General features: G+C 38.1%; 3 protein-coding genes and 1 pseudogene across 3 annotated transcripts; 1 reads left to right on the top strand and 3 right to left on the bottom strand.

Moving 5' to 3' along the window:
* Positions 1–8,212: 8,212 nt before the first annotated feature.
* LOC149829593 (NDR1/HIN1-like protein 12) lies at positions 8,213–9,066 on the top strand. The gene has a single exon (XM_090015591.1). It carries the CDS (start codon positions 8,213–8,215, stop codon positions 8,885–8,887), a length of 675 nt encoding a protein of 224 aa, XP_089871717.1. The 3' UTR covers positions 8,888–9,066.
* Positions 9,067–17,023: 7,957 nt separating this feature from the next.
* LOC149829592 (uncharacterized) lies at positions 17,024–36,125 on the bottom strand (annotated as a pseudogene).
* Positions 36,126–37,658: 1,533 nt separating this feature from the next.
* LOC149829591 (histone H4) lies at positions 37,659–38,182 on the bottom strand. The gene has a single exon (XM_090016033.1). It carries the CDS (start codon positions 38,132–38,134, stop codon positions 37,823–37,825), a length of 312 nt encoding a protein of 103 aa, XP_089872159.1. The 5' UTR covers positions 38,135–38,182; the 3' UTR covers positions 37,659–37,822.
* Positions 38,183–45,539: 7,357 nt separating this feature from the next.
* On the bottom strand, positions 45,540–51,953 carry LOC149829590 (28 kDa ribonucleoprotein, chloroplastic-like). Its single transcript, XM_090016032.1, has 4 exons — positions 51,481–51,953; positions 46,472–46,573; positions 46,097–46,384; positions 45,540–45,946 (listed from the first exon to the last, which is right to left on the bottom strand). Exons 1-4 carry the CDS (start codon positions 51,925–51,927, stop codon positions 45,851–45,853), a joined length of 933 nt encoding a protein of 310 aa, XP_089872158.1. The 5' UTR covers positions 51,928–51,953; the 3' UTR covers positions 45,540–45,850.
* Positions 51,954–72,089: the final 20,136 nt, after the last annotated feature.

Genomic DNA, 72,089 nt, shown 5'->3' with positions numbered 1-72,089 from the left:
AAAGGATGTAATACCTGCAATTTTTTTATAAATATTTAATAATTAAAGATGAATTTTATATTTTGAATTTGTGTTGAATTTTCATTTAAATTTGAATTTCATTTTAAGATTTAATTTCAATTTGAATTTGAGCTTCAATTTGAATTATAATGTGAATTTGAATTGAATGTGAATTTGAATTTGGGGTTTAATTGAATTTGAATTTAAAATTTAATTTAGATTTTAATTTAAATTTTATTTGGAAAGAAGTTTGAATTAATTAGGAAGTGGATCCATAGGGTGGATGCCCCCATGTGGGCCCCTCATGGAAGTTGAAATCATAAAAGGGAAGGATTAAAAATAGTTAATTAAATTCCCTACTTTATTTAAAGTCAAACTAGCTAAAAAGTTTCATAATTTTATTAGAAGACTAGTTAGCTAATGGTTTACAAGTTCTCTAATTGTTTTAGGAATTCTAATTGACTAGGATTTCATAAAATAGCATATAATTCTAGTAAAATTAAATTAAAGAAGTTAAAGAAGGAGTTTCCACGTGAGATTAGGAAACCCCACATGGAGCTATAAAAGGGACTCATATTTCTACTACTCTAACATGCCCCCTTTGGATTTACTTTCTCTCCCTTGCCTACTTTATACCTTCTATCTCTCTCTCTTCTTTCTTCCTACCATACACCCCTCTTTTTACACGATGAAGCTGGTTTTGGTGGTGGATGCACATCGGTAAAGCATACGAAGGAGGATTCAAGATTTAACTGATATATGTGAGTACTCTAGTTTTAAATTTGAGTTTGTACTTAAATTGGGTGTTTTTTAGATTTGTAGCCTTTGTTTGATCGTGAGTGGTTTACAGGAATTATTTTAGATGTATAGAGTTATAGAACACAGTATTTTTGCGAAAAAGGTATGAGAAATCTATATAGAAAAGGTTCAGATATAGGATTGAATCATGTGAATCTAGATCTTAATTCAAGTGCATATTTTAAAACCATGAATTGAATCTTTGAGTGGGTTTTGTATTGAATTATATGAAAATATACAAAACGACACTGTTATGGTATACAATTTTGAATTTTGAATTTATCCAACATTGAATCGTGTATTCTTTTATGTTTGTAGCATGTTATATGTTAAATTTATTATACTCAGATGTGTATCAACATGCATATCAGCCTAGATTCATCTAGGTACTAATATGAGTTTGATCATGAAGGTTTTCATAAACCCAAAATCTTTTTCGAAAATCGACTTTGAGAAAACATGTTATCTTATGTAAAAATGTTGGATTTTGTGTTTGATTCATAATACGGATGATGCTTTTATATTTTCAGCATACTTAGATGTGTATATACATGAATATAATGTGTTTTTGAGGAATCAAAATTGGTGGATGCATGTTCTTGGTATTTTTAATAAAAAAATATAAAATTCTTGATGTGTTTTCTTAAAAATTGCATGTTATCCTGTATTTGTATTCCTACCAGACTTAAAGAAAAATTTGGTTCTCCAAAATGGTGAACCCATAAATCCTGAAAGTTTAGAGGGATGTTTCAGACATATGAAAGAAATCTAAAAAAAACAGGCTTAGATGAGTTTCGGGTTGGGAGATATGACCTCTGCAAGTTAACACAAAGTTTATGTCCTAATAGAAAATCATAATAGGCCGCATATTTTTGTAAAAATTATAGCTCATAATATATTTTGGATTTATGGCTGATATTTTTATGTATGTTAGTTTGTATATTGAATAAAACATGATAAAAATCTTGTAATCTGATTATTTATGGTTTGAAAATTAAAAATCTTGAAATTTTGGTTAAGAACCTATAATTTTTAGAAAACATATGTTAAATAACAAAAATACCATTATTGCATGAAATTTAATTCATTATAGAAAACAAGTTTTAACTCAAGATTTTTGGAGGCTTGTGTCAAATATATTAAGTCATCCTCAATAAAAATATCAAAAATTGTTTAGCTTTGTGTAATACATGGCTTATGTTTCTTTGGAATGATTGAACTTAACAAGACTATTCTGTGAACAAAAAATAGTCAGTGGTTCCAAAATGTTCATTCCCTGATCCAAAATGAGTTTATGTCTATATTTTTCTTCTTTAGAGAACTAATATGTATGTGAATATACAATAAAAATCTTAGAGCTAAAATCATTTTATACGGGTTATGACACATTTTGTTCATATAGTCCCGAATTGAAAACTTGAGATTGCATGATTGTCATGGTTCTCAAAGTGAATCAAATGGACATAGCTTGATTCCAAGGGTGAACCAGATGGGTACCTATTGAGGTTGTATGGTTATGCCATCTTATGTAAATATAATTTGATTGCTATACTCTAATTTTTTATTATAATCCTAAAATGGGTTGCATAATATATTATGATACGATTGCATGATGTTATGATATGTTTATGTGCAGTATAACATAGAATATGTGAAGCATGATAATATGCATATGTGCATTGAATACATGATTGAATGAATGTTGTAAAGTATACGCGAGGTGACTTACGTGTTGATGCTAAGTTTGAATTATTGCATGTGTAAGAAATTATTGTTTGGCCTATATGAGCATAAAAATTTATGTGTAAATTGCATTTATGAGAATCTAGTTCGACTAAATTAAATATTGAATGATGCCTAATTGAACTTATCCATGCTTATGCCCAAAGGTGGTTATGCTTGTACCCGAAAGGTGGTTATGCCCCAATAATGGCTATTAACCTTGTGAGTGGTTAACTATGATTGGTAAGAGGATTTGCTAAATAAAAATAAAATGTGTATTAATTGTTTTGCGGCTTACAAAAAGAGTGTAAGAGGTACTTTAGGCTCAGTGAGAGTTATTTATAGCATGGAAGGTTGCTTTTTTTTCACTACGAAGAGAGAAGACTAGACTACTACTGCAACTATAGGGTGGTATGTATGAACATTAATAAAAGAAAATTCTGATATATTAAGTTGGTGGGTTGGGGACTCTCTCGAACTTAAGTGTTATGAATAATTTTATTTAATTTAGTGTGAAGGATGATTATTAAATTGATAAATTTTTTTGAAATAATTGGTGGTTTGGTAGTATACCGATAGCATTCTCGATTTCATATTTTTTGCTATTTTTTCTTTTCTTAATAAAGGGTTGTTGTTTTTGGGTATCTCTTTCTCGAACATAGTTTTAGTGGGCTATTAAACGATAATGCTTGTGCACAAGCTGACCCATAAAGCTTAGTTCAGTTAGAGTAATGCTATCTATGAAGCCTTGAAAAAATTACTTTAAAATTTGAGTTATAAATCAAGGACATTATAGGTGGGGTCAGGACGTCGGGAGCGAAACCTCGCAGGAAGGAAAAAACAGGGCGGGTAGGGTTAGGCTATAGGGGCAAAGCGTCATATAAGGGGAACAAGGTGGATGCTTGGGTGGGTGGGGTCAGGAGCAGAGCTTCAGAGAGTGTGAAACATGGTGGGTGGAGTCAGGGGTGGAGCCTTGGGGAGGGCAGAACATTGCGGGTGGGGTCAGGGAAACATGATGGATGGGGTCAAGGGAGGAGGCAGAACAACGTGGGTGGGGTCAGGCCATCAGGGGCGGAGCTTCACAGAGGGTGAAATAGGGGTAACCATGCCTGGGTGGGTTAGGTTAGGAGCAGAGCCTGGGTGAAATTTCACAAAGTTTTCAAGGAAAATCTGGTCTGCCAAAGCTGGGTTTTTGGTATCCAAACGGTACCAAAAACCTAATTTTGGTGTCTTAACTAAGTTTTCACCCAAAACCAGGAACGAGGCCTAATTATGTTCATATTTAATATTCGGTCCGATCAACAAAAAGCCTCAAGAATTTTGAAAATTTAAAGATTTCTTTAGGTGGGGGTAGGTGTCCCCCCAATACCATAGCATTACTATTTAATATAAATGTTTCTTATAAAATATGTACAAACATTTATTAGAGCTTACGCCAAGTAACCATAGATGGTCAATCCTTGTTCGAGCGCTCAACACATTTAACAAAAAAAATGTAGTATTATATAAGTGTATAAAATATGCATATAATCTATCACCACCAACCTTAAATTGAGGTTTTTGCTACATATCACTACACATTTTTATCAAGTTTTTTTTCCCACTTCATGAGTCCAGATGAGCTAACCCGTGGCACGATGCATTCATCAGCCTCAGTTAAGACTCAGAGCAAAATCCGTGATCGGTTAGATCATGTTCGAGTGCCGCGATCTGTATTAATGTGCCTCACATTCTGCTGGGGCCCGCGGGTGTTACTTTTATTGGCTGGCAGTCCAGCATTCGATCATTATCCAGTTGATCACCTGATTTAGTGTCACATGGACACGAGTCATACATGTCAATGTTTCACTGATAGCACAAGACAATGACAGAGATTTTTCACATGGGAGTAAGATTTGAGTATCTTTGCACCGACATGGTGATCCCATTTTGGTTGTATCCAGGTCCGACCCGACCCACAAGCCTTTTGTTTTTCACCGACCTTCCAACTAGGGGTGGCAAAATCTGACCTGACCCGCCAACCCGCTTCTTAGCCGGGTTAGGGTTTGGCTTAAATGGGTTCATGTCGTAAACGGGTCAACCCGCTTAACCCGTTTATTAATTGGGTCGTATTTGTGTTAAAGGTATGCTAACCCGCCAACCGGTTTAATAAATGGGTTAGGCGGGCGGGTCAACTTGTTTACACGAACCCATCAACCCACAACCTGTTTATATATATATATATATATTAACTTATCTAACCCTAACTCCTAACTTTACACTTTAGTCACCCACCTAACTCCTTCCTACCCAACCCAACCGCAGTTGAGAGCTCGAGACCTCTCCTCTCTAGTGGTGGTGTGCACCTGTGCGGTTATCGTGTTTATGTTATCGGGTTGACCCGTTTAATAAATTGGTCGTCGTGTTGTGTAATCGTGTCGTGTCGACTTGACCCATTTATTAAACGGGTTAACCATGTCATGTCGGGTTATCCGTTTAATAAATGGGTCATATTCGTATTTGCCACGTCTGACTCGTTTAATAAATAAGTCGTGTTTGTGTTGAGGTATTATGACCCGCCAACCCGACCCGATTGCCACCGCCTCAAACCAATTAACCAGATGATGACAAGCCAAGGTGGGGGCCACCGTTTTTTGACTATAACCGGATCATGACAAGCCAAGGTGGGGGGCACATGGGATGGGACCCCACGTGGGACCATTCCTCTTGACCACTAAAAGCATGCCACCATGGTGGGTTAATCATTTGCCACGTCAGCCTCATGCAGGGTTGAAAGAGCAAAGCTGTATCAGTTATCATCTCTTGTCGGCAGGGCCCTTCTAGGTTTCAACATACGGTTAAGGCGGGCGCCGGATATGGGTCAATCAAGTTTGACCCGACACTGTATCTGGTGGGTCCGAATTTGTATCAGGATCCGGCTCAGATTTCATAGTAAAGTTTCAGACCCTGTCAGGGCCCAAGTGCACTGGGGCTCTCTGATACCTAGTAAAACACATTGTTTTTCATGTGCGAAAAAGTAAAAAGCGCTAGGGTCAGTCCCTGTTCCGACCCAGATATATTATTTTATTTTCTTACTCGATTATGACCTGGATCTGAGACTGAATATACCTGGCCATGGATCTGACACTTAGACCTAGGATATATACGGTCCGGTATCCAGATATGACTGAATGAGTCAGACCGGATCGGAGATCCAGGATGATTACCCAAAGAAGGCTAATGGAACGGACCAAAACCAACATATCCGGCATTCACCATTAATGCTTATTGATTCAAATTGCTTCAATATGTGCGTGTTTGCGTACGCACGCTCATCCAACGTGATATATAAGATGAGTATTACTGGTTGTTTGATCTCCTGTCCCAACACGATGTCGGACAAAAATCGCACTGAGAACGTGGGGATGTAACAAACTAACAATGTGGCCCGCGTCCTTATTTCACCATCATTTTCATTTCACCCCTTATTACAATTAAAAATGGAGACACGGGGTTCTTATTTGATTTTCTTTGATTAGGGCTTTGAATCAATTTTTTTAAATTAAGGCTTTTTATAGTTGATTTGATTAGGGTTTTATTTGATTTGATTAGAGTTTTTTTCTATGATTAGGGCTTTGAATCAATTTTTTTTAATTAAGGCTTTTCATAGTTAATTTGATTAAAAATTTTCTTGTATTTGATTAAGGTAATTTTTCTTCTTTAATTAGGGTTTGAATCAAGGTTTTTTATTTAATTTTATAGTTTATTTTTTCTTATCATTTAGGTTTTTTGGTTTATTTATGATTTATTTCCTTGCATTTTAAAGTTTTATGATTTAATATGGTTGATAATTTGGTTTTTATAGTTAATTTGATTTTAGGATTTGATATTTTTTATGATAAACTTTCATAATTAGATGTAATATGACATTAATTAAAGCATTTACATATAAAAAAATATCAAATTTTATTTTTTCTCAAATTACTCAAAATTTTAAATATTTTTTAGTTTTTAGATCTAATCCAAGATTCATATCCATAATAAACATGTTAAAACACTGGTATGGTTGAGTAAGATTCAAAACGAAGTTACCTGACCCATTATCCGTGTTCATGTTGCAAAAAGGTTGGCCTTAACAGTTGTTACACAGAACAAACATGTTATAACATGTGTTCTATCTGTTATGTTGGATGAAGCATCAAACAATCCCTTAAGATCACACTCACAAATCAGTTTTTCTCAGCTAAGGGAATACGTACCTGCAAGATTTTCCACGAAACTATTTAAAAAATTATTAAAGTGAGAAATTAAAAATCTAAGCATTAGATATTTAGAATATAAAGAAAATAAAAACTGTTGAAAATTAACCACAATAAAACTGAAATACATGGAGAATAGGTAGCTGGAATTATTGCAAAATTTTTATTTAGCATTTATCAATTTGTGAACATCTCGTTATAAAGTTGCGAGCAATTAATTAGCTTTCTCCTATATTCATGACTATGTTTAAGGTGACATCAACTATTTGAATTTCCTTTTATTTTAATAGGTGTGAAACATTTTGTTATGGCGGTTAGGGGTGGCAATCGTGCCGGGTTGGCGTGTCAGCATACCTCAACCCGAACCCGACCCGTTTATTAAACGGGTCGGTTGTGGCAAACACGAACCCGGCCCGTTTAATAAACGGGTAACCCGACACGACCCGCCAACCCATTTAATAAATGGGTTGGGTCGGGTAAACTGGTTCTTAGGTTTGCGGGTTGGGTTGATGGATTGGTTGGCGGGTTGACCCACCCACCTAACCCGTTTATTAAACGGGTCAGCCGGGTTGGCATACCCCGAACCCAACCCGTTTAATAAACGGGTTAGGCGGACTGACCCGTTTATTAAACGGGTTGGCTTAAGCCCAACCCAACCCGCCTAAGAGGCGGGTTGGCAGGTCGTGTCAGGTTTTGCCACCCTAATGGCGGTATGATCTTTTTTATTTCTTTTATTTTGTGCTTCATGGATAAGGTATTGCTGCATGTCAAAATTAAGATCTCAAAATAGGTACAAGTGCCATACGCAATAGCACACCACCGAGGTGATATCCCATGTGGTAAGCTGGGTCCTGTGCCAAGCTGAAGGCCCGGGTTCGAATCCCTCTGCCAAAAAAATAATTTGCACATAACCGAGTCCAAAAGTCATCCCTAAAGAAGTGTCAGGGTGCAATGTGATTGCATACTTTGTTTTTTATTGTGTTGTTGCACTTCGATCATCGTTCATCCTTTATCTTTAGGAGCGTGCTGTTGCACCGGATTACCATCCATCTACTGTTGGGCCTCGCATCTGACAGACGGCATGTTAAAGATGGAGGGTGATCACGTGCAGCAGCACACCAAAATCGTACAATTACATTGCACCTGTTCTTTCCTCTCTCCAAACACTCTCCAATTATTATATGAAAGAAGGGTCGGTTCTAATATTAATACCTTTGCCCTCTGCTTTTTCATTCCCTTTTGTTTTTTTCTTTGTTAGTGATGATGAAGGACAAAAGTCTTTTCCATGGATGACACCTTACACCACTACACTACACTACACTACTCTCTCTCTCTCTCTCTGTGAAAATGTGAAGAGATTCCCCTGCTTTTCATCCCCTCTTGCCATCCCACCACCGTCCTCCCCTTTATCTTTTAGATTCCCATCTACAAAACCCCTCTTAAATATTTGAAGAATGGCAGAGGAAGAAGGGAAGAAAGATGAGAAACAACCCCCACAGAAGCAAGACGACTCCGCCAATAAAACCATTATGACAGACAAGCAACGAACGCCACCGCACCACCTCCGCTACCTTACCTGCGCCGCCCTCATGGCCCTTCTCATCCTGATGGGCATCACCACGCTCGTCGTGTGGCTCGTCTACCGTCCCCACCGCCCGCGCTTCAGCTTGCAGGGCGTGGCTATCTACGAGCTCAACACCAGCGCCCTCACCACCATCACCACCAGCATGGAGTTCACCGTGTTGGCTCGCAACCCCAACAAGAGGTCGGATATCGAGTACCGCGACCTCTGCGCCTTCGTCTCCTACCGAAACCAGATCATCACGGTGCCCACGCCGCTGCCTGAGCTGAACCAGGCTCTCAAGAGCACCGTCATCATGTCCCCTCTGCTGGGCGGGGGGTATGTGCCCATCTCTTCTCAGGTGGTGAGCGGGTTGGCGATGGCCGAGGCGTATGGGTTGGTGTCTATGAGATGGGTGTTGCAGGGTAAGTTGAGATGGAGGGCTGGGGTTTTCATAAGTCCCTTCTGTAGGATGTATGTCAAGTGCGATGTGATGGTTGGTTTGAAGTCAGGATTTTCCGGACAGGTACCTCTGCTTGGTGATCCTGAGTGTAGTGTGGAAATCTGACGCAACTTGGTGTCCTTCTCCTTTGTATTTGTAAACCATATATACTTATGATGAACCAAGGGAGATGAAGTTGTCTGTATATCGAAGATTGTGTAGTTATAGGATAAAGAGACGATGGAGTTCCTCAATGTTACTATGTTTTCGTTTTTAATTGAAGAAAGTGCATGTTAATGGGGTAAGTCTAAAGCGTTTTGAGATGGGTACTTGTTAAATGATATATTTGAAGCTGTAACAAACTTTCCTCTATAGTTAGTGGAAGTGAACCGAAGTCTGATTGGAGGCGTAGAAAATGTCCACTGTTTTTTTTTTTTTTCGGTTTTATGCTATCTTATTGAGCTTCTTCCACTGTTCATCATCTTCTTCCTTTCTTGGTACATGCCATTGGAGAGCATCCTTGTTTTTCCTAGGGTAGTTTCCATACTAGTTTACGAGCAGGGGTTAAAATAGAATGGGAAATTGAGGGTAGATCTGGTTTTGTTTGGGTTGGGATGCCTTTGTCTCCACGTGTATAGTGATGTTCAAAACGCGTCAGGGATTGGCACGACTGAAAATAAATATTTTTTTTTTTGAAAGGCAAGCTGGGGTTAAACTGACACCTACCATTTATACAACGATACCATTCCATTAGGATTTGAACTTTGAACGTCCCAATATAAGGTGACAGGCCACTAGCTGCTCCTACCAGACAAGCTCAGCCCCGGTGACTGAAAATAATTTTTATGGGGGAGAATAATAGGAAAAAGTTGAGGGTTCACTTTAAACTTTCGGGTAATTTGAAGTACCAAAAGCGCAAAGCAGGTGATATGTTCCCCCACCCCGAACAGGGCAGTTAGCATGTGCGTCTCGTATCCCCATGTTTGTCAGCATTAATTAGCATTGGAATTTGATGTGATTGAAAAGACTTAAATACCCTCTCCTCCATTGGTGCCAAAAAAAATGACGATTCTTGAAAAGGAGTGGTTGTAAAGACTTAAGTGCCCCGAAGATGATTATTTAAGACTCAGTCTCTTCACTGTAGAATTATCTGAGAAAGAAATCTCTCTTGGAGGAGGCCATAAACATCAACCCTCTCACTCTCTCTCTCTCCCTTCTCTTTCTGCTTCTATGCACATCCAACAGAAGATCTTACATTGCTCCATCAAGCACCGGTTGACCTGCACATTCACTGTTGTGGAGCCTGATTCAGAGTTTTTACCCTTACAGGAGGAGGGTTTGGGGGATCCTCCCAGCGTGGGTAGCATTATTCAACTTGATTCGTTGTGGAGCCTGATTTAGAGTTTTTGCTCTTACAGGAGAGGGGTCTGGGGGCTCCTCCCAACGTGGGTAGCATCATTCAACTTGAAGAGTTGTAGAGTCTGATTCAGAGTTTTTACCCTTATAGAAAGGGGGGTCTGAGGGCTCCTCCCAACGTGGGTAGCATCATTCAACTTGATGAGTTGTGGAGTCTGATTCAGAGTTTTTGCCCTTATAGGAGGAGGGTTTGGGGGCTCCTCCCAGCGTGGATAGCATCGTTCAACTTGATTCATTGTGGAGCTTGATTTAAAGTTTTTGCCCTTATAGGAGAAAGGTTTGGGGGCTCCTCCCAGCGTGGGTAGCATCGTTCAACTTGATTCGTTGTGGAGCCTGATTTAGAGTTTTTGCCCTTACAGGAGGGGGGTCTGGGGGCTCCCCCCGAAACGGGTCCTGGGTGTCGTGGTCAAAAAATGCACAGGGTATCGTGGTGAGAAAGACATATTTTTGTGCCCCGAAGATAATTATTTAAGACCCAGTCTCTGCACTGCAGGATTATCTGAGAAAGAAATCTCCTCTGGAGGAGGCCATGAACATCAACCCTCTCACTCTCTCTCTCTCTCCCTTCTCTTTCTGCTTCTATGCACATCCACCAGAAGATCTTACATTGTTCCATCAAGCACCGGCTGACCTGCACATTCACTGTTGTGGAGCCTGATTGGAAGAAATCAATGAAAAATCCAACAAGGAGCATGTCAGAATCAAGATGTGGATGTCAAGCGAGAATGGTGTTGTATAACTCAAATAACACAAAATAATACAGAAATAAGGAATGAAATGGTCTGGTTTTTAGTTAAAATGAGGAATGAAATGATAATAGAAATCGCTGAAAATTTATAGAAATAAACTAAACTCAATAACAAAGACACCACTTTTTACGGATTTGGAATATGACCTCCGGTTAGGGAGATATGGCCCTGACAAGTTTATCCTAATTCGGATAGCGATTTACAACGATTTGCTTACTGAATAACACTATAAATCGCTATAGTGATTTGCGGAAGTCACTACAAATCGCTATAGCGATTTGGGGAAGAATCTATAAATCGCTATAGCGATTTGTGGAAGACACTACAAATCGCTATAGCGATTTGCGGAAGACACTACAAATCGCTATAGCGATTTGCGATTTGCGATTTGTAGTGTATTCCGCAAATCGCTATAGTGTTTCGTTGGAGACCCGAAAATACTACAAATTGCTGTAGGAATGCTCGATAATACTACAAATCGTTGTTGGAAGGCCCAAAAAAAATTTCGTCCGGAGGGCGCTGCCCCCCGCCAGGGGCGGCCCCCCTGGACCCCCGCCCACTGACCGCGCAGCGGGATCCGCGCCGGGGGGGAGCCCCCGGACCCCCCTTCTGTAAGGGCAAACACTCTAAATCAGGCACAGAAGTAGAGAGAGAAGGGAGAGAGAGTGAGAGGGTTGATGTTCATGGCTTTCTCCAGGGGGAACTCTTTATCTCCCTTGATTTCTTCTCTAGAGAGAGAGAAGATTTTACAGTGTTTTACGGAGAAGGAAGAAGAAGAAGATGGCGATGGAGCAATGTAGGATCTTCTGTTGGATGTGCACAGAAGTAGAGAGAGAAGGGAGAGAGAGTGAGAGGGTTGATGTTCATGGCCTTTTCCAGGGAGAACTCTGTGCCCCCTTGATTTCTTCTCTAGAGAGAGAGAGGGTTTTACAGTGTTTTATGGAGAAGGAAGAAGAAGAAGATGGCGATGGAGCAATGTAGGATCGTCTGTTGGATGTGCACAGAAGTAGAGAGAGAAGGGAGAGAGAGTGAGAGGGTTGATGTTCATGGCCTTCTCCAGGGAGAACTCTTTGCCCCCTTGATTTCTTCTCTAGAGAGAGAGAGAGGGTTTTACAGTGTTTTACGGAGAAGGAAGAAGAAGAAGATGACGATGGAGCAATGTAGGATCGTCTGTTGGATGTGCACAAAAGTAGAAAGAGAAGGGAGAGAGAGTGAGAGGGTTGATGTTCATGGTCTTCTCCAAGGAGAACTCTTTGCCTCCCTTGATTTCTTCTCTAGAGAGAGAGAGAGGGTTTTACAATGTTTTACGGAGAAAGAAGAAGAAGACTTTGAAGAGTCAACATCATCCTCGACTTTCTGGATGGAGGACATGTTTGTCCTTTTTTTGAACAGAGAAAGAAGAAGAAGACTTTGAAGAGTCAACATCATTCTCGACTTTCTGGATGGAGGACATGTTTGTCCTTTTTTTGAACTGTTTGTTTTTTCTTTTTTGAATGAAGGGCATTTTTGTCATTTTCTCAAACCATCACTTTATGAGAAAAATAGCAAGAAAGGGTACTTAAGTCTTTGCAACAACACCAGAGTTCGATGCAAAATTATGTCAACATACACGAGAATACGAGCCCCATGTGCTTGTATACGTGGTGCTCATTCAAAGCCCCGAACACAGACGTGGGATTCAGTGAATCATCGGGGGGGAACATACACCACTCTCTCCCAAAAGAGTGAAGAATATCTCCCCCACGTGAAGTACAAAGAGTTTTCGGGGAGTTTGGAGTGAAACGCCAATGTATATATTGACATATATTGCCTCTAAAGCAAGGTTTTTAAGATGCAAGGAAGTTTTAAATCTCGTCTTAAAGGGGTGGTTGTTTGGTAACTAAGATGGAGGGAAGTTTTATCTTTCGTTTTCATGATGGGATTGGATGTACATAAGATGGCAAAGTGTGCATCCAGGTGAAGGTGAGCGTGTGATCGAATCCGAAGAATTGTTGGGGGTGTCTGCGTCAAATTATGGTGCATTATCTAATTTATACTCAGCGTCAAATTGGTAGAGGTTTTCCATGATGCCCCCCCCCCCCCCATGCTTTGGGCACCATGTCCATTTTAGATCATGCTCCTACAACGCTAATTTAGGGGAATAAATGGTCGAATTACAAGAAGATGTTTAGTAACAAGTTTTGGCGGTTGAGAGAATCACTAGTCACTACAAGAAAACAGGTCATTGCCGAAGAACTTTATCGTCGCTTATATATGATTTATGGTGGCCAATAATATAAACGATGATAAATATCGTCGCCAAATATGTCAGTTTTTTATGATAATTTATATTAATAATTTTGATGATATTTATATATCATCATTTTTATAAAAATAAATTTGACAATTTGATATAATAGATATAAAACGGTTGGCTCTGGAATGTCATCAGTAAAAGTAATTAAATTTGATGATAATTATCATTGGTTATGTGAATAAAATTTGACGATAAATATAGTTGATTATATTTAATATCAATAACGTTAATCAACAATATTTATTGTCGGTTTGTTCTTAAAGGTGACGATACTTATCATCGTACAAATATTGAAAATCATATGTGTTAAAATAGCAGACGATACATATTGTCGGCTATATTAGTTAAAACCGATGATAAATATCATCCCCTTTATTATTTAACATTGATGATAAATATTGTCGGTTATATATTAAAAGTTGACAATAATTATCATTGTATATATAGAAAAATCATATATGTTCAAATAGCTGACGATAAATATCATCGGTTATAATAATTAAATTCGATGATAAATATCATTGACTATATTTAATATCAACAATGATATTTATCGTGGGTCGATGATAATTATCATCGTATTTATATTAAAAAATTATATATGTCCAAATAGTTGACCACAAATATCGTTGGCTATGTAAATTAAAATCGATGATAAATATCGTCGCCTGTATTATTTTAAGTCGATGATAAATATTGTCGGTTATGTATTAAAGTTGGCAATAATTATTGTCGTATATATATTGAAAAATCATATATGTTCAAATAGCCGACGATAATTATCGTTGACTATACTTAATAGCAACGACAATATTTATGGTCGGCATTGACTATATTTTTTTTAAAAAACCCGACAATATTTATCATCGACATTGACTAACAATGATATCAAAGCATCATTCTCAGGAGTCACGCCACCCAACCTTTGCTTTGAGACAACGCCGCAAGGGTCCAAGCCCTTCATAGCTCAACACGACAGATCTAGTCGCAACCAATAGTAATTTGCAACAACCACGATGATCTGTATCCCAGGATCTCTCCTCTCATCATTCCAAGGAGATCACTCACATCAGGTTCTTCGATTCTTGTACTTCCTAATTATTTTTTAAATCATTAGAATCTGACCACTGTTTACCATGATCCGACTTTGAAAGACATGTCACATTTTTTCTGTTCTTAGGAAGGATCGACACAGGACAATATCCTAGTGTGATTTTCCAAAACTTATCTTGATTCTTTGTCAGTCTCAAAAAATCACCATAATTAGCCTTACTTGTACTAAATCAAACCCAATTTACAAATTGAAAGAATCACAGCTCAATCTGTAGATATCATTGTTTTATCGAAACCTGCAAGATCTAACGTTGGATTCTGATGACTTAAAGTTTTTTAAACGTCAAAAAATTCTCTAGCCCTGACACTAGATCCATTAATCCTGAAAATTTTACCCTTTAGCTTTCAAACTCCTTTTATCGATCTCAAAAATTCATCTAGATTGCTAAAATCTAGTCTGATCTTTGAACCATGCCTGAACTCAGAAAATTGAAATGAACCTATAACACCCTGACCCAACTCAGAAATAAATTAGTTTCGACCTTGTAAAAGCCCTAAAAAATACCCAATTTTTTTTTTTATATACTTGATACCTTTGACTAGCCAAACCTGGAGCCAACCCTAAATCATACCTAACACTTTGTACAAACGAAAACCTGGATCAGTAGAAATTTTTCTAGCAAGTGGACAACTAATTACTTGGAGCCATGGTGACTCATACTAACCAATGCGCACTAAGCATGGTGTTGGGACCCAAAGCATAGACGCCAAATTACACCAACTCATTTATTACATAAAGGAGTGTCATGAATGCTTCAAGGAGGAGAAAGAAAGGTACAAGATAGATTTGACGATGTGGCATCACAAATTCATCAAGCGAAAAACAAGAATGATATGGATTGGGTCATTTATTTTGCAGATCTTTCATCATTCTTCGTGAGACCATGTAAAAATTGTTAAAAAATGGATCTAGTTCTCCATGATGCAAATCTTGCATCATTCTTCGAAGAAGGCATAACTGAAGCACAACACCCCAATGCTTATTGTGAGTGCATTAAAATGCATCAAGAGACCAATTCAGTTGTGGGCAACATGACTGTTGATCTAACGTTGCCAATTGTTACCGCTAGCGAGCAGAACAAAACTCTAGGGTGTCATCCCAGGAACATGACACCACCCTAGGGGTGCTATCCTAGGGGCACGAAGTCTGCCCAAAGGGAGACAAAAGCGAGGCAAGGAGTGGATGACAAAAACTTGTCTCTCCACGGTCAGAACATGTGAACTTTCTAAGGTTTTGGGCATTCTGAAAATTTGGGTGTCTACAGATAGGGAGAAAAGACAATATACCATCGTTGAATATACACTTTGTGTTGTTCTCCTATTTTTTCCTATCACACACATACCATATGATCGAACACTAACTATGAGATATGTTGACTTTGTATTGATAGAAATAAAATACAGTATACCATAGATTCTACATCATCATCGTCTAACACATCTATCCAACTATCATAGTTCGTTAAAGCTACAGACCGCCCACTGATTTTATATCATCATCGTTCATGTTCTCTATGATGAGAATACACTCACAAAACAACTTGCACACTTTTTGTTGTCTATTCCACCCATACCATAAGATGTGCTTACCGAAAAAACTCGGCGTCAATTATGTTCTGTCGATGAAGTGTCATTGATCTTCTTACCACTGATGCTTTGTCCTGAGAAAATGGTTATAATTTTTCACTAGATAGAGACCACAAAAACCCGAAACCTTAGCTTTGCTTTTATACTATGCTCGTACAGAAATATGCATATTTTATAAGAAGATTGCATATCTAATTGTGTAGATAGACGCAAATATGTCACATCCAATTTTTTTTTTATATTTGCAACACAAAATAAGTGTTTTTCATATGTAAATAATATTTTATATGTACCTGATATATGCTATTTTACTAAAGTTTTTGTGAAGTTACGATCATAAGGAGGTTCAAAAAACTTATTTTTGCACGCTTCGTGAAGATCACAAAAAATATGTATGAACATACATTTAAGGGTTAAAAAAAGTAAAAAGGAGGTTCGCACAGTTTCTCACGACTTTGGTATAAAATATGCGATTTTACTAATATATTTATAATTTTACGATTAACTAGAGAAGACCTCATAAATAACATAATTTTTTTGTGCTTCTTGATGTCCAAAAAAAAACATGCAAACCTCATTTTAAATGAGAGTTTGTGATACTCGATGAACGAAGCGATATATCACGCGACGTGAGTTTCACACGTGCGAATGGTAAAAAGGTTCTCACAAAGGCGGCTTTTTGTGGTTTTGGTCATCCAAGAAATTTTAGGGTTTTGTGTGAAACACGATTTTGACCGTACAATACTATCATTTTTTTGTTATTTCTGTATGTATCCAACATATTTAAATAATTGAAATTATTGACAGCGCATGTTCAAGAGTAAATAAACCATGCTAAATCATTCCATATGTTCTAATTTACTCAAACGTGAATAATGAGGTATATTACTCGTAGACACTATTTTTGTGGTGTGCACCCACGTAAGACTTTTCACACACATATATATAGAGAGAGGGAGACGTGATTTCAAATTTGTAATTTGGTTTGCATTTATCAAAAGCTATAAAACAATGAATTTACGTGTGCAAGTTGAAAAGGACGCAGGGCAAGTGGTTGTAGTTTGTACGGAGAGAGGTACCTAGGAATTAATGGGGCCTGCCCTAATCACCATCCTCTTTCTTGAGGTCTGCAAGAGGCAAGAAGCATTCCGTAGACAAACCCCAAATGTTGAAGTCCATCTCTTCAAGAGTCTAAGTCTCCTCCATCGTCGTCTTGTGGCTCGTGGAAGACTGCCCGTACCTAAACAAAGAGACTACGGTTTTACCACCATGTGCTATATTGATCCCATCAACAAATCTGTAGTCTTGTATCAAGGACTCCATGCTGGTTTCCCAAAACACGGTGTCATCTCCTTTGCCCTTCATTCTAAGCAAATGGGTGTCCTAAAATTGGACGAGGAGACCTGTCCTTTGGCTGAAACAACCCCATACTGTGTGTGTTGAATTATTTCAAAGCTGGTGTTGCTTCATGCTTTTAGTGTTTGGGCACCTGCCTCTAACTTTAGGATAAAGCAGCACTCATTGTTGATTACCTTCTCTCCTATGCAGATCACGTTAGAGAACAAGCTCACTCATGTTCTTGGATCAAGACCCTGCAAAAGGAGTTACAAACAAGATTTGTCACACACACACACACACACACACATATATATATATATATATATATATATATATATACTGTTCTCTCTCACCATTGCACCAAGGATGAACTGATTTTTTTGGGATAATACAAAGGAAAACCCCATTACCCTGGTCTCCGGTTGGTAAAACCCTTGAGGTTCCCTGCTTATGGCGAGTACTAAACAATTCTCGATAAAATATACACGTGTACATTTTAACGTGTACATTTTATTCAATGGAAACGATATCGATAATCATGGTTATCGATATCAATGGAAACAATATCGATAATCATGGTTACCGATATCCTTTACATTTTATTTGATGGAAATGGTTATGCTTTACATCTCTCATTATCTAATGCTCCTGTTATCGAGAATCAAGGCTACGGTTAACCTGTTATTGATATCAAGGATTATAGATACTCAAAGAAACGGTATGCGTTAGATCTATCGATAATCAAGATATAGCGATAATGAAGGATGGTTGTAAACATAATCTATTCTTTCATTCTTATTCATTTATTTCGTTTGTATTGTGTGTAATATATATATATATATATATATATATATATATATATATATATATATATATATATATATATATATATATATATATATATATATATATATCGGTTGTATCCTCCTTATTCGTTAAGTTCAATAATTCAATAATATTCTTTCGTATTCTCAATTCTATTGTCTTTCATGGTATCATAGCACTTGGGTGACACCTCGACATGATGATCACGGCTAACCAAGAATTGGTTGCGGCAATTGCAAACAGATCCAATGCTCAGATCAACATAGATCCAAATAAAAATTGGCAAAAACATGTTTATCCAAAGTGTTATGACTGCAGAAAACTCGGCCATGTTAAGGCAAAATGCCTTCATCTCCACGAGTTTTTTAGTCGATCTGGTACACCCTCCAATGCCCGTCAATGGAGTCAGGCCAGCGCCAACTCTGCGACTTTCGAAGGCAACAAGTCAATGTCTATCCAAAGTCCCCAACGACTTACCCAGGAACAACTTGACCAAATACTAGCAGCGATAAATTTAGGTAATCCCAAATCAGCTCATGCGGTCAACCTAACAGGTAATCTCGATGCATCCTTTGTTTGTTCCATATCGCTCGAAAATTGAATCATAGACACATGCACGATAGACCATATTACCAATTCTTTGTCAAGTTTAATCATCTCAAAGCCTACAATTATCCCTTCTATTGGATTACCAAACAGATCTTCTACACATGCGACTCACATGGGTAGTGTCCTATTGGCACCAAAATTTTCTCTCTCAAATGTTCTTTTCCTCCCATAATTCAAACTCAATCTTTTTTCTGTGAGCAAATTGATCCAAGATCTGAAATGTGACATTTTTTTTATCATGATCATTGAATTTTTCAGGACCATCTCTCGAAGAGGAAGATTGGAGTGGGTAAGCGACATGGTGGACTTTATATTTTTGAGATCGGTGATAATTTTTCCTTAAGTAGTTCTTCCTTTGATTCTAACATCTAGCACTTAAGACTTGGGCATCTTTCAAATGCTAGATTACAAACTATTATATGTGGTTGTGTTCCTCACAATCATTGTGATATCTGTCATATGGCCAAGCAAACTCGCCTTCATTTACCTAGAGGGTTGATTTCGTCGTCAAAACATTTTCAACTAATCCATTGTGACATATAGGGAGGATATCAAACCACCTCGTTATCTAGAGTACAATACTTTTTTACCATAGTGGATTATTATTCCAGAACCACATGGGTCCACCTTATGCGGCATAAATCAGAAGCCATAGTCCAGATCAATTTTTTTTTAATTGCTGAAAATCAATTCAACGACAAGATTTTGACTCTCAACTCTGACAATGGAACTGAATTTTTCTCGAATGACATGCAAAATTTTTTAAAGGAAAAGGGTATTAAGCACCAACATAGTTGTGTTGCGACCCCCCAACAAAATGGCATGGTCAAGCGCAAGCACATAGATCTTCTCAATGTTGCGAGAGCCTTGAGATTTCAAGCCTCTTTATCCATTAAGTTTTGAAGAAAATGCGTTTTAACAGTTTCCTATATCACTAATCGCATTCCTTCCAAACCGTTAATAGGCAAAACACCTTATGAGTTACTTCATGGGAAGAACCCAATTTATGATCACTTTCGTGTTTTTGGATGTCTGTGCTATGCCCATAACATACATCACTCTCATAAGTTTGATAATCATGTTTGCAAAAGAGTTTTCATAGGGTATCCAAATGGTCAAGTAGGCTATCGTGTGTATGACCTCAAAACAAAAACAATTTTTATTAGTCGGGATGTAAAGTTTTATTTAAACGTGTTTCCATTTCAAGGTCATAACACTTCGGATGAAAGGGAGGGGTGTACCCTACCCATTTCCATATTCGACCTCAGCCTTATGAGATTCAAGAACTTAGTGACATTCTAGTCAATGAGATCTCTAACCCCAGTCACTTTGACCCAAACTCTGAATCTCCCAATCATCAAGCCACTGAACCTACTCAAGTTCATCTTCAAAAATCCGAAAGAACCCGTCAACCACCATTGCATCTCAAAGACTAAAATTGTTACACAGTTGTTCTCATACTCCAATCGACAGACACGAGAGAGGAGGTCCAGAACACGAATCATGAGTTGTCTAAAGTCATAAGTTATTATCATTTTTCTAAAGGAAGTCGTGTTTTCTTAAGTGCCATTTCTCAACTCTCATAACCTAAAACCTTTTCCTATGCCATGAAGTTCCAGTATTGGCGTGATGTTATGACTTCAGATATTAGGGCATTGGAAGAGAACAACACTTGATCGATTGTGGATTTGCCTATGGACAAACACCTTGTTGGTTGCAAATGGGTGTACAAAATTAAATATCACTTTGACGGCTCCATTGAAAGGTATAAAGCTAGACTCATAGCCAAGGGCTATACCCAAATTAAAGGATTGAATTATAACAAGACTTTTGCCTAGTGGTGTCAAATCCCTCACCAACTGTGCAGGTGTGTGCGCTGTGCTAGCCCAACACACCATGTTTTTGACTACCTAGTGGCATCACAGTATCCTGAGTTTGTTCAGGAGCAAGCTCAGATGGCGTGAGGTTTCACTAAACTCGTGCACAATCTATTCTCCAACACCTATAACCCAGGTTGGCAAAACCATCCCAATTTCTCGTGGAGAAATCTACAACAACCCCCCATCCCTTCTCAGAACCAACCCAGGAAAGGCGGTTATCCATTGAATTTTCAGAGACCCAACAACCCTCCAACCCAACCCTCCTTTAGTCAACCTCCATCCCAGGAGCCTACTTCTAGCTAGTCCTTCGAGGATAAGATGCTTCAGGCTTTCTCGAATATTAAGGCAAACCTCAGCTCCCATACTCAATCCATTGCCAAATTAGAGACGTAGATGGGATAGCTCATCGAGGCGCTAAGCAGGCAAAGCGATAGAACACTGCCTAGTCAGTCGGTGATTAACCCTAGGGGTAAGGAGCTCTTGCATATGACAGATGCCCATCAAGAGCAGGCTCAAGCGGTTATCACCCTTAGGAGTGGGAAGGAGTATAGAGCGAGGGATGCTACAGAAGAAAGTGAGAGATCAAGTTATAAGCAATCGGTCCCTATTACGGCCCAGGAAAGCGAGAGGGCTCTCCTATCTGAGCCTTGCGAATCCTACATCCCCAAAGCCCACTTTCCTGAGGCACTTGAAAAAACAAAGTCATTCAGCAAGCAGAGGATGAAGATGCAGGAGATGCTTGAGTTTTTTAAGCATGTTCAGATAAACCTCTCCCTACTTGATGCCATCCAGCAAGTCCCTACATATGCAAAGTTCTTGAAGGAGCTTTGTACGCAGAACAGGAAGTTACAGTCCAACATTCCAAAGAAGATCTATCTTACTAAGCAAGTGAGTGCGGTGTTACAGCACCAAACTCCACCCAAGCTCAAGGACCCAGGGGCTCCTATTATCTCATGTGTCATAGGAGACATCACAGTCGAGCATGCTTTGCTCAACCTCGAGGCAAGTATGAACATCTTGTCAAATTTCTTTTACGATACATTTAGGCTAAAGGAGATGAAGCCGACACCGATGACTCTGTGGATGGCAGACCGATCTATCAAGGTCCTGCAAGGGATTCTTGAGGATGTTCTGGTCAAGGTGGAGGACTTCTACTTCCCTATTGACTTCATTATTTTGGATATGAAGGGAGTGGATGATGTGAGGCAGACGACCATTATTTTAGGTTGCCCTTTCCTGGCTACTACCAACGTGTGCATCAATTTCCGCACTGGTGCAATGGATGTCTCATTTGGTAACAAAAAGATGAGGTTGAACATATTCAATGCAGCAATGGGCCCTGCAAGAGCGGATGCTTCTTTCCAGGTTGATTTTGTTCAGAACCTCGTGGAAGCAGAGTTGATATGGACGTTGAGTGATCCACCTCAGAAGGTGGAGGATGAATCACTCGAGGAAGATAGCTTTGGATTGATTGATATAGGGTCAAGTGAACTGAATTGGACCTGGCACTTTGAGCCCCTCTCGGATTTGGCAGACCAGCCTGCCAAACCCTCTATTGAGAGCCCGCCTAAACTTTAGCTAAAGCCTCTGCCAGCTTCGCTCAAGTACACTTTCTTAGGAAATGATCGGACCCTACCAGCCATCATTTCAACAGACCTGACTGGCACTCAGAAGTACTAGCTTTTGCAGGTTTTGCATGAGCATAAAGAGGTGATCGGTTGGTCTGTGGTGGATCTCAAGGGGATAGACCCTTGCTTTTGCATGCATAGGATCATCATGAAATAAGACACTAAACCCTTTAGAGAAATGCAAAGGAGGCTGAATCCCCACATGAAGGAGGTGGTGAAGAAGGAGGTAGTCAAGTGGCTTGATGCAGGGATCATCTATCCCATCTCCGACAGTTAGTGAGTGAGCCCAACCTAGGTTGTCTCCAAGAAGTCTGGGCTCACTGTCACCGTCAATGATAAAGGAGAGAGCGTCCACACAAGGACTACCACGGGGTGGCGAGTATGCATATCGAAAGTTGAATAATGCAATGCGGAAGGACCACTTCTCGTTGCCATTCATCGACCAGATCCTAGAGAGACTTGCAAGCCAGCATTATTTTTGTTTCCTGAATGGTTATTCAAGATATAATCAGGTGGTCGTTCACCCTGAGCACTAGGAGAAGACTACGTTGACCTGTCCATATGGCACCTTCGCGGTTAAGAGAATGTTGTTTGGGCTCTGTAATACCCCAGCCACATTTCAGAGGTGCATGATGGCAATTTTCTTCCACATGGTGGATGATGTCCTTGAGATATTCATGGATGATTTTTTGGTTTATGGCCCTTCATTCGATGATTGCCTTCAAAAGTTAGCGAGAGTGCTGAAACCATACATGGAAACAAATCTTATACTTAGCTGAGAAAAGAGTCATTTCATGGTTAGACAGGGGATTGTTCTTGGATATATTGTATCCGAGAAAGGGATCGAGGTCGACAAGGCCAAAGTAGAGTCCATAGTCAAACTTTCTCCACCTACCTCAGTATGGCATATTCAATCATTCTTAGGGCATGCAAGTTTCTATCGATGGTTCATTAAAGATTTCAGTAAAATCTCTAGACTGTTATGTAACCTGCTATCGAAAGACTAGTCATTTCATTTTGACAATGTCTGTCTGAAGGCATTTTTATCTCTAAAGGAGGCCCTGACCACAACTCCCATTCTTCGATCTCTCGATTGGTCGGTGCCCTTCAAAATCATGTGTGATGCATCTGATTATGCGGTAGGAGCCATTCTTGGCCAAAAGATTGAACAAAAATCTCATGTCATCGACTACACTAGTAGGACCCTTTCCGAGGCCCAAATGAATTATACGACTACTGAAAAGGAACTGCTAGCTGTAGTGTATCTTGGAGAAGTTTCGTTCATATTTGTTGGGCTCCAATGTTATCATTTACTCGTATCATGCCGCTCTGCGGTATCTGATGAGTAAAAAGGACACCAAATCATGTCTCATTCACTGAATCCTTTTGTTATAAGAATTTGATCTCGAGATTCGAGACATGAGTGGATGCGAGAATCTTATAGCGGATCATCTGTCCAGACTGACTGTGGAGGCATCCACTGATTAGGGACAGATTGATGATTCATTCCTGGAAGAGCAGCTCCTTCATGTAAAGTATCTGCCCTGGTTCGCGAACATCATCAACTATTTGGTGACTGGGGAGTTTTCTGTGCATTAAAACAAGAACAAGAGATAATTTTATGGCACAGGTGAAACATTATTTCTTGGAGAATCCAGAATTGTTCAGATTATGTCCCGACCAGATGATTTAAAGGTGCAACCCCGAAGAGGAGTTCGAGTCCATTTTAGATTTTTATCATTCCTTGGCCTGTGGCAGCCATATTTCTAGTTGGAAGACCGCTACAAAGGTCCTCCAATCGGGATTCTGGTGGCCGACACTGCATTGGAATTCTCATAAGTTTTATAGGAGATGCTTACATTGTCAGCAGACAGGGAGTATTTCCAAGCGTGATATGATGCTCCTACTCCCCATTCTAGTAGTTGATATTTTTTATGTTTGGGGCATCGATTTTATGGGTCCCTTCCTGGCGTCGTTCAGTTATATTTATATTTTGGTGGCGGTCGACTATGTGTCCAAGTGGGTCGAGGCCGTGGCCACCCAAACTAATGATCACAAAGATGTGCTTAGATTTATAAAGCACAACATCTTTAGTAGGTTCGGTGTCCCGAGAGCTATGATTAGTGATGAAGGTAAGCACTTCAAGAATGTGCATGTTGTTTCCTTACTCAGGAAGTATTTGGTACATTATCGGATTGCTACGCCATACTATCCACAGACGAGTGGCCAGGTTGTGGTCTTCAACAAGGAGATCAAACAGATTCTTGAAAAAACAATCTGGCCAGACTGAAAGGACTGGTCCCAACACCTAGATGATGCATTACGGGCATACAAGACTGCTTTCAAGACTTTGATTGGCATGTCTCCTTACCGATTGGTCTTTGGAAAGCCATGTCATCTCCTTGTGAAATTGAAATATACAGCATATTGGGTGATTAAGAAGTTTAATTTTGATATGGTCCAGGCTGGCGTAGAGCGGAAGCTCCAATTGAGTGAGCTCGAGGAGTTGTGTCATGATGCGTATGAGAATGCCCAAATCTACAAGGCTCGAACTAAACATTTTCATGATAAGCATATTTTGAGGAAACAATTTGAGCCTGGTTAGAAGGTTTGGTTTTTCAATTTGTGACTCCAGCTATTTCCAGAGAAGTTGAAGTCTAGAAGGGATGGCTCGTTTATAGTACAAGAAGTTTTTCCGCATGGTGCTATTGATATCTTGGACCCATGAACGGGCAACAATTTTAAGGTCAATGGGCAACGGCTGAAGCTCTATATTTCTAAGGCCATTACTAGTCAGGACATTGAGGTCATTGACCTCGTTGATGTGTGAGACACTGCGCAGTGTATGTATGTTATACCATTAGTATTTAAACCAATTTATTTCATAGTTTTTCATAGTCTTTTGCATATTTCTTTCTGTCGTGATTTTTGAGTATGTACGATAGATCATGTTTACATTTCATTCTTTTTTTATATGATTAATGAGTTACAGGTAAGAGGACAGACTCCATAGCATGGATCAGGTGACTTCTACTCATTCCCTTGCATGTCTTTTGTTTCTTAGTGTGCATTCATCTAGTTTCATGTAAGCATGGGGGAGTGCCACTGAGGACAGTGTCATTCAAGCATGGGAGAGGGTGTAGTTTGCACACCCAAATTTTTTCTTTCTATCCATGTATCTACACTGATGAAAACTCATAAAAAATAGGATTTTAAAGAATGAGTTTTAACCTATATGAATGCTTGACACAATCTAACATTTTAGAGAATTTTTAAGCCCCACAAAAAAAATGACACTAATCTAGAAAAACGTGGTCACTTATGTGGATTTTAAAGAAATGATGGTAGATGTATGTTAGAGTTTATTTTGAATCATAAGTATGACTACGCATAACTTTATTTTTAAAAAACTAAGCAAATGAATAACATAAAAAATAAGAGCTCAAAAAGTGAAAAAGAGCATATGTTTAGTTGTTTGATGTCTTTATATTCTATAATATCAGGGCTCAGACACAAGATGAAGTATTTGATTCTCATGTTGAAAAGGATAACAAAGGAAATCACTTCTTTATCTAAGTTGATATTTGTGGCCTATTTTTGTTCAAGCAAGTAGAGCCTGAAAGGTGTTTACATCTGGTGCCCTAAAACTATTTGGTTTGGGAGTCATCGTGTGGCGCCCCAAACCCCAACCTTGGAAAAACCTTTAAAATTTTGGGATTTTTTTTTGAAATGGTTTTACGATAAACAACGAAAAGCAAGGAAAAAAGGGTATCTAAGTAACAAGGCCGTAAGTCTGAGCGGGCCACAGGTAAGTATGCATATCCAACAAGTTTCAAAATATACAACTCAAAGTTTAACTACAAAATGAGACAAAAGTATAACAAATCTAACAGTCTCTCAAAACAGGGGGATCATCCCCTCAAAAACTTCAAAACCAAACAGGAGCAGGATCTACAACTAAGTGTGGGTCCTCAAGCCTCCACCATGTGCCATCACATCACCGTTGTACCTATTTATCACCTGCATCCACATAAAACGGGGTCAGCACCCTTGCGAGGTGGTAAAAAATCAACAACATCATATCTTTATTTCTCAATGAAGAAACATGTATATAACATGGAACATGTGCAACAACAGATACATGTGCCTGTGTCAAGTAAGTGCACGTGTAACAAGTGCAAACAAGCTAAAGCAGTAAGCAAGAAACTAAACAACTACTGTACACAAGTAGCTAAGAAAGGTACGGGAAGCAGAATAAGTACAGAAGCAAGTAAGCAAGTAAAAGGGAGCTACTATAGTATGTTAGCTATGATTGGTTAGTATTTAAGTTCTTCTAATTACTTCTTCGGGTACGCGAAGAAACTTCGCATTCTGTGAGACATGCACCCAACGTCTGTTATTCAATTTCTAATATGGTAACCAGGGATGCTACAGACCAAGTAAACCTCATATGAGCAACACGCAACTGAGAGAAACCCTCGCATAGGTAAGGATTGCAATCCATACTACTACAGAAGTGAGGTATCTTAAAAGATTACCTCGACCTCCCTAACTCTGAGTGACTGGAGGTCAAAGGACGCTACAACTCCTGTCAAAACACGTGTCGTAATAACGACTAGTCACTCAGGGTTGTATCATCCACCCTCTCTAAGGTAAACCATTTTGTGAATGGGGCATGGCAGGTTTATTTTTCTTAGGCTCATCTATCAAGTCATACCTCCCTTCGAGGTATTTATGCCTTATGGTCCCCGCGGGGTATGCAAACGAGGTATTAGCCTGCCCATCCACGTGCTCAGCCTCACACGGCTAACAAGAGCACATCACTTATGAAAGCGATCATAACATTATTTTATCTTTCTCATTACTAGGGTATAGACATACGTGAACTTACTCACAAACAAGGGGTCATCGCCCAAAGACTCCAACTGAGTCTCAATAACCACAACAGTGTGTTTTTCATACCCTATGGTGTTTAAGTTTTTGTGTCATTCTGTACATCACAAGTATATTGTGCACCTTGTGCACTCATCAATGCTTCAAGCACGAGACCAAAATATACCTCTCGAGGTACATACTATGCAGTACTATTGTCAAGTTGTGCTACGTGTAGGTGCGAACTAAGACCCACAAATTCTCAAGTCAATCACACAATTATGAAGCAGAGGCAAAGATACATACACATATCTTAGGAAAACACATTTCAATTACATGAGAATGTGCAAGTGAGTGTACAATTCCACAATTTCAAGAGATATGCAATTCAAGAGCATAACGTAAACACAAGTACAAGTACTTTGAGCTGAAACAAGTAATGCAAGCTTCTAATTATAATTTCAAGTAGTTAGAACTTCAAATGTCAATATTTGACAATTCTCGTATAGCGAGGCCACTTTTGTAGAAAAGATTTATGATTTTCAGTGCACTCATGTGTTGAGATTGAAATCTTGAATATTCCCATTCGTATGTGGATTACATTCGCATTTCCAAGGTAGATCACCGCACTTGCGGGAGAAACAATGTAAATATATCACGAGGACAATTATACGTATATGTATCAGTGGGTTACTAATATTCGCAAAACATCTTGCTCTGATGTTGACAAAGTGGAACCAATTCCATAAGGGGATTCGTGGATTCGACACACTTACGTGTCGAGAATGAAATCTAGGATATTTCCAACTTATGAGAATAACATTGGCATTACCATGGTCTGTTGTCGTGCTTGCGGAACCCAAAGATACTAAAATGATGGTTTGACGAAATTTCTGAGACTGATGAAAGACTTTATATATGTTTGGGTAGCATAGAGCTCACCTGACAACTCATACCGAAACTACCAAACAGGACCCCGAAAAAACATGAGGTTTACTCCAGACCCAAACTCTAGTACGGCTACCCAAATAACTGATACAAGGCACGAAGTCCCGACATGACTGAATCGCTAAGTTGGGACTAGAAGGGTCTCACACTTGAACATAGCACAAGAATATACTAAGTCCATCTGAATCTGTTGGAAAGCGAACCCACATAGTCTAACATCTATATGTTCATGGTTTAGTTCACATTCTTTCTTTTGCTCATTATATATACATATATATATATATATATATATACATGTATATATATATATTTATACACATATCTATATACATATAGGTATGCTTTAGGATCTTAACGGATCACTTAGTGATCTTGGGACAACAAGGGAATGAACGCCCTCATATGGCGGCCAGTAGGGTTCCACATAATCTGATCCCAATGTGACCAAACCCCTACTAACTCACCCTTGTCGTGAACCGATCATTGGGAGTGGTGCGGCAAGAGTGAGCAGATCGGTCTGGGTATTCCAACCCAAAACAAAACTCAACTTCAAGGGTCAACAATGGCATTGGACTGAACCCAAGGGTTCAGTCCAGTTACTGCACTCGAGGTGCAGTCCAGACTAGGGTCTATCAGGTTCGGTTGGCTCAACCGGGTGCATTAGCACCCGACACCCAAACTTACACCCGCACTAGAGCCAAAGGGGCAAACCGTGGGAAACAATGGGCCTGGTCCTCTGGACTAGACACTCGGTTGCAGATTAACCCTGGTTTGAACATATAGGTTCAGACCGGGCTACCTAGTAGCAGCAAGCCCGAGGCAAGGACCCAGGCCCGCGCGCTACCCGAGTGCAACTAGCACCCGGTGGCAACTGGGTGCCAAGGCAACCACAAAAAAAAATAGAGAGAGCCACTGGTCTGGTCCCCTGGACCAAACCTTAGCCATGTCGTGGCCCTAGTCTAAACCCAAGGGTTCAGACCAGACCCACTCTCGGGACAGGATCTGAACCCAACGCCCCAAAGCTGCAAGACTACTCAGGTACTGTTGGCACCCAAAGGCTCACCACGCTTGTCAAGAAAGAGGAAGTCCTTAGTGGCCAAGGCGGCTAGGTGCGTCTGATCGAGCCTTGCTCGGGCCAGAGTGCACCCATCTGGGTCTGTTCCTATAGGGGACACACCACACGAACTCCCCGTAACAAAAAAAAAAGGAAAACAAAGACAAGAAGGAAAAACCACTGGAAAGAAAAACAGGGGAGGGGGGGGGTGAGTGAGAAGCAAAATAAGATGAGGAGGAGCAACCGTGGCTAGACTAGACCACAACCGTGTCAAGTCCAGAACTTCAGCTGTCACGAAAGTTTAAAGGATGGCCCTAGCTTCCTCATGACAATGGGAAGGGGCTGAGGGCGAATAGTTCATTCTCTCATAAAAAGGAAAACTCATGCAAATTCCCAACAAAAGAAACAAAGACCGTGCATTTCCAAATATGTGTAGCATCCAATCTTATTGACTAGCATCAACACGAAATAAAAGAAATACAGAGTACACTATGCATCCCAACTGGAAAATAATTTATACAATGATTCTACCGATTTCCTTGCTTATTGTTATTTCTCTCTCTCTTTTTTTTTGTTTAGCAAATTGAAACAAAAACCAAACCATCAAACCGACTATGAAGTCGATGGATCTGAGCCCTTCTTGTTCCATGGAACGGAAGAGTGGGTACTCAACCACGAAACACCTTTACTAGAGCCTCTAATCCGCCAAGGGTCACGCATCCATGGATGCGTCCGACTCCTCAGCTTCATATATACAATATGCATAATTTTCTTTGAGAAAACAGAGGAAATGAATTGAAGCTTCACCTTAATGCTCGGATGGTGAAGGAACGCCGGTTGGAGATGGGTTCTTGGTTGCACAAGGGCTCCACGAAAATGGTGGAGATTACACCCCACACGGCTAGGGGAGAGAGAGAGAGAGAGAGAGAGAGAGCTCCAAACTCGCCAACTCCAGAACAAATCTTTCTCTTTCTTTGACTAAAAGCTTTTATATTCCAAGGCTAAGGCACCAACGACTGGGATTAATCTGCATGAGATGAATGGCTGAGGTTAATCACGCCCCCCCCCCCCACCCCCACCCCCATAGCCGCCCAACATCCCCCACTCGCCCCTTAGGATTTGAAAAGGCTAAAACAATTTACATGGGTGCCATGGGGCGTAGCCCCATGCATCCCTTGGAATGGCGCACCCTTCATCAAGAAGGCTTCTTAGAAATCCTCTGACAATAACTCCTTGGAATGGATTTCCAAGAATTTTTTAAAATCACATGGGGCGCAGCCCCATACAAGCTCTTGGAAAGCGCCCCATTCTCATAATGATGCCCCATGCATCATTATGAGACCTACTTTAAGAGTTGGGCCAATCGTGGCCCTCCCTTTGGATCTCATTCTAATAATTTACGAAAATGCCATAGCTCCAACTGGTCAACTTGACCATCTGGTCTTCGTGGCTACCATCGTCCCCAAAAGACCAAAAATGGTTGACCAAGGGCTTGGTCGACCCCTTGACCAACCATCTTTAAAACGATTTAACAAAAATTCACCAAATTCGATAATTATGACCAAAATATATCATGACATATATTTTTATCTCAAATTTCTAATACAATACATTTCTAAAGCTCATCTCAAGAAAATTTTCCATCTCTTACAGAAAATTGCTCTCGTTTGACTCTCGTTCTATTGCTACATGATCTCCAGTAATTCACATGCACTGATGGGGTTTTTTCGTCGTTTGGGTCTCAAATTCGAGGTCAAACTAAATATATACATTAAGAATTTACCCTTAAAATTTCAGAAGTTAATTAATTACGGATTTCCCTCAATCGCTATTTACATTTTACTTACGTGATTTCGGACCTCGTAACTCCATATAGGTACAATAATGAGAAATTCTCAAAATTCTCGAAATTGCATAAAAAATTTCCATTTATTAAAGCACTTCGCATAATATTACCCTAAAAGTATCGTGGATCTTACACATTGGCTCAAAATCCCGTTACATAGACTTTATAGAGAGTCGAAGAGATGTTGACATTGCGCATGACAAGAAGAAAGTTATACGTAAAACTATAAAAATAGAAGGTCTAGTTATTCAAGCAATTATGTCTGAGGGATACTTTGTATCTGGTGCCCTAAGATCGTCTCGTCTGAGTGTCACTGACCCGAAGCTCTTTACACGGGTCATGAAAACTGGAAAGTGGATATAGTGCTCAATTAAAAGAAGAAAAAAATATGAAAAAGGTGAAAATTAAAAAAAAAAAATCAAGAGTATAGAGATAAAGTTCACTACTTAGAAATAATTTTTTAGAAACTTATGCAGAAAACATATAAGTGAGGATAAATAAACAATGACATGTGTGTATTCAATTTTCTGAGAATAAAGCATAAATGATTATGATATTTAGAAAAGTAAAAGAAAAAGTTTTACTCTCTGATGGCATGTAAAGACTCTAATTATGTTTTGAAAGTGTAGTGACATGAAATATTTGTGAAAACAAACTCCTTAGTTTCCTAATGCTTCTTGAATTTAAATCTTATGTATACATAAAAGAGATGTTTGTGGGTAGCAATAGTGCAAACCCTCACGAGACCTTACTCATCCATTGGGGTAACCCAGAGGTTTAAAGGGCTTGTTGCATATGCTAAATGCAATCGTGATTCCTACAAAAATGAGTTAGGTTTTTGCTTAGTTAGTTTGTTTTTGCATTTTGTTCAGGGTCAGTTTGCTCAAGGACTAGCAAACGATAAGCATGAAAGAATTTGATCATGCATAATTTTAGCATTTTATAGACATATCTTTATATATGATCCGTCAAAAAAATGAATTAAAAACCCATTTTTGTCAATGTTTTTGAGAAACTGCTTTAAAATTAAAATAAAGATAAAAATCGTACATTCAAAACCTTCCCTATGTTTTTACAGAGTTTTGATTAGATTAAAACTTTTAGTTTGTAGTTTAATTAGTTTAGGAGTTTTCAACTAACATTTTATTTTGTTTAGAAGTATTTTTTTTTAAACACTTTTTTAGAGGAGTGTCCATTTGGAATTTTAGAAAATTTAAGGGAGTTTTTCAAAAAAAATGTGTGACCTAATTTTTTAATATAAAAACCCTTGTTTCGATAGAGAAGGGTATCTTTCCTCTTAGAATTCATGCCCCCCTCTGCCTTCCTCCCTCTCTTCTCTTCTTCTCCTGTTTCGTTCTTGGTTGGTTCCTACCTCGGTTCTTCCTTCTTCTTCGTTTCATCTTACATCTAATCTTTGCTATCGCCGGCTTCTTCTTATCCCCATCGTCGGAGGCACGTGCAGACCGGAGGAAGATCGCTTCTTTTTCTCAACCTCTCTATCAAAAGTAAACTACGAGATTTGCTTCTTCTCTCCCCACCTCTTTATTTGTTTTTTTTTTGCATTTAGATTAGATTAAGTTTAATTTATTTCATTGCATGCATAAAAAATATTTTCTCATCGCATACATCATATTTTATTCTCGTCATGTGCATAGCATCTAGAATAATTTGATTCTCATTTTATTCTCTGCATATTAAATTAAATATTCATTGCATCCATTCGATCATTCATTATTCTTAGCCTTTAATTTTTTTAGTTTTATTGAGTTTGGTCATTCTTGTCGTTAGAATAGAATTTTAGTTTAGCATTTTAATTTATTCACGCATAGATTATAGTCTTTTGTTTAGTTCATGGAAAACAGAAAATAAATTTCTCACATCTAGTCATTGCATGTCACAGCTTTAGATCGGTTGATCTAATCATATGATCGGACCTAACTGGATCTAAGCAATATATTTTTTTAGAGAGACCCGATCAGTTGGCTGAAGTAGGCTGACCAGATTCACGAAAAATCATGGTGATCTAGACAGACCAGATCACGTATCTCAGAGTTAGCGTGAATCTGATTTGCCCAGACCATTATTGCAATCAATCGATCTATGGTTTGGAGTTATCTCAAAACCAGACGCCCGGATAGTTCAAATTGATTTTTTTGTTTTTCCACGTGTAAGGTGTAGTTAAAATTACTGTTTTCATTCAGTTAGTGTTTAGAATAATCATTGTTCATGGGTCAAATAACTTTTTCTTTTGTTATAATTAGTCATATCTTAAATCGGGTTTTCATGTTTTATTAATTATTCATCTAGAATTCATCATTAGGTCAAGCGGTTGTTTTTAGTATGATCAAGTAGATTAGATTAATTTATTTCATAAACCTTAATTAGACATTTTTAAGTTCATGTTTTCTTGAATTACAATTAACCCTTTGTTTAGTTATTTCATATTTAATTAACCTTTATTAAGTTTTGATTTAGTTAAGTTAGATTCACGTTTTCATTGTTTTTAGAATTAGTTAGTTTGTTAATTTGATTGTTACATGTTAGTTTCTTTCTTGTTTTAAATTAGTTAGTTGTTATTTAGTTTGTTACTTAGTTATTTGTTAAAAAGTTTGTTTATAGTTTATTAGTCTTGTTTTCTTGATTTTTTTTATAAAACTAACATTAGATTTTGGCATAGTTTTCTTCGTTTGTTTGTGTGTTTTGTTCTTTTATTTTGCAAGGAAGCAATTTTGCGTGCGATAAGCCCTTAAAAGAGCTCCTAAAGAGCCCTCTAAGGTTCCTAAAAAAGGCCCTTCGAGCCCCTCAGATATCCCTTAAGTACTGATCATATTAAGATGTGTGAGAAACATAAACAGTGAAGATCAAAGGGACTAGAGTTCAAGCAACTGAAAACCCTTTTCTTTTCTTTTAGTTTAGGTTTATTCATTTTTTTAATTTGGGTTTGTAATAAGACCTGTATTTATTTTTATTCTTTGAGCCCTCTGCAGAGGGTAGCACTCTTATATTGATTAGTTATTTACTTTTATTTTAAAGGCAATAAAACTTGCATTTTTGTGGAATACAAAGTTTTTCTCTGTTCTCTGAGTTTGACCCGAACTTCACCACTTGTGTGAACCGGTTTTTATAATTTGATGCACGATTTACATGAATGATTTTCTTAAAAAATATCTGTTAAAAATACTTTATCAAAAAAGTAGCATCATACATTTTATTCAATGAAAATTGTATCAATAATCATGGTTATCGATATCAATGAAAACGGTATTGATAATCATGGTTACCAATATCCTTTATATTTTATTTGATAGAAATGGTTATCCTTTACATCTTTTGTTATCTATAGTCCTGTTATCGAGAATCAAGGTTACGGTTAACCTATTATCGATATCAAGGATTATAGATACTCAAGAAAATGTTGTGTTAGATCTATCGATTATCAAGATACAGCGATAATGAAGGACAGTTATAAACATAATCTATTCTTTTATTCTTGTCTGTTTATTCCTTTTGGATTGTGTGTAATATATATCGTTAAGTTCAATAATTCAATAATATTCTTTCATATTCTCAATTCTATTTTCTTTAGCTTTGACCTAGCAGCAAAGGGCCATCAACTCAGTGACATTCATATGTCCCCCTCCCAGATGAATGGAGCCCTTGTGGGCTTGCAGGTTAGACTATGATTTTTTTTTATAGGCAAGCTGGGGTTAGGCAAACCCCACCATTAAGTGTTCAACATACCAGGTTTTGAACCTGCAACGTCCCACCACAGTAAGACGTTCATTGACAGCTCCTTCCAACAAAGGCGGAGCCCCCGTTGGTGATAGACTATGGTTCTTACCTGCAACAAGCGGCGAAGAGGTCCAGGAGGTCCTCTTTGAGCATGAGACTGGTGCCACGGGGTCTGCCTCCAAGCCACCTTCCCGTTGCTTCCTGCGCTCATTTTGTAACCAAACAGTACCAGCTCCAAGGACCAGAGGTCGGGGCCCTTAGCCCAAATCACGAACGCCCCAAACTCACCCGCACTTCTTGGCTTAATCGACTGATCACCTTGATGGAATTCTGAAGCTCTCCTCCTTACCTTCCCAATCGCATACATACTTGACATGGAGCTCATTGCCTGCAAACCACCTGTTGCAGCTAGATATTGTTGGACTATATACTTTGCAGTTGAAGACTCCTGCACATTATGAGCAAAATGCAAATAAAATAACCATAGTTTCTAGGATATGAAATGGACACGAGAAGTGATGTTGGAAGCGGAAGTGCGGAAATCAGTGTTAAAGGGTAGTATGAACATGAAGTGACATTTGTTTTGGAAGCATAGAGAAGCAAAAAAAAAAGTGATAGAAAACAATGGAAAGTGAGTGGAAAGCAAAGGCGCTGCACCACTAAGGAATAATGGGATATTAGATCTCATAGAGTTTTAACTCCCATTCTCAACCCATGACCATGAGCCTGAAGCTTCTTCCTAACTCTCGAAACTTCTTCGCAGTAGCTTTCTTCCATGCCTCATTTCACATAATCCTAAAGGGGCTCTATTTCATTATATTTCATCCATATCCCAGTTACATTCTGTTCCCTCTGGTTTGAATGTTATTCAATAAAAGAAAATGATATCATTGGCATTATAGATGTTATTTCTAGTTTATGTGTTTCTATTTCTTAAGTGGAAAAGTTGAGAAATTATTTGCAACAGAAAAAGGAAAGGTTAATGAATGATCTTGAAATATCCTCTACTTAATAATCTATTTTGTATACTTTTTATAATATAAGAAGTGAAACGAGTTTTGAAAAAAAATGTGGTGCTTCCCGCTTGGGAAGTGTCCATGGTATGAGCATGAACAGGAAACGTCACGAACGTTCAATCTTATTTACAAACCAAAACAACAAATGAAAATCATACGATTGGATGATCTTTGATAGATGCATTAGGAGGCTGCTCGTTCTAAACGGGCAGAGGGATCAATGGAGCGGCAACAACATTGAGAAGAAGTTGGAGCTCAGAGCTGCCGCCCCCAGACACAGGCGGTGACGATCTATCTGCAGTAGCATGCGAGCATTTCATCCATGTCTTAACGTTCTGCAAGGAATTTGATTTAGGGGAGCCACCCATCTGGCTGAATATTTCCTCAGGTACAGGCACCTCAAGAACTGTATCGAGCCCATCTTCTCTGTCGAATTTTGGGCACAGCTTCCTCATGGGGAAGGCTGCACAACCATCACCACCACCTTCCCTCTCTTAGCCTCTCTGTTTTTTGCTTTCCAAAATGCATGGGGGAAGGCACTACCCTTTCCCCTTGTGTATGTGGCTCCCCTTGATTTACGTTGTTCTGAGATGAATGGGCAGAGTCCCAGCCGCAGAGAGGGGGGCCGGTTTCATGGTTTTGAGGACCAATGAAATGGGCCCACGTTTCCAATTGTGTTGATGTCGTTGGGCATCAAGCCAAAACTGAAGGCTAAGGAGCCTGTTCATGATTTTCTGATCATGGGATGGGAGTATTATGAACCCTTTCTAAATCAGAACTCTCTTATGAAATAACTTGAATGATTATTGAAGTAATACAAATGGTAATCCTTCAATGGCCTTGGATAAAGATGAACTACTTGTTGAAAAAGGATTTTTTGATATTCTGGACGGATTTGGAGTTAGATTGGGGTCAATATGTTCTTCGGGTCCTTATATCATGATCTGAATAAAATCATGTGAAGCTCACGTTTTTGCTGAATGCAAAATTACCATGTAATAATACTTGGATTCGGATTCATGGTATTTTGATTATAATTATATCTAAATTAGGATCCCTTCAATTTAACGTTCAAATTTCGATCAACTATGATCCTGCCTGTGACCAATCCTCTGGCACTAACAGCTCCCTTATTAGGACTACCTATTTACTACTTTTTTAGTAACTTTCATTGGTGATCTCTTTAGCTTATATCGATTTCAAAATGTAATCAAGTGTAAGCCTTATCTGCTTAATTTGACCCGACAAATGTACTTAACATTGTTGATTTAGTAGAATTACCGAAACAATAGTTTGCGTCAAATTGTTTCAACATTAACGCATCACTGATTCTTAATGTTCTACATCATAAGAAAACAAATCCAGAACATGTTTCTCTTTTATTAAAACTACATAGAACATAACTGTAGGGCTTGATCTGCAAAACGTTCAAGAAAATATTAGAAACTAATGGTTCCTACAAGACAGTGCCATGCTAACGACTGTGGCAGCAGTTTTTTGGATAATCCAAGAGAACCCCCAAATCACTTACTGCATATTGGCTGGCCTCTAGTTCAGCCCCCGCCCACAGAGGTGTTCACTCAGCTTCAACCTTGCAGCAAGGGACATCAGCCAGGGTTTCGAACTCATCAACTTGGTGACATTCACAAATTACTCCTACCAGATGTGGAGAGAGCTTGTGGGCATGGCCAGCATTCTTTGGCAAATAGAAAAATTTAAATTTTTTCCCACGCTTTCATAAATCTATACTTATGTATTATGTATATAATCAAAGTAGGAGAAATCCACCAGATGGGATTCCACAAATCTAAAACAGCGCAGCTCTACTCGTTCAATCTTATTCAACTTCAACCAAAACAAAACAGAAATCACACTAAACCACCTCGTCTAATGGGACCCTCGATTGGCGAACAGCACAGAGAGAGAGAGAGAGAGAGAGATTTTCACAGAATTCAGGCACACGATTAGACCGTCAAACGAGCCATGAGGAAAAGAAAGCGTGAATTTTCATTGACAATGTATACTTCAGAATTCATACATACCCATCATTTCATCATCAAAAGCTCCACATGCAACCAAAGAAAAAACAGAAAGAGAAAGACCACCACGAAAGGGAGAAGAGAAATCCCAAAGGCCGTCCCTCCCTCGCTAATTAACCACCGAAGCCATAGAGGGTCCTGCCCTGCCTCTTGAGTGCATACACAACGTCCATGGCCGTCACCGTCTTCCTCCTGGCATGCTCCGTGTAAGTAACGGCGTCGCGGATGACGTTCTCCAGGAAGATCTTGAGGACCCCTCTCGTCTCCTCGTAGATCAGCCCGCTTATGCGCTTCACCCCTCCTCGCCGGGCCAGCCGACGGATCGCCGGCTTCGTGATCCCCTGAATGTTGTCCCTCAACACCTTCCTGTGCCTCTTCGCTCCGCCCTTCCCCAACCCCTTCCCCCCTTTGCCTCTCCCCGACATTGCTTCCCCTTTCCCTTCTCTCTTTTCCTCTTCTTTCTTCTTCACTCTGTTTGCAAGCAAAGAAAAAGACAGAACGACTGTTTAAATAATGGACGGCGGGACGATTCCCACTCCGAAGGCTTTTTGAATTTGGGGATTACGCTTCTTTCTTTTTTCTTTTTTTTTTATTTCTCATCTGCCAATGGAGAGTTGGCCGTTCGATTGTGAGTAATCGACGGTGAACAACGTCGATCCGTGCCGACGGCCTTTTATACTAAGTTCACCGTTCGATTGAGAAAGATCAACGGCTTTGAGCTACAGACGTGCTTTCTCTTTGTTCTGTCTCTGTGTTTTTTATCGACCTTCTTCGGGCAACTCCAATTGCTTCTTGTTCTGTACATCTGACGGTCAACTTGATCGTCCGTTTGACTCGCGGTTGTTCGTGAACAAGACATCGAGTCCTGTCCTGTACTGTCTGCGGACAGGACAAAACGTGCTGTCCCTCCCTGTCCGTGCACCCCTAAAAAAAATTCCCACACATCCTGGGTTGTCCGGTCCTCCTCTGTTCCGTGGGGCTGGTGGGGGGACACAGGACAGCAGCGGACGACGATTTCACGTAACAGATCCGGACCCACACTCAACTTTTTAGCTGAACTCACATTTGCTTTTTCGTTTTCAGGTCAGGTCAAGAGAACACACCTAACCAACGGGGGCTCAGCTTGTTTCGTATGAACTATTAGTGCACGCCAGCATGTGTTGGGACATTGCAAGTTCAAAACCCAATGGATGTTGTGTAATCGGTGGGGTCTGCCTAACCCCAGCTTGCCTATAAAAAAAGGGCACACCTAGCAGGCCTTCACCTTGCAAAACCCTTGAGGTTCGAACCCCTTTGCTTATTGAGGAGTACACCATGCTTTGACCTTCCATCAAAAAACACTCAGTTTGGCCTTGGTACTTTAGTCCCTTCAATTTGGTGTTGCTCACGAATCGCCCCATCCAAATGAGAGTCAAACTCACTTTTTTTTTAGAGGCAGGCTGGGGGTTAGGCGGACCTAGGGGTGGCAAATCCTGACACAACCCACCAACCCGTCTCTTAGGCGGGTCCGGGTTGGGCTTAAGCCAACCCGTTTAATAAACGGGTTGACCTGCCTAACCCGTTTATTAAACGGTTTGGGTTAGGGGTATGCCAACCCACCAATCTGGCTGATCCGTTTAATAAACAGGTTAGGCGGGTGGGTCAACCTGCCGACCCGCCAACCCGTTTTCCCAACCCAACCCATTTATTAAACGGGTTGGCGGGTCGGGTTACCCGTTTATTAAATGGGTCGGGTTAGTGTTTGCCACAGCCGACCCGTTTAATAAACGGGTCGGGTTCGGGTTGAGGTATGCTGACACACCAACCCACCAACCCGACCCGATTGCCACCCCTAGGCGGAACCCTACCAAAACAACAGCTGCCCCTTGTGGCATAGGGATTCGATCCTTGGCCTTCAGCGTAGCACAGGATACAACTGCCACTTTTACTTATATGACAACTGCATTAGCCATGGGAGTCTAAGTCAAAATCCAACATCACAAGATTTGTGACATTACTGACCATGAAAAACAAATAAATCAGTCAATTCGTCCTTGTAGATTCAAACCAAAAGGTTTAACCTCAGAATTACACGCCCACACACACACTACACTGACTTTAACGGCGCATTTGCATGTCACGGAAGAGGAAGCCGTGGCACCTCTTCTGCAGTTTCCTCTTCCGCCAAAACAGAATCGGACCCCTCCTACGGTAACACTTTTGCTAAATGCCTCTGCAGGCGCACCCAGTATAATTTTTTTTTTTTTTTATAGGTGCTTCAAAAGCACCTCTATTTGCTGCTTTTAAGGGTTGAACGTCTATCACACACATTATGGACACTCAACACACCTTCAATTTAGTTAAGTACCTATGGATTAAGCAGCTACCACACGCACTCTCTATATATATTACGAAAAATAATCGTATTGTCCTTGCACAATGGGATACTTCCCGAAATGCCTACCAATTTGATGAAATCCCCACATGTTCAAAGTTTTGATTCTTGACCTTTTTTAGAACATTTTTGCTAATCCACAAATATAGCACAGTGAATTCACAACTTATTGCTGTCAATGTCCCCTTCCTTTTACTTAATAAAAATGCATAAGGGGGTAAAGGCAGAAGACCTTCACAAATATAACAGGATGTTTGCAACTCATGGTTGTGAATGTTTCCAAAATATGGGAGCCTCATTTTATAAAGAAATGCATAAGAGGCACAAACATGAAGACCTCCACAAATATAGAACAGTGTTCACCAACTCATTGTTGTGAAGGTCCCCAAAATGTGCGAACCTCTTTTTACTACAAAAAATGCATAAGGGCATAGGAAGGGGGACATTGGCAGATATAGTATGACCTTCACAACAATCCCAAAAATGTGTGAACCGCATTTTACTAAAATTGCATAAAGGGCACAAGCAAGAGGACATTCACAAATGTGAGTATTTAGTTAAAAAAAGTTTACGCATTTTGAGGCAACTCATAGTTGCGAAGGTCCCCAAAATGTATGAACCTCGTTTTACTAAAATCGCATAAAGGGCAAGGCAAGAGGACGTTCACAAATGCATGAAGACATTCACATGCGAAGGTCATGACATTTGCAAATGTGAAAGTATTTAGTTAAAGGAGGTTTACATATTTTGATACATTCGCAATACATAGTTGCAAAAAATCTCAAAATATGTGAACCACTTTTCACTAAAATCGCATAAGGCGCACAAACAGAAAGACACTCACAAATGTGTAAAGACATTCACATGCGAAGGTTAGGACATTCACAAATATGAGAGTATTTAGTTAAAGGAAATTTACACATTCTAGAGACATTCGCAAGATCCCCAAAATGTGTGAACCTCTTTTTACTAAAATCACATAAGGGGCACAAACAAGAGAATGTTCGCAAATGTGTGAAAGCATTCACATGTGAAGGTTAGGACATTCATAAATGCGGAAGTATTTAGTTAAAGGAGGTTCACACATTTTGGGGACATTTACAAGTTGCGAACATGGTACTATATTTGTGGAGGGACAAAAATGTCAAGAATCAAAATTTTAGACATTTTAGATATGCAGGAATCAAAATTCACAACAATCAATCAAGAATCAAAATTTTAGACATGCAGGGGATTTCGCCAAATTGATAAGCATTTCGAGAAGTGCACCATTTTGCAATAGCAGTACAATCTTTTTCATATATTTTAGGTATAACATATAAAAAGAAGAGTGTATACATATATATATGTATTTATAAAGATGAATGAAAATCTATACATAAAATATGAACTATTATGCATAATATAAATATATATATATATCATGTATAAAAAATACAAAATGTTTTTACACGAGCCAGCTTGTGGCTCGGCCGAACAAGAACTGAGCCAGGAGTTCAATCAACTGGTACATGAGATGAGCTCGAACATGCCCTGTTCGGTTAGTTCAGCTCGTTTACCAGCCCTATTTGCAACTGCTCCTTGGTTTTCAGGTGGTTTTGACACTTCAAGGAGTTGGTGTTGATTCCTATACAAACATAGTATTTTGGAGTAAAAAATAGTCATAACTTTTGATTTTTAGAAGTCAAAAACAAGATTAGATTTTGGACTGATCCGACCACATGTTAGTTAATACTATCATGCTAATGTCGTAAACCATATTGGAGAGAGAAAAGAATATATAAAGTTTCAGATTGTACACAGTGATGGTTAATGTTCATTTCGTCATCCTTGACTTGTTCTCTGAGGGCATGTTTGATGCGCCATTCTCAGCGGGATTCAGACGGAAATCTCGCTGGAAATAGCGAAAGCAGACAAACTTTGGAAGCGACGAACGGCATTCCGCGAGTCCACCGTGTCCATAATCGTATGGAATTTTTGATCCACCTCCCCCTCGTTAAAAAAAGAACAAAAATGCAGGGGACGAAAAAAAATGCATTGACGGGCTCTCTCTCTCTCTCTCGTCGGTTTGCTTTCCCATTTTCTCTTCGGTGAGCAGACTTCACCAGTCACCCCTCGAAATCATCCCCTTCTCCTACCTCGCAGTCGCGGCCTCATCCCGTTCGCCTTCCTCACAGTCGCGACCTCGTCCCCTTCACCTTCCTCACAGTCGTCCCTCATCTCTGACTGGCAAAAGCACATGCTGTAACATCGAACGCATATGTGAGTGTGGATTTTTGCTATCAAACATCTCGGATTGATGGGGTTTCCATTATTCGAGTTTTATTTGTTATATAACTTAAATTTTTGCCATGGAGTAAACATTTATCCATGAAGAATATATATATTTTTTTGGTGGGTGGGGGGGGCGGGGGGTGCGTTCTTTAGGGTTTCAATTTTTGGGTTTGTGCATACACATCTGTGCATCATGGTTTTGTGCATCTTACTGGCAGTGTACAGGAGATGGCATGCAAATTTGGTGTAAATTTCATCAATACATTCGGAAGATTGGCTGTAATGTAGCGTGGATGATTTTGTTGCTATTTTTCATTGATCTTTCCTTACAAGTGATATTCAAAGGAGAAAAATATAAACATATGCATAATTTAGTTTTTTTAAGGCTTTAATATCAACAGCTCATAATCAATTTATCATGTTAATTACCAAATTTTTTTTTGGAAATCCTTATATTTCTATCTCTCATATTCTACTGTGTGTCTGTGTATATATAAAGTAAAAGAATTTGCTCAATGATTGATCAAGTCATTGTCCTTTTATTTATGACAGTTTTCTTTTGGGCCTTTTTATTTGTTCTATAGGAAAGTTGTGTGATGAATACTATATGAAATCAGTGTGCATTTTTTATGTTGATTTTTATGCTGGAAGCATTTCATTCATGCCATGTTTGGTGGTCTAATAGACATACTAAATGCTAGTTTCTTTTGTTTCTCATATATCTGCTCTGTGGGATTTCTTTAGCTTTAATGTCAGTAGGGTAACTGCAGAACAATGTCGAGGAGCACTATCTGTCCTCTGCATGGTTGCAAAATCATCAAAAAAGATCCTTGGTTTTCACTTGCAGGAAATCATAGATATTGGCTTTGGACGCTGGGCAAAGGAGGATCCTTTGCTTGCAAGAACTGTGTGCATTGCACTGCAAAGATTGTCTGAAGAGGATAAGCAAAAAATACTGTCTAGTGGCGGCAGGGCCTTTGGGGTTTTGCAGAATCTAGTTAATGGTTTTGGGCTACCAGAACACATCTGGTATGCAGCTGCAAAAAAAGCCATCACTGCTATATATTTCTTTCATCAGGGACCTGAGATTTTAGCTGCTGAAATTGTGAAAAAGGCTCATAATGGAGGTGATAATGGAAATCATGTTGAAAGCATGAGTTCAAATGGCCATAATTCAATATCTGTTGTTCAAGTTACAAAACAGATTCCTTTTTGTTGTAAGTCATGTGGTATTGAATCAGTTGATTTACTTTGAGTCATGTGTTAAGAAAACTCTAGAAGCAGAAAAGGAAGAAAGAGATGTCCAAGTCTGAATCGCAAACTGACCTAAATGGACATGCAGTTGGTTTAGGAAAGCATGCTACATTGTGTCATTTGTTCTTTATTTATTGCAGTGCACAAGCTGTTTTCAAGATCAAAATAATTCATAGAGGAGTCAAGGGACTCGTATTTGAGTTAGACTCGTATTTGAGTCAGTTCACATTGTACATTCACATGAGGATTCTGGATTAGTCTATGTGGGGTTTGTATGCATCAATCTATGTGGGGGCAAACACATGAAGGGATATTTTGCATATACACAGCTTTTTTTGGATTTATTTAGAGTACATGGATGCACAAGCTTTGACAGAAAATATTTATGTTGCTGGCACATGAAGGCATATTCTTATTTTTGACATTTATCTGATCATGAAAATTATCATAGTCCCGTAACTTTGTGTTTGGACCAGGTTGTTGGGGAATTTTTTTTGCCATTTTGCAACTCTCATTTGCGTGATTTTTGATAAACTATCCAGTATTGGAACAGAACAGAACATAGTTATATTTTTCGGCATACTTTGTGTGTGTGCAAATAAGGATTGGATTGTGCATTTTGACTGTTTTTGGTTAGTGTGATATCTTTAGTACAGACTCCTGTGTACAAATTTGTGCCAAGAGATTTCTTGTTTTTTATGTACTTTTGTTGTGTCAAAGTCGAGTTCAGAATAAGTATGGGTCCTATATTTTTTATTTGTTGCTAAGTTTGTAAAGTGTCCGATAATTTGTTTTTGAGTTTGTAATTGTATTGTAAATTGGCCAAGTGTGGCCTACTGTGATCAAAAGGTCTGCAATTGTCATTTCTAGAATACAACTGGTTTGTTTTTCAAGATTTTCATTTTTCTTTTTTCACCATGATAATCAAAAGGTCTCATGTTTGAATGGGGGTTAAAAACTGACATTAATCTATTTTGTTTTAGTTCTTTTACAATGATGTCTTTGTGTTGACCGACTTGGGTGGGGTCTCACTCGGATTTGGGTTGTTCTCTCTCGGATCATGATCCAAAAGAGGAAGAAGGCAAAAACCTTAAGTTTTCAGGGCAAAAATTCATATTTGGGGCAAAAATCTAATTTGAGATCCATATAAAGGGCAAAAAATTATATTCGGGGCAAAAATCCATCTTGAGATTCATATTTGGAACAAAAATTCATATTCGGGCAAAAATTCATGATTTTAAACGTAATTTCGAGTAATTGGATCTATATCCGAGCAAAAAATTATAATAAACTTGTTAAAACATGTAAAAATGGTGGACGGATCGAGTTATACAATCCAAAATGAAGTAATTCGACCCATTATCCATGACTGTCCAAGTTGTCCTCATATCTTCATCAAACAACAAATTTTTGCAACATAGCATCTGGGTATGGTTCAAACAAATGTTGAACTTGGAACAGTTGTTAGGGAACGAACAAATTCAATGATCTGTTTCATCTTTTTTTATCATTCCGTCTAATCCTGAACAAGATATCAAACATATCCTAAGGGCCCGATTGCATGTCACGGAAAAGAGGGGTTTTCTGCAAAATGGCGCAAAACCCCACACCTTTTTTGTGGAGCCCACAGGTGCATGCAAACAAGGCACCCATTTTCCACTAGGAAAGTGGGGACCAAAATCAATGGAATCACCCCCCTTTACTGCGGCAATGTTTCCCATTTCTAGGTGCGGGTCTGATTCATTTACCGTGGAAGGACTCTCTGCACGGATTGAGGGGCGGAGCATCCTTCGTCAACATGCAAACGAACCCTAAGAAACACATAGTACTTCATTTCTTGACAATTGAGAAGACAAACCATTGTTAAATGCTGAACTTGGGTACAACAGTCATCATATAAACCGATTGTTCAACATGTAGAAAAAAATGTCCTTTTTTAAACTGCATTACTGTGTACTTCACATTAATCAATGAAGATGACCATCCACTATCAAACAACCAAAGCAAAATCCAATAATGGTTGTGGAACCACTAGCCTTCAAACTAGTTATGCCGTACATCATGCATGCTCTATTCATTAAATATCACAATGTTTAATAAAATAAATTTCAAAAATTGACTTATCCAAAATATTTGATAACTCGCACAATACTATACAATTAGGTACCTGTCTACCTCCATTGAGACAAGATGCAAGAGGGGAATAAAAAACCCCACAACTCTCTGGATTTTAGATGTTTCACTCAGCAAAAGGTTCATCCAGAACTGTGGCAGCTGCTTGGGGCTCACCTTTTGAGATGATTCCTCTAACTAACATCGTACGACCAATAAATTCCTGCAGAGTACATGAAATAATTAAATGAGCAAATATATTGACCCAGATGGAACTAAAACGCTGCATGAAAAAAGGAAAATTTTCAAACTTGATGTTAGAAAAAGCTCAGCATATCTATTAGCTTCAAACCATAACCATGAAATACATTACCACTCCATCTGAAGCTTTTGCAGCCTCAAGCTCTGCAGCTGAGGAAAAAGACAAAAACCCATAGACACGATTCCTTCCCAATTTGCGATCATACAGTACTCTTGAACTAACTACAGTTCCATATTGACTAAAGTGCTCCTTCAAGTCCTCAGGTTTCACAGACCATGCAAGATTGCCAACATACACTTTATGAGGGCTCTCAAAGATTAATTTTTTGTTGGGAGCTTCTTTTTTCCTGGAAACTGTATTAGGTGCATATCTCACGCACAATTCACGCCCACCAAGATCCTAAAAGAGTATCATAGGAAAAAAAATCTTAAAAAAAAAGGAAATACCAGCTAAAGTACATTCCAAGGTCCCTATTTTGTGTCTTACAGATTTATCCAACGCAGAAAGTGCAGCTCTAGCTTCATCTCGAGAACCCATTGTAACATAACCGCATCCTCGACTTTTCCCAGTCTCAGTGTTCCGAGAAACCTGCAATGGTGAATGCCTCAAACACATCATTTCTATCAAATTTTAAGCATTAAAAGTTCAAACCTAATAAGGTATTATTGTAAACTGGAATGACTTGAAGAAGCATTGAACTTCACTCTCCAAAAAATTAATGTTTGGGATAATTGGATGAAGCAGATAAATGCTTTGGAATATTACCAAAGACCAACGAACCAAATAAACTGGATACAATCATGAGAAATATGCATTTTGAACCTTGAAGTAGCATTAAGCAGAAGAAGAAATCTCAAAATATGTTTGACCAAGGAAAAGAGGTTTCTTAGATCTACCAAGAAGACTGTAAATCCACAAAAAGAAGGGAAAAATAATTTACCCAATAATTAAGTTTCATTTTAGCTAAAACCATGACCTAATGTTCTCAGTTTAATCGAGAAACCTTTTTAACTAAACAAGAAATTTATCCTAATTCCAATAAACTAACCTGCTAAACTAGTATAGCAAGCTTTCAATTAAGAAACTAACAGAAGCCCTAACTGTAAATTAAGAGAACTCTCAAAATTTCTTAATCAACTAAAACCAGAAAAAGTTCAATTTATTTAGATATGTAAAATATTAATGTTACCAAAAGTAAAAACCATTCTTCTTTATAAAGTATAAGCTAACGGTAAACTATACCCTCTAATAAGTATTGCTCTAGTTCTCTGACTCATGCTACACCAGACCAGAGTTACCGGAAGCGCCTAAGTGCATGGGGAAGCGCGCTTTTGAAACATGCAAGGAAGCATTTTTTGGGAAGCGCGCTTCCCATTTTTGGGAATCACGCTTCCCCATTTTTTTAAATTTTTTTTGCTTCCCCCCCGCTTCTGGTTCGCTTCCTAGGTCGCTTCCGGTTCGCTTCCGAGACACATAATTTTCTTCTAAGTCATCCCACGCTTCCCGCTTCCTAAATTTTTGAAAGTGCCTCGCTTCCCGCTTCCCCGACTGGTAACTCTGCACCAGACTCCACTTGAGCAAAACTAGTCCTAAACTTAATCATGGATGGCTTGGCATACACCAATGATCAACTCCCTAAGTTCTTTATGACTTGAATCACCATCACATATCAGAAACTTATGCTACAGTGAAGGTGCATGACCACAGGTCCTTTCAATGAGTGCAGTTCTGTAATATTTACGATACAGATGTGCAGCCTCAACACAAATTCCATCAATTAGTCTAACAAGTAACAACCACTGGAGGCTATCCAAACCTGCTGTAGTCACAACTAGAGCTTCACAAGCATTGTCATTGGTGTTATTGCCTTCTACTTTCACACTACGATACAGATGTGCAACCTCAACACAAATTCCATCAATTACTCTAACAACCACTGGAGGTTATCCAAACCTGATGTAGTCACAACTAGAGCTTCACAAGCATTGTCATTGGTGTTATTGCCTTCTACTTTCAAATACTGCAAGGAAAGGGTGTAAAGCAATAACTTGAGAAAAGTGGTAAAGTTCTACACGCCTGCATGTTAGAATTCAAAAGGTATTTGCTTTGGTCCTCCACCAGTGCACATACAAACCTTGCAAGTGGTGTTAGTATTTGGTGCAAGGGAAATATGGAACAAGAAGTACCTCTTCATCTTCATCAACTGGTTGCTCTTAATCGTTATTGTTTTATTATTCTGAAGTTTAAAAATGTACATCTTTCTTCTGCATGACAGAAGAACTTCTTGAAAGAGCTGATGGGCTTCAAAAACAAGTCCCGATAATGGATTTCTTCCAGTTCCTTCAGTATGCATTTCCCCCATATTCCTTAGAAATTATTCCCATTAATTCCTTCCAAAACCACATGTCCAACAGGCCCTAATTCTGCATCGGAAACACCACATATTTAAAATGGAAACATATCTTTTGAACACATTTTGACTGGTATCACCAAAATATTTTGAATGAAATATTTTCCTATTGGTGGTCAACACTAAGGCAACTTAACAAAGTTCTATTTCTGTAGTAGCCTTGATGGAATTAAAACGTCAACGTTTCTGCCAATGCCTCTGGCTGAGTGTGTGTCAATAAAAACCAAAAACTAACATCCTTTTTCCAAATAGCAGGGGGGGCATGTTACGAAAATCGCGAGCAAGAACAACCGAAGGAAACAATAAACAAGGACGATCAAACCAAACACAACAAGAACACACAGATTTACGTGGAAAAACCTCCCCTCAAATCCGAGAGGGAGTAAAAAGAACCACGGCCGCCCAAAGGAAAAAAATTTATTTCTTTTTTTCGACAGTTACAAGAGAGAAAGAAAAGAAAGAATTTATACAAGGCAAGGGCGACAGCCCTAAACCTAAACAAGTCGGGTCAGATCCATAAGAAACCGGGTCTCAAACATAAGCCCAAGAAAAAAATTCTTCTGGGGGGTGGTGCCCCACTAAGACCCCCGCCAGGGGCGGCCCCCCCTGACCCCCACCCGCGTTGGGGGGAGCCCCCCCCCCCCCCCCCCCTCTTCAGAAAGGGCAAAAATTCTGAATCAGACTCCATAACTCATCAGGGCATAGTAGCCTGCTCAAAATTAACAACTCATCCATATAATTTTATTCTAATAAGGAAACCTTTTTAACTATTTCTAATAAAAATAAACTATCTTACCTAAACTAGTATAGCAAGTTTTTAATTACGGCTAACCAAATTAAGAAGCTACTCACTTAAACAACTTTTAAAAGCCTTAACCATTAATGAAGGAGCTCCTAAAAAATCTTAACTGGACTAAACAATATTCTAGTTATTTAAACATGTAAAAGACATGTTACAACAACAACAACAACTACGCCTTCATCCCAAAACAATTGGGGTCAGCGATATGAACCAAAAAAGAAATTCATTTTGGGTCTTCCACATGAATCCTTTTCCTCCAATCATTTCTATCCAACGCCATGTCCTCGGTGAGGTTCAAAGCATTCATATCCTTTCCTATCATCTCCATCCAAGTCTTCCTAGGCCTACCCCGACCTCTTTTAACTAATATATTTTCCCATTTCTCCAACCTTCTAACTGGAGCATCATTAGGCCTTCGCCGAATATGTCCAAACCACCGTAAACGATTCTCTCGCATCTTATTTTCAATGGGTGCAACACCTACCTTCTTACGTATCTCTTCGTTCCGAATCTTATCTTTTATTGTATTTCCACACATCCATCTAAGCATCCGCATCTCAGCTACACTCATTTTTTGAATATGATGTCTCTTGGCAGCCCAACATTCCGTACCATATAGTAAAGCGGGTCTAATAGTCGTCCTATAAAACTTTCCCTTCAACCGCAATGGCATTCTACGATCGCACAGCACTCCAGTAGCACTTTTCCATTTCATCCACCCAACCTTTATCCTATGATTTACATCTCCATCAATTTCTCCATACATTTGAATGATGGATCCCAAATATTTGAAATAATCATTCACCGGTATATCTTGCTCACCAAGCTTCACTACACTCCCATCACTACTTCGTTGCTTACTAAACCGACATTCCATATATTCAGTCTTACTCTTACTCAACTTAAAACCTCTAGCTTCCAATGTCTGTCTCCATAATTCTAACTTAGCATTAACCCCAGCTCTAGACTCATCAATCAAAACAATATCATCAGCAAACAACATACACCACGGTACATTTTCTTGAATTGATCTCGTAAGCTCATCCATCACTATCGCAAATAGGAAAGGGCTTAAAGCAGATCCTTGATGTAACCCAACCGTTATCGGAAAATTGGTTGTCACCCCTCCACAAGTGCGGACATTGGTTACTACTCCTTCATACATATCTTTAATTATACTAATGTACTTGAGAGAAACACCTTTCTTCATACATATCTTTAATTATACTAATGTAAAAGACATGAGTTTATAAAAAAATAAGAACTCAAAACAATCTAATTTTTACACTAAACCTAGAAGCATATTATATAATCATTCAGAATTGTTCTTCAACTTGAATTACATCAACATTAATCTCTCAAAAGAAATTGCTTCTCTTTTCAGACATTGAAAGTCTCATGACATAAATTTCATCGTGAGATTTCAAAACACTTCTTTTCTTAGTTTTCCGACAATTATGAAACTTTTCTAAAATAGAGTTCTCCAAAAGAAAGCTCTCACCAAAAGAGGAGGCATTGCAACTGCACTTCAATCCCGATCAACAGTTGCACTGGTGCATCTAACACATCCATCCGGTTAATTCTTTGAAATCTGATTTTTCAAATGAGCATAATTCTCTCCTTAACCCATCAGATCACTTCAATTTCCCCTCTGGCAGAGATATATCACCACATTGCCGGCTTACAGGTGTTCCAAATCTCACTAAACAGTTTAAATGACAAAGGCGAAGCCTGAAGATAGTCATCACACGAACACAGAACCATTTCACGATGAAAACTAGCATCCTCTTCATGTGAACTAATAAAAACTGTGACAAAGATTAATCTGTTTGATATCATCTAATTCATCCAAAATCGCATTTCACTATCAACATCCATTATAAAAAAAAATAGTCAGATAAGAATAAAAAAACAAGAGAAACGAGTGAAGCCTTCCGGAAACCCAGTCCTGTTCTGTGTCATCTTTATTCGCCAATCCTTGTCACCGATTACACATTTGACAGAAACGATACGAAGACAGCAAAACAACTCAATGTAGAGGCCTAATACATTTTTCAATTGGTAATGAACTCAACCTAACGAAGAATCCTAAACAAAACCCTTTATCTTTTTAAAAGAAATCCTTTTCAAGTATATATGAACTCATGAGATTCACCGTATAAATGTTAAGAAGAGAATCCCTAGGAAATCGTCTACCAAGACGCGTTTTAACGGTCAGAATAGGGAGGCAAGCCTCTTTACAAAGCAAAAAGAAGGGGGAAAAAAAAGGAAACACCCACATACCTCTATCGATAAAACCGACCCATACGGCTTGAACACTTGCAAGAGTTCACCAACGTCGGTACTTCCAGGGAGATTGCAGACGTAGAGCACACACGCTCGAACACCCACTTCAGATTCTTTTGACGAGGCATCCTCCTTGGCCTCTGCCGTCGATTCATCGGGCACCGGCGTCTCCACCGTCGATTTTTCTTCGACCACGGCAAGAATTCTGGACACCCTCTTAGTGGTATAGCTGGGGAGGAAATTGAAGTACAGGGAGAGAGGAGAGGCGGGCCGCGGGCCGTAGGATGAGAAGATGGTCGGCGGGAGAGAGGTGGAACAGGAAGGAGGGAATCGAAGGTAACCACCAGATGAGAAGGGGTTGAGAGAGTGGGTTTTGCTGGTTGTGGGGATGGGAGTAAAGGAGGAGAAGCAAGAGGATGATGCCATGGACATGGAGGGCCGCATTCTGCAGTCCAGAGCCGATGCCGGGGCAGGAAAAATGAATGGATATAAAGCAGCGTTGGCTACGATTTTTTTTTATAACAAAGGGCACGTTTGGAAGCAAGAAAATGGTAGGAACATGGTTGGAAAAATGAAAGTAGGAAAGAAAAATTGACAACTTTTTAGATTTAAAAAAAAAATTGTAAGAAAAGGCTTTTACCACCTTCGGTGTATAAAGCTCTAAAATTTATGGTTAAACATTATGAGCGGGTTCCATATTGTTCAATCGTGAATTAAAATATGAAATATATTTATTATGTAAATTTAATTCAAATTTAATAAATTAACAATTAAATCATAGTATCTCAAATTCAAAATAAAAATAATTATTTTTCTAAAATAATCTCAAAAAAGAAAAATGATTGATTCTCGACATCACCACCACAACATCTCATTATTGTAAGGCTTTTCAATCGGTACCTACATGTGTAAAATATTGGGGTCAGACTCATCAAGTTTCAATAAGAAATACTAAAGGTCAGTACACATGAATAAAACCAAATATACATGAGACATGCATTTTTTTGTATATATACAACAAATAAGCATTTATCAGAATATGATCTAAATTTGAAACACTTAAGCAGTTCTCTCTTTTAGGACATGCTATTAAATATAAGTGCATGTTACAATTGATTCAGATACAAATTTCACAACTATGCATAAACAGTTAAATAATGCATGTACTTACCAGGATAAATCAAAAGTCTCCTTCATACATAAGTGACTTTAACCTTTTTATTTAAGTTTTCTTTCTTAAGTGATAGACAAAATGCCTAAACTAATGCACAATTAATTATTGTTTCGATATTCAATATCTGTGGATTCTAACACGGATCCATGTCCTGGGTCAGGGCAATGACTCAGGAGGAATATATTTAAATAATTTATAGCTTAACCCTGACCATACACCATTCACCAATGCTGGGTGAGGGATGACCATCATCGAGAGATAGCTCCTAATACCTCTAACCTGATATATTAAACTTCACTCATGAGTTATATGTCTACCACCCTATGACTGTAGTGGAGGTCAAATTTCCTATCTCTATAGTGGGGGAGAAGCAACATTCCGTGCTTTTAAATAAACTTTTTACGGAGCTGAAAGCACCACTTAACCTCTCATTGTAAACACCAATAAAATTAATACATGCATTTAATTCTTATTTCATTAATTCAATCATCATTCATGCATAAATACAATTAACTTATTTTGAGGTTACATGCCTCCAAATTGGGCACAATCATGCATGATTCCAGTGCATTAACAATTTACATACCAAGCATACATGAATATTATGCATAAGCATAATCTATTTACATTCACATTCATATTTCATTTTCAAGCATTGACATCATTCACAACATGTATTGACAATATTCAATAACATGCATTAACCAAATTCAATAGCATGCATTAACATAATTTAATAGGATGCACTAACATTCATACATTCTATTCATTTGCATGCATGTACATCATTTATTAGCAGTTCACCTATCATCATGTCATCATGACATTTATTGTAACATTACCAAATGCTTACTTTTTGAATCACATAAACCGGCCAGTTCCCTAATACGGGTCTGCAAAAATTATGCTATTGTTACAGCAGTCACCCACCTACGTACAATCTAAGTTCGGGTCTCAAATTTTTATCATAGGTACCCACATATGTCAACTTTCAAACCATGCAAACCACACATTAAAATTCATTGCAAATTGAAAATTACAAACCAAATACCAAAATCTATTTTTTTCTAAACTATACGCAATAGATTCGATTTTTGGCGCAGGTTTGTCATAAATGCTCAGTCACTATAAATTTTACAAACAAAAATAAAATCTCATTTTTTTATTGGAGATTTTTACATGTTAGCTTTTAGACACTAAAAACCTTGTGTCAATATTTATTACCAATAATTAATTAAAATTCCAGAATCTGACCCTATTCAAAAAAATTAACATAACCAGTTTATAAAAAATCCAAATTTTTATCGAACTTTCAGAATTTTATGATGCTCATTGGAAATAAGAAAAATTCCAAGATTTTTATCTTTTGTTATACCACATGTGGTCTGACATGTGTAGAAATCTTGTCCCTAGATCACTTATATTTTGGGAGATAAAAATTAGACACTACAACATGTCAAACAATCTCACAAATCGAGCAGATTTTTTGTCTCATTTTTTGGCAAGCTTTCCTTTCAAACCATGCCACCCCCATGTCCCATTTTTTTTGGAATACCTTTTACGTGTATAAAAGACCTCCAAAAAATTTTGATGGCCATTGAGTTCATGGTTTGGGAGTTTCAAGTCCAGTTTTATAATTGATCTTTAGTTTAAGCAAATTAAAATTTATTTTTATTATGCCAAAAATAATACAACATAATACAATCATGGATTAGAGACCTAAACATGGTGCATATACTATTCATTATCATCTATTACTTTACGCTAAATTAAGTAAAATTAAACAATTATCATAAATAATGCACAATTTCACATGTTTTTAGCATAATTAATTATAAAAGCATTTGATTTGCGAAAGCATATCGAAAAACCACTAAACGAATTATGAGGCCTAATCATGTTGTTACCATCATTCTAACATTCTCTAAATACATAGTTAAGCATGCTGAAATCAAAGATGTAATTCAATTGCTAACTAACCGATATTACCTAGACATTTTTCATAAAGACCACTTTTTTTTTAATCACATGCTACACCTACATATAAAATCTCAGATTCATCATGAATCCGAGGTTTATATGTGTATAAACATATCTCTATTAAATCCATACTTCATGTGCTTTCAAAATCATATATTGACCTAAGAAAAAAAAATAGGTATAGGGTTTTCTCAAAAACTGATTTATCCAAATTTGGTTTTTGAGTCCCGTAACACTAGAGTCCTTATGTGATCAATCCAAATACCTCAGTTGGACTTATATACCCTGAATATTACCATATGTAAAACCCATAACCACATAATCTCCATAACCTCCAAAAATGTTTTTCAAAAGAACATGTTTTCTACAAAAACACGATTTTACCAAAAAATAGTTTTGGAGAATCTATTTCTTACATGACCCATATCAAATCAATCTTAAGGATATTAAGGACTGATACAAATATGTGTATCATAATTTGGAGGCCCTACAATATGCACATGCATATTGGTCCTATGCACACACGCATGAGCTAAAGTACCCCTACCTCGAATAGTCGAAACTGAATTCAGGAATTGGCCGAGTGGGATGGATCAACTTGCTAGTCCTCTTCCTCCTAGCAATAGCACCTCCAACACCAATGGAGTTCTCCATCACTTGAGAATGAAGGAGAAACAAGAGGGAGAAAAGAGGCAACCAAAATTAGGAGAGAGAGTGAAAGAGAGAGAAAGAAAGAAAATAGAAGGGGAAGGGGCATATAGACAACTTTTATATTAGATTTGGGATTTCCAAATCCCATTAAGAAAACCTTAATTTCCCTTTCAACACCCAATTTCTAGCCCTTTGCTTCCTTTTTTGACAATCACTAAAATTCCTAAGTTTATTTGGCTCTTAAGGTATTTAGAAAAAATTTAAAATATCTAGTTTGGGGTCCTCTTTGGAAATTTTTAGTAGGTTTTGATTTTTCTTTGGCTTGCCTCATAATAGAGGCTCCAGCCATCTAAGAGAGGCCCACTACGGAGGAACATCCCACCCTAGGGATTTCTCTTTACTATTTAATTAAATCAAAATATTCTTCTTCACTAATTCCATTGTTTATTAGCATATATTTTAATTTAGGAAACTTAGTGATATTTATTGACTTTTGTTTCAAAAAAATTCAGAATTATTAAATTAGAGGATTGCCAAGTAGGATGGGCCCACATAGGAGGATGTCCTACCATATTGGACTCTTGTTCAATTAAATCTACTTAATTTCTAATTTTTTATTTCATTAAATTTCTTATTTAAATTTTTTATGGATTTCTATTTTGGATTATAAATCCAATTGAGATCCAAATCAATTTAAGTAAACCCATATCCATACTCAATTACTAAAATCTAAGTCCAAATTAAAAATCCATACTTTTATTAAATTAAATTGTAAATGCAAATTCACTCTTAATTAATTAAAAATTCAAATTCGATATAATTTTCAATTTCAACTAAGATTCAAATTAGTGTATAATTTAAACTCGAATTGGCACTCAATACAATTCTAATTTCACCAAATTAAATCATAAAATACATATTTTAATTATTTAATAATTACCAAAAAATCATAGGTATGTTATCGGGAATGGAGGAATTTTTTTTATCAAAAATTCTTTTTGTATTAGGCAAACCATTCACCCACGACACATCCTGACGGCCCAGGTAGAGAGAGTAGTTGTTGCGGTTACGGGTGCACACGAGCCAGTCTCGAGCCGAGATTAGGCTTAAAAAGCTTAGTGTGAATCTAACCGAGCTTCAAAGGTTGTGTACAAACTCGACTTGAGTTCAAGCTCGGGCTTGGCTCAGCTTGGCTCAAGCTGCACTAACTTACATTTAAGAAAAAAGAAAATTTATTGTGCACAAGGCAAGATTTGAACTCAAGACATCACACATGCAAGACAAACACGTTACCCACTTAGATAAAGGCAAGTTTTATGAATAATAGTCAACAAAAATATTACATATCCTAAAAGTAGTCCCCATAAATCTCTATTAGCTGAGCTTAATCAAGCTCAAATGCTTGATCAAACTTGGCCCATTTAATTACTCGGATGAGCCCGAGTCGGGTTTAAACGAGTGAAGCCCATTAACAAGCTAGCTCTGCTCATTGTGCAGCCCTAACTGCAGTTTGACAGATAGAGAGATACAAAGAGAGTGAGATTTGATGGCTTGCTTCAAGGGGCATCTTTCATATATGTCATGCCTTATCTTTGATAGATACCCTAGGCTCCACTTATAAGGTTTATACCCCTAGTGTTGCCATCAGCCCAGATAACCAACTCCCACTAGAAAAATGCTTATCCAATGTAGGGTCATATCCAAAAACATGAATGGGTTTTAGAAAACAGTTTTATAAAGATAAACCCAAAGAAAAATATTCGGGTTGGATAGAGATAACTGTAAAGTTATCATATCCATGCATTTGGGGTGAGTGATCCCTACTCACCTCAAATGCATATGCCCCACAGAGAGGCACCATGGTCATGACCCACTTACATGGGCCAACATCTCCCACTTGGCCATAAGAGCCAAACAGAAATTACCGAACACAAATTAATGTAGTGATTTACATCCCACTATTCAGGGCTTTTCACTTGTACTTAGATCTAGTAACGAGTTGTTGCACTTTAATTTGGCTTAACCATTATAACTAGATTATTAGACATATCTTAAACTGATGCATGAAACATGTTTAGAAAATAATTCATCAAATAAACATTTTGTAACAATCATATCAGTAGTTGACAAATAATCGATTGTAATGTCATTATTTGAAATTATATCATAAATATAATGATACATTACCATTATATGTTTGCTTATGGAGCTATCTGCTCAACTTTTTATTAGGCACATAGGAGATTGATTATCACAGTATATTTGTATTAGCCTGTCAGCTATCTCTAACTTCAAATCTTTTATGAAGCAACTTATCTAAATGACAAAAATAACAGTCATGTTACATGCTATATATTTTGCTTCTTGTGCATGCTGAACTAAACAACCTTGTTTCTTGAACACCACCTCCAAAGAGAAAAATATAAACTAAAGTAGATTTGTTGTCATCCCTTCTTCCAGCAAAATTAACATCAGAATAACCGATTGATTCTCAAATATCTACATGCTAACACAATTTTAAGTTTTTAGTCTATTTCAAATATCTAAATATTATTTTTACAGCTTGCTAATGAAACCATCCAGGATTACTTTGATATTGGTTTACGAAACCCACAACAAAGCTAATTCCATAGCATACATGAAACTTTCAATAACTTGAGCATAAGGGACATTCAATTTCTCTTCTCCTTGACTAGGACAATCATTCTTGCTTAACTTGACCCTTTAGCCACAGGAGTTTCAATTGACTTACATTCATATATTTTAAACTTTTTAAGTATATGGTCAATATATCTCTCGTGACTTAAACATAAAAGTCGAGAACTCCTCAAGAAATTTTTATTTCAAGAACATAGGATGCCTCACCCATGTCTTTCATTTCAAATTGAGTACTTAACCACATCTTAGTTCTGACAATCATTTCATTATCATTTCTAGTAAAGAGTATATCAGCTACATAAAGAGATAAAATAGCAAATTTGCTATCACTTTTCCATAGATGCACACAATGGTCAAGAGCATTAGCCATATCTAATATCACATATAGATTTGTGAAATTTCAAATACCATTGACGTGGTAATTTCTTAAGACCGTATAAGGATTTTTCCAACTTATACACATTATCTTCTTGACCATTAACAACATAGCCTTCTGGTTGTACCATAAAAATGGTTTTCTTTATATCACCATTCAACAATGCAGGTTTGACATCCATCTGATATAGATCTAGATTATAATATTCTATAATAACCAAAATTATCCTTATAGGTGCAAACTTTGCAGCTGAAAAATATATAACTTCATAATCAACTCATTCCCTTTACGAAAAAGCTTTTCACACTAGCTAAGCTTTAAATTTATCAATGTTTTCATCAGACGTATTTCTTTCCCATTTATACCCAATAGGTTTTCTTTCCTCTGGTAAATATAATAATTCTTCAACATAGTTTTTCTCAATATATTCAATTTCTTCATCCATGACTTTTACCCAGTCTGATGATTGATGTGAAATAATTGCTTCACTATATGCTAAATTATCAATCATTTCAGCCAGATCTACCGAGGAACATAGCTCCTCGGCTAAATACACAGTAATCATTTAAATAAGATGGAGGAGCTCTTGGCCTTTCATGAATTATCATATGATGCAAAGGTAAAGAAGTTGTATATGAAGGTACATCACCTTCTGGATGGTCAAAATGATCCTCCGCAGTTGATTCATTATCTAGATGTTCAATAGGATCATCAATATCAATAAGATCATAAAGATCATTGTCTACATCCATGGGAGCATTACCATTGACATTTTGATTTTTCAAAAAGTCAACATTTTTGCTTTCAATAAGACCGACACTCTGATCATAAAACTTGTAGCCTTTTGATCCAGTTGGATATTCAATGAAAGTACATCTAATAGATTTGGTATCCAACTTGTCTATTGATTGATCAAGGATTTTCACATGCGCTACAGAACCCCACCTTCAAAAATGGCTTAAGTCGGGCTTTCTACCAAACCAAAGTTCTTAGAGAGTTGAATTATTACCTTATAGGGATTTCTATTCAAGATATACATAGTTGTACATATAGCTTCTCCCCGAAACACTTTAGGCAGAGATGCATTAAACAATATAGACCAGACCATGTTCATGAGAGTTCTATTATATCTCTCAGAGATACCATTTTATTGTGATGTCTGAGGCATTAAACTATGTCGAATAATTTCATGTCCTTGACAATATTCTTTAAATTCATTCAACGTATGTTCACCACATTGATTAGACCTTAAAATTTTAATATTACATCTAAGTTTCCTTTTCACTTCCTTATCATATTCTTTAAATTTATTCAATGCCTCAGACTTATGAGATATCAAGTATATATATCCAAATCTTGAGAAGTCATCAATAAAAATAATGAAGTATATCATTCCTTTGTGAGTCTAGACTCTAAAAGGTCTATAAATATCTGAATAAACTATTTCCAATAGTTTTGATGTTCTAATGACTTCTTTTGGAAAAAGTTTTTTTGGTCATTTTTTTTATATATGACTCATATTTATTAAATATTTTTTATTAAAATTTGATAATAATTTGAGTCTAACCATTTTTTTCATTTTATCTAAAGTAACATGTCCCAATCTTTGGTGCAAAATATTTACATCAACAATTAAGGCACTATCAATATAAGCACAAGAAGAACATGCTTTATTTATATCATCAGAGTTGAGCTTAAATAAATCACGCTCCTTATCAAATACACATTCAAAGTTTATATGAGCATGCTTGACAATAGTGACCTAATGAAGGTTAAACCTGACCTTACAATGCTTCTTTATGAGGGCTGAAACAGACAACAAATTTTGCCTCATAGACAACACAAACAATACATCAGTTAATAGGATATTGGTGTTTAAAACATTAATTCGATATGACCCAACATCTAAAGCATCACTATAGGTATAGTTGTCCATGTAAATATAGTGCTCAATAGGTTTGTATTCTTTCAACTCAACTACCCCTTCCTTGCTCTTAGCAATATACATTATTTCTCCTGAGTCTACCCACCATCCAGTCAGCTCCTGATCAATGAACATGCATTCTGTTATCACGCAGATAACATCTTTCTCCTCATTATGCCTGTCATTGCCCTTGTTGTTGTTGTTGTTGTTGAATCTATTCTTGCAGGCATGACAATTCCTTTTGATGTAGCCAGGTTTGCCTCAATTGTAACACTTAATCTCATGATAGAACACATGTAACTTGTAGAATATTAAATCCTTTTTATTAAATTTATCAAATTTATTATTTGATTTTCTTTTAAATTGTGGGTGTTTAAAGGGTCTATGACTACTATTAGGAGCATCTTTAGCAACTAGCAATTCATTATCTTTGTCTTTATTCATATGTTTACGCTCTATAGCTAATTGTATGGGCAATTTGGATAATTCAATCTGAGATGAACTCAATCTTATAGCTATGGTGATCATTTTCTAGGAAGGAGGTAAGTTGCTAAGGATTAATGAGATCTGCATGCGATCTAGGATTACATTGCCTACAATTGCAAGGTCTTTAGCCATAACTAGCATATTGTTCATAGGATTTACTAAATTATCCTCTTTATTCATTTTTGCAAGAATTATATTTTTCAAGAAGTAACTAGCATATGTGTCTCAGAGGTTATGTTATATTTCAGGGATATTGCCTCAAACATTTTTATTGCAGTAGGATAGTATTAAAAAACCTAATAAGATTATCCTCCATGTAAGTAAAAAAAGCTTATCATTTTTTTTTGTATTTTTCACATTTCTTTTTATCTTTTCGAGATCCCTATCACCTGAATTTTTCATTTGATTTTCTAAGACATTTAATTCCTTCTAAGGATGATATAAGTGGGATCCTCATCTTCCGTGTACTAAAATTTGTTCTATTGAGTTTGTCACATTTAGCTAACTAGCATAAAGTTTGCTGGTTATTATTCTAAATATTATCAAATTTTAAGTAAATATGAGAATTTGAGGTCCAATATACCTATAAGGAAATAAACACATCACAATTTTACATCACAATTTTTTATCAGTTCCCTCGTCAAATAATAAATCAGAATATTTAAAACTCTATTGTGAAAATTAACATGCTTGTTCCTTTTTTTTATCAATAAGCAAATTTTATAACAGCCTTTTTAGAAAAATAAGAACTTAGAACCTTGAATCATCAATTTTACGTTCCTCTACACCTTAAACAGTAAATATAAATAATGATGAACTAAAATATAAATATTTTAAAATTAAACCCTTTTTCTAGAAATTATCAGACCATTAACAACTATTTTGCAAATACAGGAACTCAGGCAGCTTAGAAAATTTATAATTTGTGACCTCCCATTGATATTAAGCAAAAATAAGCCTTGTTTTTTAATTACATAAAACTCAAACCATTAAAATGAAATTTTCAGAATCTTAACCCTGTTTAAAAAAAATACAGATATGAGGTTAGGGTTTTTCGAATCAAAGTGATTTGGGAAAAAAGGAGAGGGGGAGTGGTGCAGCCGAGGGAAGCCCTCCCACATAGGGAGGCTTTCGGCTGGCAACAGAGGCCAACAATGAGGGCGACGCCGCTACTCTCTGTACCTGCTGCATCGAACAACAAAAAAGAAAAAAACTAAGCGACGGCCTTTCGGCCACCCATGCATCGAACAACAACAAAAAATACTCTCAAGCTCGCCATAGATCTTGATAACCCCTCTCACTCAAAATGTTTTATTTTTTATTATTTTTGAGTTTTTATCCTCTCTCTGAGTTTCATCCTCTCTCTCCGATTTTTTGATGCAGTTAAAACTGCACCTCCCCATACTTTTAGGGTAACTGCAACAACAACAAAAAATGATCTTATAATATTCACAATTTTTTTAAATATTTTAAATATATAAAAAGAAAATGTGGTGACTATTCTGGTACTTAGTTAATAATTTTCATGACGTGAATTAGATTGTATTCTTACCAATTTTCTGAGAAAGATCTTTATTTTGGCAAAATCAGTTATAGCATGTAAACCAATTTTAGGGGCAAAATAATTATTTTGGAAAAGTTTAGGGGGCATTTGAGAGGAGGGTCATAGTCATCTAAACCTCCGTTGACAGGCTCAATCAACTATATAAGAGACTAGATGTAATTTCTATTTAATTAAAATAACTTTTTTTTATAGAGATTTAGTTGGAATTTAAATAAATATGTAAGAACATATTAGTCTTTTTAGCTGAACCCAATTCTAAAAACTGAGTGAAAACCTAATTAGTTAAACTAGGAATCCAACCAGAATTGATTATGGTTGAACCTAGATTGAATTCCAATAGGATCCAACCCAAAGCCCACTCTTTAAAAACCCTTCAATTGTTGACTTACACCATCCACATGTGATATCACCCCCATCTAAGTGTCACCCTCTGCTCACCACTTGTCAACTACCCCCACTTCACTTATTTCATGTAAATACCCCACTAGCATTCCATTTCATGTTCTCTTTCTCTCTCACACACTCTCTCTCTCTTGGTCTCTCCCTCTCACTCTGAGCCAGAGACACCTTCGGTCTCCCCTCCCTCTCGTTTTCTTCTGTGTACAAGGATCACCCCCTTATGATTCTTCTCTTTTCTTGGCACCCTCTAACTGGCTCTGATCGATGAGTCAATTTTCACTAACTCTTCGTTTATCGTCAGATCTTTTCCAACCATCATTTTTGACTTCAACCTTCCTGCCATAAGGTGCATTAGAAGCACCCTTCCCCTCGAAAGGACTACAGACCGTTTCACTACAAGTGAAGCCCAAACAGGGCCATTTGATCACAATTGCCTAATTGTAATCACTTTTTTGTCTGCTAACAAAGTGTCAATTTCGGCCCAATGCTCGAACGTAACTTTGTACCTCATGTTGGCAAGATTCAGTGTAAGCCTTCTACTCAGTGAGGAGCTTGAGAAGCTACTTACAGATTAAAGATCCCATATGCAGGTTGTTCGCTACAGATGCCCCAACAAGGCAGTTTGATCACAACCGGCAGAAATACTGTACAGGAGGCCAACTTCGGTCAGCACCACGATCAAATAGTGTCACATCTATTAACGCAATCTTGTGGGTGCGCTCTTCTCCATGAGATGAATCTGACAGACTTAATACCTCAGAGAGAGCATTCTAGAGCAACCAACGAGGCCATTTGATCACAAGACAGACTGCGTCAGTACAGTATGCTGCCATTTCCTTCACCATTCGCGTGTGAGGCAGCTGTGACCAATTTCTTGCACATGCACCCTCCTTTCTCGTTATGATAATCTCAATTTCACCTTCTTTCCATCAACCTTTTACCTTCATCGTTTCGCCGAGCTAAGTGGAGTAACCCGCAGGTTAATAACATCCCGGTGATTCCTTAGTTTTGTTTCAACTGCAGCCATAAGGAGATTATTGAAACCTATGGCTCCTCCACTGCTTACTGTTGGACCTGCATGGGCATAACGGACCCCGCGCGTGCCACTCCTCTTCCACGAGTTTCAGATCGTTCGATGACGAGGGTCACAACTGGATGTGTTTTCATCCTTGTACACGTGGTACAAAGATCGAGGCACACGCTAGTACTCGCCCGCATTCAAACCATCAGCGAGCGCATTCCACATCACATATTTCAAAAGGAAATTTTTTATGGGTATTTTTTTTGGTTTTTTTGCTTCTCGTAAAACTACACTCATTATGAGGTATGGACCTTATGCCTTTTTACCTAAGAATTTTAATATTAAAATATTCATGTATATATGAAAGTATACAAAAAATAGTATAAAATATATATGTATTTGCCATGTTAGAAATACATAAAATGACTTGAAAAAATATGTATGTACCAAAGTACGTGAAAGATAGTTCGTATGCATGTTTTTCAATAATATTTTACGTATAATAGTCCGCATGAATGCTTTTCAATAATATTTTATTTATAATAGTTTGCATGCATGCTTTTCAAATATATTTTTACTTGTGATAGTTTGCATGTATGCTTCTCAATGATATTTTACGTATGATAGTTCACATGCATGCTTTTCAATGATATTTTATGTAGGATAGCTCACATGCACGCTTTTTAAAGATATTTTATTTATGATAGTTCACATGCATGTTTTTCAATGATATTTTATGTAAGATAGTTCACCTGCATGCTTTTCAATAATATTTTATGTAAGATAGTTCGTATGCATACTTTTTAATGATATTTTATGTATGATAGTTTTCATGCATGCTTTTCAATGAGACCTTAAGTAAGATGGTTCACGTGCATGATAGTTAATAAAAATTTGTATGTAAAATGTACCAACATGATTTTAAACGTATGTTTACTTGTGAATTGTAAATGCATAAAATGAGTGTTATCATTCTATAAGGCGTGCACTATCATGCATGTACGAATAATCGCTCCTAAGGAGCAAGGTTTGTTGTGAATCTAGTTGAAGGCGGAAGGTGCTCCCGTTTATGAAATAAAAATATACACATAATTAATATTGGTTATCATTTTCACAAGTGAGATGCTCATTCGGTTTAAACACCCTAGCATAATAAATTAGTTATGAAAGCTTGAGACTTGTTCATACCCTAAAGAGGTACTTAGGCTAATGAGTCTTGGGATGCCAAGATATAGCAAGCACAATATAATAATGAACAAACCTTAATTTAACAAACTCAATAACCCATTCAGTGTTTGACTTACCTTGAAGAAGGTAAGGGGTACAACCTCGAGTGACCTTCAGTTGTAATTTTACGGGAGCAATGACATCTCTAATGGTCTCCAGTCACTCATAGGTTAGGAAATTGGGGCTATCAAACATGTTTTAGGTGATAAATCCTCAACTGATGTAGCTAGTCTTGGATGCATCCTATACTGAACATTATGCCATAGCAGAGTTTTCTTCTCGGTCGCTGACCGCCCGCTTCAGTCAAACACCCAAATAAATTACTAATTATGAGAATAATATAGCCCCGATATATCATTGCTATTTGCGATGGTGGTCCCCTACGTACCCGAAGTGAATGGTAATAAGTGAAACAAATGCATCTTTACTCACACAAATTGTACTAAAGACATTCCATGATAACTCAAAATGATTATGAGCATGATTTAAATATTACTTCGGAATACTCATAAGTTGCATGAATTGTATAACATGTATTGCTTTTGAATAACTGTATTTCATCATGATAATTTTAATGTTATAAATTTTCATAAATTGGTATATACCTACCAAGTTTTCATGATTTTGACCCTTTAAAGAGATTTCAGGTGAATGATATGCTGAACAACGGATGGTGAGATACAATGGCAGTTTCAAGAACTAGGACTTTTAAGGATTTAGGGCTAGACTTAGGATTTTTGTTATAATGTTTATTGATCCTAAGTATTTGTTAAATATCAACTCTATTTTTTCTATCTGATTGATTTGGTTTTTGTAAATGAAATATTTGATTTTACATTGTTGATTCACACCTATAACTTACTCCAAAGTCGTTTAACCTCTCCCCCCCCCTCCTCATATGAAAAATATTATTTTTTTGTTTAAAGTTGAAAAAAAAATTGGTAAATTTTTGGGTTAAGATATTGGGGCATTACAGATTCCCCCCAATCTCGACAAAGAAGGAGATAAAAAAAGAAAGAAAAAACCCAAAATATGTGGCACAAAACAAGCACGATGCAAAAAAATTGAAAACCAATTTTTATTTTTTTATTATATGTACATATTTGAATATGCATGCAGTTACAGAAACCAAAACCCCTTTCCCTTCTTTCTTTTATTATTATTATTATTATTTATTTATTTTTATTTTTTCACTACAAACCCTAAATCTGAAACAATTAGGACTTGATCAACCTAAAAAATAAAGGGTTAGATAAAAACCAATCAAAAGAGATTTTCCAAAACTCCAAACTGATTTTGCATGCATATGCAAAAACCGCAAATCCCCTCTTTATTTTCTATTATTATCATTGTTGATCATATTGTATGTCTGTGGCAAAACTGCAGGTTCTGTTTCTTATGATCCATGTACATGTGATTCATGCATGCATCTATGAAAAACAAAAACCAATTTTTATAAGATTGTGCACTCTAATACATGTGTATGTGTATATGTGCATCTAAACATGTCAATGATGCATGTATTTGATCGCTCATACAATCATAATATCATGCCATTTATGTGCGCATGAACCATGTGTGTGCTTTATGGGTCATGCATATTTCACATGCATCATGTATGTGTTTGCTATCTATATATATTTGTATATGATTCTCGTACACGTAGGGTATATTTGCATACATTCAATTCATACAACGTGAAAAAAATATTACACAGCATGCTTCTATAAAATATTATAAGTTTCACGTGCAGAATAAGGGATCTAAACATAGTTAAAAAAGCATAGGAGATGTGTGCAGGAAAAAACATACCTGGATCTGGTGATCTATGTGCTCAACACGTTCAAACAACGTGGCTCTGATACCACTGATGGTCTAGGTAGAGAGAGTAGCTACAGTTTGACAAGTAGAGAAAGATGCAGAGTGAGGGATTTAATGACTTGCTGCAGGGGCTTATCTTTCCCTTATCTCTGATAGAGAACCTAAGCTCCTACTTATAAGGTTTACACCCCCGGTGTTGCCATCAACCCAGATAACTTACTCTTACTAAAAAATTGCTTATCTAATGTAGGGGCACATAAAAAAAGTAATTGGGTTTTAGAAAATAGTTTTATAAAAAATAAACACAAAGAAAAATATTTGGGTTGGATAGGGCATTGAGACTTGGGGGCAAGGCAAGGCGAAGGGCATTGGGACTTGGGAGCAAGGCAAGGCGAAGGCATCAACAACAGGGTGGGGTGATGGGATGTTGGCAACACCACCTCTCGTTTCCTAGAGAGATAGAGAGAGACCAACCGCCGCCCTCCACCACCACTCATTTCCTGACGAGAGAGAGCGACGGTGGGGCAGGGCTCAAGAAGGGGTGGGGCAATATTTTTATAAATATTATATATTTTATATTGTATAAAATATAAATACGAGCTGAGCCTTATTGAGCCTACCGAGCTTGGTAGGCCGATCAAGCTCGGTGGAGCTTCAAAGCTTAGTTCAAGCTCATCTCATTTACCAGATGAGCTGAGCTTGAGTTGACTCGATTCATTGTGCATCCCTAGTTGGGCCCATAGTGGGTCCGACACTTGAGCAAACAAATATATTAAATCTAGAGATGCCCATTATCAACATCACACAAGAAGTCACTTGTAAACTTGTTAAGAACTTGGGGTTTGCCCATGGAGTTTTACATCGCAAGTGCGGCAGGCAAAGCCAACATGACTAGGTCTTTGATCTTGGGCGCGGTTTTTTCATGTAAAAAAAAAACCTGTTAACTACTTGCAATGCTTAAGATAAATACTTGATAAAAAAATCTTTTCACATGTTGCTTGTGTTTTAAGATCATATTTGATTTGGGGCCCACACAAAATCCGACACTCAACATGACAAAAGTCACCTGCTAGCCTCTTAACAAGTTATATACATGATCTATAGAGAAGCTCTTTACAAACCAAAACAAGAAGGAATATTTCCACATATTTTGTGATTACATTGAAAAGTTGTTCTTACATTATAATTAACTCAGAATTGACATGCAATGGAATGAAAATATATAACATTATGCCACAATAAAACATACTCATTTAGGACCCATAAATCTTTCTTTAGTTGTTTTTAGGCATCCTTGATGTGAAAATCTTGCATTGTAAACGCTCTTAACAGTTACAAAAGGCCATGAACTCTTCAACGTTAATGCTTCTAACAAAATCCTTTCCTTCAGTCAATTACCTAATTTTTATACAATACTTTTCTTTGAAACCACATATCATTGAAACTTCTTATACAAGTAGGGTTGTCAACGGGGTTGGGTTTGGTTCGGACTCAGGTCAAACCAGATCTGACCCTGATTTTTGGGTATGGTATCGGGTCCGGACCCAAGTCTAATCGGACAAAGCATAAGAGAAACCATACCTAGACCTCATAAAAACTACATGAACAAGACACACGCCCAGTAAAACTTTATTTTTTATGATTTTTACATTGAAAATTTGTTGGTCGTAATCAAAACTCAGGTCAGGCCTGAGTCTGGTATAAAATTTCATAAACTATACCTGGGTCCATGTATTAATCGGATCTTGAGGTCCAGACCCAGGTATTAATCAGGTCTTCTTATTTATCACCGTACCCTGACACTATAGGGTTTGGTTCGGGTCGGGTCCAAGTAAATCGGACCCTAACACATATACAGTGTCACATAATGCACTGTTATAGTAAACAATTTTGACATCCCCATCCACATGCTTCATTTTATTTGTTAACAAATCAAGCTCAAATTTGCCATTATAGTGTACTGCATATTCATATAGAGACAACACTTGATAATGAAAAGGAAAAAAATTTTCAATTATGTAACAATTCATCGTACATGTTCACTAATTAGTTTGTCTTTATCCTGAGGGAGGGTTGGGGCATTAGAGTGTGGGGTTAAGGTGGTCATTTTACACAATTTTATCCGTAGGTTATAAACTAACTATGGTTAGATAGACAACTTATTAACGGGACTACTTTACACCAAGTTGGTGGGATCTTGAGTGTCACCAAGTTGGTGGGAAATCTCCTCGCAAGATCAAAGCTAAAGGCCAACGGTGGGCTCCGCTTGTCTGGTAGGAGCAGCTAGTGCACGTTACCTTGTGTTGGGACATTGTTTGTTCAAAACATGTATAACAACTGGTAAGGGTCTGCCTAACCCCAGCTTGCCTTTAAAAAAAAAAGGTCAAACCTAAGGGTACCCCTAGGAGCCGGTAGGCAAGGAGGAGCTCAAGAGTTTTACCAATCAAAAGCCTATCAATACTACGATGAACGTTGTTCCTTTATCTAACAAAAAAAAAGCATCTTCGCGACATTGAGGTATAAGCAAGGGATGTTACATTCCCACGCACCACCGCTGTGCCTCAAGCACGCAGACCAAACCATTCTATTGCAGTAGAAGCTTCTAGGTGTGGCAGGAGGCCACGCCCATCCGTTGGTACGACCACCACCCTGTATCAGGCGTGTCGCAGAGATCGTGGCCAATATGGCGCACACTCTAGCACGTGCATGTCAGAAAACCATTTTTGCTTTGCTTTTTGTGTTTTTGTCTTTTGTGGTGTGCACCCTGCCGCCTGTGGGGACCACCCAAATGATGAGCCTATAAAGCTCCATTCTGTAGCTCTTTGAAAGGCAGAAAATGAATTAAGTTCGACTTCTTTTCTCTCTATCTCTCCCTTTCTTCTTTGCTTCGCTCTGCTCTCTTCTTCACTGTTCTACAAACCCAGCCGACACCTGCCCTAAGGTATGGTCGAGTGACGTGGTTCTTCGCCTGACTGGTTAGCTTCAGCCCATCACACCACTCCATCTCCATCACAGTGCACCTCAAGCGCCCGACCAATCCGTGTCACATTTCTCATGCACCACCACCCTACTAGGTCGATGTCCCCCGCATCACACTTGTTCACCTGCCGCACGCCTTCCGTGTGGTCATCCCCTTGCATTGCAAGCCATCGCCGCACACGGCCCGTGTGGGCTTCCCCCTGCACCGCAAGCCATCTAGCGGGCTCCCCTGCACCACACTTCTTCACCCGCCGCATGCCTTCTGCATGGTCTTCCCTTTGCACTGCAAGCCATCGCCGCACGTGACCCGCGTGGGCTTCCCCCTGCACCGCAGACCATCTCGCGGGCTCCCCCCACGCTGCACTTGTTCACCTGCCGCACGCCTTCCACGTGGTCTTCCCCTGCACTGCCAGCCATCGTTGCATGCGCCGCCCCGCACCGCTCGCTTCATGCGCGGGTTCATCTGCACTGTGCGCCATGTTTCCCTTCATCGAGTGCCTCAACGCCGCGTGGCCAACGCGCGGCCCATGCTTGCTGAAACAACATCCTTTGCACATTCTCCTGTTCTGCGCACCATCATTTAGTAAATGTGGTACAGGGCATTCTGAAGATCCGTGCATTGAAGGCAAAGTTGGATCCATATCCAACCCATCAGATCTGATCTAGGATGCGATCTGCGACAGATCCCATCATGTAGGACCATATGGGTCCAATTGGATCCTTGCGTATTCAGATCTGTTTTGAATATCATGTTCCAATTTTTGGGACATTTTGTTTTCTCAGAAATAGTATTTCTATGTTTGATTCCATTTTGTATGTTTGGAATCATTTATGTTTTTTTTATGTATTTTATTTATATAATTTTTATTTTTATTTTTAGGTGTCAGATTCTACGGATTTGGATAATTTTAGTGCCCTGTAGGATTGTTTTGCGGTACTAGAGGGTGTATGGGGCCTTCAGGTAGATTTTTATTTTTCCTGTATTTTTTTTTGTTAGATCAGAATTATCAGACACTTTGATCTTCCAGAGATCCAAACCCATATGGGATCCAACCATAGATAGCACCACCTTAATTGGATATCAATAGCCATCCTTTGAATCGAGTTTGACCATAGAAGGTTAAAAGGGTCGTTGGAAGAAAATGATGGCTTCTTTTAAAAGGAGCCCATGCATTGGGCAAGTGGGCGGCAACTTGGAAAAGCCCATCCCCTTTTTGTGAGTGATTTGTGCTGGGGTGACATCATCATTTCACTCCCTTGAAAGTTTAAGACCCTCATGGTGGTAGACCATGAGGTGGTGATTGTTGTTTTGAGGAAAAAAAAAAGAAAATCCCAAAATAGAGTAGAGAAGAAATGTTTGAAAGTTGAAGACAATCTCGATATTTTGGTCGTATCTCCCTAGATACTGGTCCAAATTGCATGGTCTTTAGCTCTTTGAAAAGCTAAGATCGTAATCTACAAGTTTGTTTTTTACCATTTGACTTGATTCGGCTAGGTTAAGCAGATAAAGTCCATGACAAGTTGCCTACTGATGGCATTAAGAAAGTTTATGGGTCATGGGTTGTGAGGGGTCCTAGTGAGTGTGAGAAGAAAATGAAGAAGGTGAGTGTGTGAGTGAAAAGGACCTTTGGTGAGTGTGTTTCAATGAATAAAAAAGGAGGTTGAACCGGTGAGGAGATCCACGATTGCTACAGCTGGAGGAGTTGGTGCATTCGAACCATCCTACCTCGCCTCCATTGACATCCGCAAACTTTATTTGCCTTTTCAAACCCTTGTTCTTATATTTTGAACTTGTTACTTTTGATTCTATCAACATGCAAGCACCTGACTTATGTTCATGAATGAAAGTTTGAGTTTTAAGTTCATATGTTGTTTAAAAGTAGATTTCAACAATCTGCAAAACTCGTGATTGCTTACTCTTCTATTTCCTGTCAAAAAATCAGATTCTCGGTTCTGGAGTTGTCAGAGACAACTCTAAAGAATCAACTGTATCTGCTAAGATATTGTTCTGATTTTGGTGTTCTTGGGCTTTCTAAAAAGCTAAGACACAGATCTACAACATTTCTGTTGAAGTTGTGGCCTGATTCGGCCGGCAGAGTCTTGAAAAATCTTCGTCAAGCAGTCGGTTGGACAAAATCTGTTAGACCCTGTCCCGTCCAGAACATTGTAAACCGTGTTCCATATTTTGGAGATTTCTCATTATTCCCTCCATGAAAATCTGATCCGTTTGATTCTATAGTAAGATAAGACAAGGATTTAAATTTTTGTGTTTTACACTTTGATTGATTGAGCCTGCAAGTAGTCCAAAAAAATCTATCTTTCTGTACTTGTCTTAGGTCTGAATAT

This window comes from Nuphar pumila, chromosome 8 (genome assembly GCF_984573655.1).
Source record: "Nuphar pumila chromosome 8, dmNupPumi1.hap1.1, whole genome shotgun sequence".
NCBI lineage: Eukaryota > Viridiplantae > Streptophyta > Magnoliopsida > Nymphaeales > Nymphaeaceae > Nuphar > Nuphar pumila.
This window is presented reverse-complemented; position numbering and strand designations above follow the sequence as displayed.

What these genes read in the sequence shown, in the direction of transcription:
- LOC149829590 (XM_090016032.1), bottom strand. Translation starts at nt 51,927, where the DNA reads ATGCGGCCCTCCATGTCCATGGCATCATCCTCTTGCTTCTCCTCCTTT. An exon ending in GGTCGGTTTTATCGATAGAG is followed by an intron (nt 46,574 to 51,480) that starts GTATGTGGGTGT and finishes TCACCATTGCAG; the next exon opens with GTTTCTCGGAACACTGAGAC. An exon ending in TTTCTGCGTTGGATAAATCT is followed by an intron (nt 46,385 to 46,471) that starts GTAAGACACAAA and finishes ATACTCTTTTAG; the next exon opens with GATCTTGGTGGGCGTGAATT.
- LOC149829591 (XM_090016033.1), bottom strand. Translation starts at nt 38,134, where the DNA reads ATGTCGGGGAGAGGCAAAGGGGGGAAGGGGTTGGGGAAGGGCGGAGCG.
- LOC149829593 (XM_090015591.1), top strand. Translation starts at nt 8,213, where the DNA reads ATGGCAGAGGAAGAAGGGAAGAAAGATGAGAAACAACCCCCACAGAAG.